The sequence below is a fragment of the Amia ocellicauda genome, chromosome 7 (genome assembly GCF_036373705.1).
Source record: "Amia ocellicauda isolate fAmiCal2 chromosome 7, fAmiCal2.hap1, whole genome shotgun sequence".
Taxonomy (NCBI): Eukaryota; Metazoa; Chordata; class Actinopteri; order Amiiformes; family Amiidae; genus Amia; species Amia ocellicauda.
This window is the reverse complement of record NC_089856.1, coordinates 15185532-15257620: the sequence shown is the minus strand read 5'-3', so window position 1 is coordinate 15257620 and position 72089 is coordinate 15185532. Positions and strand designations below refer to the sequence as shown.

The following is a 72089-nucleotide window of genomic DNA, read 5'->3' as shown; positions in this document are numbered from 1 at the left end:
CAAGTTTTTACCATGGTCCTTCAGGAAACTGTACTGGCTGCAGAGACGAGATGTGCATCTTAGCAATCTTGTCATTCAGCTGGCAGGGAAGGTAGGATGCAATTGAAGCATTCATGTTCGGCCACCAGTAGAGATCACGGATGCGCTGTATCGTAAACACAACCCATTACAAGAAGGCGTTTTGAGCCTCTGATCGCGAACTACTGTGCCAATTCAGGGTTCAGGGCTAATACACTTACGTGATGACAACACAACACACAATCAATTACATAAAGCACTCTGACAGGCCACTGTCTGTCACGGCATGGCTGTTGCTGACGCCCGCTGATTAGGTGCTCATGTGCCGCAGCTGTGTTGTCCGCTCTCTCACAAACAGGCTGCGGACTCACGGCTGCGGGCAATGAGCACCGATGCGACTGTGACATCAGCGGCAGCTGTGCCTTTTCTATTTAATCCCTCTCCCTCCCCGACGGAAGCAGCTAACCAGTGAGAGAGAACTGATGTCTGTACCCCTTTTTACTGCCCGGAGCAACCCATTTGTTTGGACCTTTTTGTTGTGTGCTAGTTTTTGCCTTTTCCTGTTTTTGTGTTTTGTGTTATCGCCAGTGTGAACTGTAATAAAGCCCAGACACTGACAGAACTCGTGACTTTCTCTCTCCGTCATTTGTGACCGGCTTTCACACACTCATTTAAAGCCACTAACTCAAGGTCCATGTTAAGCTCAACTTACAGCAACATTTCCAAGGACGTAAGTCAGTGCTGTCAGTGCGAGGACTGCTGTATATGTTTTCCTTGTACTGTTACTGGTGCAATATTTATGGTTCAATGTCTTTTATATATTATCTTTCTATCGGGAGTAGTTTGGCAATACCCCCTGTAAGAGTCTTGCCACTAAATAAAGCATTCTGAGTTTAAATCAGAGAAAGAGAGGGGAGCAGAGAGGTAGAGAGAGGACAGAGAGAGACAGTGGAGTGAGAGAGCAAGAGGATTTAAACAGATACTCATCAAAGAGAGGAAGAGGTGGAGGAGAGAAGTGCAGAAGGTGGGAGGGGTGAAGTATAGGGTGTACCTGCTGAGTTCTCTGTATCTCACAGTGCAGAGACACACCGTCCTCCTCAGCACAGTCAAAGTCCAACACAGTACTGAGTGAAAGTGAGAGGGGGGCAGGGGGGTTAGTACAGTATGACACACATTCAGTACAGTACAGACACACACACAGTGCAGTATAGACATGCACACAGTACATTACAGACACACATACACAGTACAGTATAGACACACAGAACAGTACAGACACACGCACACACACTACAGTACAGACACACACACAGTATAGTACAGTCAGTCTCACTCATTTGGCTGCAGACTCAGTTGCTGTGTCAGTCTTGTAATCTCAGCTGTCAGCTCCTAAAATATAATAAAATAAATAAATTACTACATCAATTAATAAAAAGATTAACTTATAACAAGTTAAACACAGAAACTCACAAAGAAAAAGAAAGAGACAGAGTATAGCGCTATGAGCAGTGTCGGTGCTGCAGTGAAGGAGTTGTGTTAGTGTGTCAGTGAGGGCGCTGTGTTAGTGTGTCAGTGTGTCCATAAAAGCACTGTGTTACTGTGTCAGTGTGTCAGTAAGTGGCACTGTGTTAGTGTGTCAGTGAGGGCGCTGTGTTAGTGTGTCAGTGTTTCAATGTGTCAGTGCTGCAGTGTGGGTGCTGTGTAAGTATGAGATGCCGTTGCTCTCTCACTGTGATAATAGCGCTGCACTCTTCCACTCTACCCTGCAGATTGGCTGTCTCACACCTGACCTGTAATACAGGCAAATACAGTACAGTACAGACACACACTTAACAGTACACTACAGACACACACTGTACAATACTGACACAGTACAGTACAGACACACAATACAGTACAGTACTGACACACAGTACAGTACAATACAGACACACAGTACAGTAGACACACAAATTACAGTACAGATACACAGTTACCTGTGTGATAATGGCATCCTTATAAGACAATTCAAGTTGAGACTCTTCCAGTAGTAGCTGAAGAAGAGAGGGAGAGAAAGTTATAACTACACTTTGCTGATCTGTCTCCATCAATGTACCATTCTATTTCTATGTCCTGTACCAGCAGCCCCTCTCTCTCTCTGCTCAGCTCCCTCTCTATGTCCCTCAGTCTGTCTCTCTCTGTCAGCAGGACTTCACTCTGTTGGAAAGAGACAGGGAGGGAGCCAGGGAGCAAGGGATGGAGGGAGAGAGCAGGAGAGGGTGACATTGAAAACATTAGAGTTAAGAATGTTATAATTATTTATTTTTATATTCTTAGCAGACACACCTATCCAGACATGGTTTGACATAAGTGACTGCCTGACTGGCCAATGCAGGTTTCAAGTTCTGTCGGGCAAGCTACAATTTCCAATGACCATATTTACAATTTTTGTTTCTGTCTGCGGCCCCCCCTGCTCCACCACCAATGCTCACGCAAAAAGTGGGGCAGGTTCTTGTTGGAGGGGCAAGTAAAATGTCAACACAAATGTCAAGACAACTAGGCAACCAGAATTTAAAAATTATGTCAGACCCTGTCCAGGGCAACATTTTACACAATAAACATTTTAAAGCATTACAGCAGTACAGTAGTACAATCAGTACAAAATACTATGAGCATACTGCCTAGTACAATGTGTGTGATTTATCCTATGCCCCCTCCCTTTAGCTCTTATCTAGGACTTCAGTGCATCATATTTGCACTTGTTACCTCTTTGATCTAGGATGTATGTGGTGTGTACTTAATTAACTGTAGTTTTAAACTTGCTCAATTTGAATTTGTATTAAATTGTATTACTGTACTTTTGTAATGCTGTGTAAACTGTAAGTTGCCCTTGGATAAGGCCGTCTACCAATAAATAAATAATAATAGCAAGTGCAGACATTATACATTTGAGTCCTAGGTGTGTCTAAAGAGAGGGGGGCATAGGAGAAGTCTTAGCAAAACAGTGGTGTCAGTGGCGAAAGAAGTGTCAATAGTATATAAGTACACAGGAGCATAAGGAAGCTGTAACGCCGGCAGGCCACAGGGGTTAGTGAACCCAGGTGCAGAGCACAGAGGACAGGTCAGAACAGGTGAGGTATATAAGGCCAGTCAGCAAGTAAAACAGGGGCAAGGCAAAACTCTTGGTCAGAAAAACTAGTGGGTGGTCAAGGGATCAGGTGAACAAGATAGACCGGGGAATCCAAGAATCTGGGTCTACAAGCAAAGGTCTGGAACTCTAGTAAGCAAAACTCAGGAAACAGGGCTCAGAACTGTCATTCAGGAGCAAACAATACTTTGTGTGGGAGTCAGGGAACAATGAGAACTATGGAACAAGTGTGCACAATAATGGGGAAATGAGGATCAATTAACTAATAGAGCAGTAATTAGCTGAGAGAAAAAGCCAGAAGAAAACAAGGCAAGAGTTTGGGAGACAGGGACTCCTGGAGGCGGACTGTGAATGAGTGAGGGGGAGATCTGACAGAAGCAGAGTTTAATAATGTGCATATATGAGCAAGTGTGCTGAGCAGCCTAGGAGACCAAGCTGCTGTCTGAGCAGATGTGTCCTGAGTAATTGCTGTGAGATGGTCAGGAACTGGGCGGTCTCAACCTCAGTGGGAAGGTTGTTTCACCACTTAGGGGAGAGGATGGAAAAGGAGCGGCTCTGGAGGAAGGGAAGTGGAGAGGGGTACAGTGAATCTTCAGGTACAGGAGGACCGGAGAGGTCTGGAGTGAGTGTAAGGAGAGATGAGGGTCTATAGGTAGCTCTGTACAGTCTGGTCAAGACAGTGGTAAGTAAGAGCCAAAGTCTGGAACCTGAAGTGGATGCAAGCTAAGATCGGAAGCCAGTGAAAGGAGCAGAGCAGTGGAGTAGCGTGTGTGACTGAAGGCGTAGGTACGCGTACGCGTCTCTGCGTAGCGACGCAGAGCAGGGGTTTTCTGGGTAAGCGTAGCCTGCAGATGCCTGCAGAGGAGCCGACGCACACTCTTCTGAACTCTCAACAGCGCGTCTCTGTATTTGGCAATTTTGGATGAAAGGTAAAATGTACTTTGCTTTCTGTGGACGGAATGAACAATTAGCATTCATGATCGAACAGGTGACTGATCAAGGCATTCATCCAGAGACCTGGGTTTGCAATGTGATCAGGATTGAATGCCAAAGGAAAGTTAGAAACTTGCTGAGCCGATTAGATGAGAGCTGTATCAGGTGCAAATCTAATACAATAAATAATTATAATAATGAATATATGATGTGTAGAAAATCACGTGTTTCACCAATCAACATGATTATAAATCTTTCACAATTACTAATTTGATTACAAAGCCCATATTGTCGGCTATATTTATTATATTCAGTAGGCTTTAGCCTATCACATAAACTGCGGGTCTGGTGGTTGGAAAATAATGTATTTATAGCTCATTCTTTTTGAGGAGTTTAACAACTGAAATGGCATATATGTATTTAATTCAAATATTTAGTAACATATAAAAACGGATATTTGTGTGTGCGTGTAGTTTCTGTAACATGTCATTAACAGTATGTGTTAATTTACATCCATACAATCGTAGGTGCACCTTAAAAAACGGGTTTCATTTACTGTACATTGTGTTGTGTTAATGCGACACTGCCCCCTATGGACGCGTCAACCTTACGTGCAAGTATGTTGGCAAACAGCTATGCGAACGTCTGCGTACGACACCTGCGCATGTACGCAGAGACGCAGATGCAGAAGTATAAACCAGCCTTGAGGCAGAGAACATCAAATGAGCAGACACGTTCTAGATGAGCTGGAGCGGGTGGGTAGTAGTTGCAGACAGGCCAACCATGAGATTGTTAGGCGGGAGAGAACCAAGGTCTGGACATGTAGCTGAGTTGAGTAGTTGGTAGGGAAAGGACAGACTCTGCGCATGTTGCTCAGGAGGAATCTGCAAGTGCGTGTCAAAATATACATGTGCTGGGAGTAGGACAACTCAGGGTCATGGGTCACTCCGAGATTCTAAATGGAGGAAGTGGGTGAGAATGTAGTAGATTGCAGTCAAATTGAATTGAGCAGATCAGAAGAAGGTGAGGAAGAGGAAGGAAAGCAGAGAAGATCAGATTTGGAGAGGTTAAGCTTGAGAAGGTGCAAGTGCATCCAGGAGGAGATATCAGAGAGACAGGAAGATGAGACAGGGATCAGAGATTATTAGTAGTAGTAGTACCTCCAGCTGTAAGGAGCCAATCTTTGCAGTCAGGCTCTGCATCTCTCTCTCCTGAATAAACAAAGAGTCAATCCTCTCACTCACAGTACAGTACAGACCACAGTGTATTAGAATACAGACACACACACAGCACTCTCTCACCAGTGCTCTATTCCTCCTCTCTCCCTCTCTCTCTCTCTCCTCTAGGCTGCGGTTTGTGCTCCGCAGCTCCTCCAGCTCCTCCCTTTCTACCTGGGCCTGCTGCAAGGCCTGCTGGGATCTACACAAACACACACACACTGTCAGTGTATCAGTCAGTTTATTAATCCATCCCCTCTCTTTCGCTGTCTCACCTCCTGAGTTTGTCCTGTAGTAGCTGTCTCTCTTCTCTCTCCTTCACTCTCTCCTCCTCCGCTCCCTCCCTTTCTCTCTGCAGAGTGGTGTTCCTCTCCCTCAGTCTGTGGTTTGTCTCGCGAAGAGTCCAAACCATCCCCTCCACCTCTTCCCTGATAGAGAGTGAGTGAGAGGGAGACATGGGTGCAATCTGTTGCCAACACTGTTCAACAACAACCTTAATAAACTACCCTCAATGTTGGAGCGGTCTGCAGCCCCCGGCCACACTCTACACGACACAGATCATATTCCTTCTCTACGGAATGACCTGGGGCCTGAGGGTGTTATGCTGTCTGTATTAAAACGGGAGGTGTTACAGTGTCTGTATTAAGAGAGGGGATGATATATTGTTGGCATTAAGAGGGAGGGAGGGTGTAATACTGTCTGTATTAAAGGGGGGTTATATGTGGGGGGGGTTGTTAAATTGCCTGTATTAAGGAGGGGGGTGTTATACTGTCTGTAATAAGAGGGGATGTGAGGGATTATATGAGGTTATGTGTAATTGTATGGATGTTGTCTTATGTGGCTTCAAATGTATGCATTGGCAACACGTGGTCACTGTCATGTCAATGAAGCAAATTTTTATTTGGAATTTGAGAGAGTGAGAGGGAAAGGGGAAGGGAAGGAAGGAAGGAGAAGAGAGGATTCGTGAAATATATACACTAACAGACTGGACACTACAGTGCATTACCGCTGACTGAGAGAGAGAGACAGGAGATGCAAGTAATGAAGGTGTTTCTCACAGCATTATTCTGTTGATTCTCTTGCCCTCCTCTGTGCTCTGCTCCTCCTGCTGACTCTCATCGCCCCCTAGTGGCCTATCTGCCAATCACAGCACTGACACTGTCACCAGCACAGCCAACCCTAGCACTGACAGTAACAGTAACAGTAACAGCAGCAGTAGTAAAGATAATAGTAACTGTATAAAGTTATTATTATTACCTGGGTTAAGAATGGAGATGGTCTCTTTGAAGTCCTTCTCTCCCTCAGCAGCATCACTGCAGACACACTAAATACTGTCTCTCACACTGAACAATAACACTGAACACACTGAAAACTGTCTCTCACACTGAATACATTAAACATTGTCTTTCACACTGGAAACACTAAACACTGTCTCTCACACTGAACACTGTATCTCACACTGAACACAAACACTGTCTCTCACACTAAACACTGTCTCTCAAACTGAACACACTGTAGCGTTAAGAGGGGGGGTATATTGTGATAAGAGCATTCTAGCCCTGAGCTCTCCCCCAAAGTTACCAGAATTCCAGAGCTCATCAGCCCATGAACTGTTCTACGTCAAAGTGACAGTTTTGGGAGTTGGCTCACCTAGAATGGGCCAAATGGCTTGGAATCCCTGCTGTGAAAATGTCTGGGGAATATGTCGTGGAGGCAAAAAAAAAAACTTTGAAGTGGGCGAGAGCCGAAATCCCGAAACAGAGCTACAAACCCAGGCCAACCGGCATTTCCAAAAGATGGCATGGATTGACATCAGGCATAAATTGAGCCCCCTCCAATAGGAGACTGGGGGCTGAAACCTGCTGAGTCCGACCTCGCACACTCAAGAACCAATCGCCTCTGATCTAAAAGGGCATAAAAAGGTAACGCACAGCACTTTCTCTCTCTCTCTCACCTGAACTGGTAAACTTGCTGCCACAACTCAACTTAGCTCTGTTGCCAGAACCTGAACCGGAAACCAATTAAGTCTTTGCCGGCAACAGAAGAGTTTAACTGGGAGAAGGAGATTGAGCTGTACGAAGAATTCTTTTAAAGAACTTTAGAAACTGCGCCTGCCCGCCTGTACCCATCTGATCAGTGGAGTTACTACAGCTGGACAACTGACTAAGTCGACTGTAATACAGAAGTGTTCAGTCATTTAAATAGCTATTGAGTCTTAAGAAACTTGACCCTTGGAAACGAACAGGGCCCTGCTTTCCTCAAAGACTTTGTCTTCAAGTAACTACGGTGGAAAACCCTGCTTGCAAAGAGGACATCCTGTGCACAACCTTGGAGCCTTCAAACCAGTGGAAAATCTGTTTGGAAAAGACTACTTTCGCAAAACCCCAACTTCCAGGAGCATCGACTCGAGAAGTTATTGGACAAAGCCGAACCGGACTGTCTTTGTTCCCAACCACACGGACCTCGCCCCACCCTGTGCCGTGTGCTTTTATCTGATCCCGAAGGCAGAGAGGCCTCTCTGCAACGAAATTCAGATAAGTTTAACAGTTTGGAGTTTATCATTCATGACATTTGAGAAATCAATTAGAAATGTTATTCTGTGAGTCACTTTAGAATGTGTAATATTATTTAGTATTTTCTTAAATATAAATGAGTGCTGCATTAAACTGTTTTGTTTGACAATTTTAGAAATAAAAATGCAGAGAAATATCTTTTTAACTGTTTTAGTCTGAAATTGACACATGTTAATAGACACTAGATTATAGGTGACCCTGCCTATCCTTAATCATGAACAGTAATCAATTAGGGAGAATTGTGGTAACAAGAAATTATATAATCTTTCTCGGCACCCAATTGTAAATTAGACTGATATATATAACGAGAAGTTATCTGACATAACTACTAACCTGCATAGTTATTTTAATGTCCGACTAACAATACTAATGAGAGACTCACCTTCGTCTTACTAACCGGTATTGTAGTCAATGTGTTTGTAATTTTGTTTAACGATTTGTGTGTTATCACATGCGATTCCATGTTCTTTGATTTGGTCACGGAAGTGATTAGTCTTTGATTTGTTGATCTTGAGTGAATTTTAATTAGTTTTTCCTTTTTTGTATAACTAGAGTAGTGCTTCATTTTATCTGTTTTTAATACATTTGAGAATTGATATCTTTGGAATTGGTTTCTGCATCCAATTATTGCAGAAATTGAGTACTACAAGATTCCAGGATTCTTGATAAGGTGATACTTAAATTTACTTCTTTAACTGAAATGTATAAGTGTACCTTACACTACAACACTAAACACTGTTTCTCACACTGAACACTAACATTGAACACAGTCTCTCACACTGAACACACTAATCACTGTCTCTTACACAACACTAACACTGAAAACACTGAAAATTGTCTCACACTGAACACAATAAACACTGTCTCTCACACTGAACACTGTCTCACATACTGAACACATACAATGTGTCACTCTCATAATGTTTGAGGTGCATCTAGGGTCTATAATAGTATGAATAAACAAATCTCTCCCTCTGTTAATGCACTGTAATATTCAGGCAATCAGTGTCAATCATTGTGTCTTTACTGTACTGTAACTCCCCTCTCCCTCTCTCTTTCTCTCTTTCTCTCCCTCTCACTCGTTCTGCTGACACTCCTCCACCCATCCCCTCATCACAGACAGGAAGCTCTCTCTCCGCAGGCCCTGATCGCTGCCTTGGGAATTCAGGCGTCCCTGCAGCTCCCTGAGGGGTCCTTCATCTCGGGGCTGCCCTGTCACTGCCTGCAGGTAACCCACTATCTCCACTGCACTGACAAAACCTGAGAGAGAGGTGCAGTGCAAGAGAGGGAAAGAAAGAGAGAGAGCGAGGATGGGTGGGGAGGGGGTTAATACAATACAGACACACTGACTGACTGGACAATACAGTGCAGTAACACAGCACAGAGAGGGTGAGAGAGACACACAACAAGACACAGAGAGAGACACACAAACTCAAACACAATCTCTCAAACACACACACTTACACAGACACACATATACAATCACAAAAAATCTCTCTCTCACACACACACACACATGCACATACCACTGTTGTTGTAATCACAGGCTTCAAATGTGGAGTTCAGCAGTTCCTCAACTTCTGACAATCCTGAAATACAGACACTGTGACTACACTATAAAACACTGATTGGACTGCACTGCACCTGACAGACACACACAATACAGTATTGTACAAACACAGTACACACACAGTACAGTACTGAGACACACACAGTAAAGTACAGTGCAGACACAGAATAGTAAAGAGAGACAGTGTAGTGCAGTAGACACACAAAGTACTGTACAGTATACACTCTGTTCAATACACAGTACAGACACACACACTACACTACAGTACCTGTGTTTCTGTGTGTGTCTGGTTCAGTCAGGGGAGATTCAGACAGCCTGTACTCCTCAGACATGCTGGGAGAAAAACAGGGGCATTAGTTGCAGTGTACAGCACTCATTTTCAAGTAACATTGTTCCAATGGGTACGCCACTCTTTGTCTCTTCCTCTGTCTCTTTCTCTGTCCCTCTCACCTTCTTTCTCAGTTCCTCTCTCTCTTGCTCTGATTCCCTCTCTCTGTCCCTCTCTGTCTCTCCCTATACTCAACTTCTCAGTACCAACATACATAGATAGAGAGGTTGAGAGAGGGTGAGGGAGAGGGAGAAGTAGCTACACACAGCTCTCTGTACTGGGCCTTTATCTTGACCACTGAATAATACAGTGGACCCTGTGTGACCAAAGGGTATGAGAGAGAGAGAGAGAGAGAGAGAGAGAGAGAGAGAGAGAGAGAGAGAGAGAGAGAGAGAGGGGAGAGGGAGAGAGAGAGGGAGAGGGACTGGGGGGGTGAAGGGAAGAGAAGGTAAAAGTGGGAGAGGGAAAGGTAGGTGAGACAGTTATAAATAAAGAATAAATAGAGAATAAAGTTAAAATATCCAAGTCACAACATTCCTACCAGTTATGGACTGTAACAGCATGACTATAGAGTAATGCATGTACTTCAACAAGGTAATCTGTTTAATTTTAATGTTACACATAAAGCTGAGTCGGTGATCATACATTTCTGAAGATAAGGAAAGCCATTATTATTATTGTTTTGCTGTTGTTAATACGGGGCTGTGGTAACAGTACAGTAGAAACATGCTTTTACAGTAGTGGGCTGTTGTAACTGCACAGTAGAATAGTGCTGTTACAGGAGGGGGGTGTAGTAACAGTACAGTAGAAAAGTTGGCGGCGGATTATAGAGAAAATAACATTACATTCTCTAGCAACAGCTCTTGTGGACATTCCTTCAATCAGCATGCCAATTGGATGATCCCTCAAAACCTGAGACATCTGTGGCATTGTGTTGTGTGACAAAACTGTAAAATGTAGAGTGGTCTTTAATTGTCCCCAGCACAAGGTGCACCAGTGTAATGATCATGGTGTTTAATCAGCTTCTTGAAATGCCACACCTGTCAGGTGGATGGATTATCTTGGCAAAGGAGAAATGCTCAGTAATGGATGTAAACACATTTGTTCAAAAAATGTGAGAGAAATATGCTTTTTGTGCATATGGAAGATTTCTGGGATCTTTCATGTCAGCTCATGAAACATGGGACCCACACTTTACATGTTGCGTTTACAATTTGGTTTAGTATACTATTGGCACAAGTGGGCTAGTCTACATACAGCCCATTAGTATAACTTCAAATATATAAAATGGAAAATATTCCATACAATTTCCAGCAGCTAATAATTCCTGTATAGCTTTCAATATATTGTCAGTTATTTAAAAAAATTTAATATAAGCGACCATTTTTACACTTACTATTTAAAAAATGTTATAATAAAAAACAAAATACCCGTAGTGTTAATTTGATCCATGTACACCATAGCATTTGCCGCTGTTTATAACTCATTACAAATATGTAAAAACTGTATAAAACAAAAACGTAAATTCAGTTATAAATGTTGTCAACCTGGAATCATTCAGGTCATTTACATTCATTTACGGGACAATGGCGCATTATATATATATATATATATATATATATATATATATATATATATATATATATATATATATATATATATAATGTTCGAGCAAGGCAAACAGTTCTGTAGCAACAGTGAGTAGGTTTGACTAGGAGGCCCACGAATTTGCCAAACATTTGTACACATAAGTGAATAAATACAAAAATTGTATTTCACTGTGACCTTGCCAACTCATATCCTGAACAAATTAGCTATATATATTATATGGACATACTTATAACCCACCTCTATCTGTAGTTAAATTAATAGTACAAATTATAATAGCTAATAAATAATAAGAATCGTGTCTCCCCCTCGCGCAGGCTCTGTGTCGCAGGTGAATTTTGCAAAATGCCGCCAAGCCAGACGCATTGACTGACACGCCTGGGAACCAGTAAATAACAACAGGAAACCCCTGCTGTCCAATCATGTGTCGCAGGGCTGGAGGAGGGTTGGAACATCCGGCTGTGTGATTTTTGAGTGGCTCGGCGGAGGTGAATACTGATCGTTCTGGCCAATGAGAGATTGGATATAGCGGATTTATACTTCTATGGACCAATCACTGTGGAGTGTGAGTACTGTGTAATGTAACGGAGAAAGAAGTGCAGATGCTTTAATAGTTGTTAGAAAGCAGTTTCGAACTTTGACAAAATAAATAATTCAGCCTTGCTAACAGTGAAGTCCACTTTTTTTCAGTTGACACGGGGGAGGGAGAGAGCGAAACAAAAAGGGAGAGAGGGGGGAACTGAATATCTGGGACGGCAAAGTAAGAGAAAGATTAATGACGCAGTGAGAGAGGATTGTGATCGGCAGTTTGAATGACAGATGGCGGATTAACTCGTCGCCACGGGGACCATCCGGCCAATAGGATCGCGTCATGTGGTTTAGTTCTACCACCACCTCTGACATCACACAGTAATCCCTCGTGGTTGCATTATTGTGATTAATGCCGGTGTAATTATTATTATTATCAGTATTAATGGAGCAGGTGTGTTAGTACATACACACTGCTGTATAATGCAGTGCAGTACAATGTTATATAATGCAACACAGTCCATTGCTCTAATGTAAAGTGCAGGATATATTACCGAAGAAATGCACAGTTCAGTCCGGTGTAGTAAAACATGTGCCAATGAAAGTGAGATTGTGTTAATAAATCTGAGAGTATGTCAGTGAGTGAGTGCGTGTGTGTGATTCTGTGTCAGCAAGAGTGTGTGTATGATTATGTTTATTCATCATTGAGTGTGTGTTTATTTACCTCTCCTAAACACACACCACTCCCACTCTCTGACTCGACATGTCTCCGTCTCTACAGAGACACGGAAACACAGAGACACAGTCTGTGCTGTGCTGTGTCTCTGTACTGTACTTTACTGTATTTGTCTGTAGTGTAGTGTGCTGTATGTGTGTGTAATGTACTGTGAGTGTGTGTGTGTGTGTGTGTATGTGTCAGAGTCTCTAATCACATTAACATTATAATCCACTTACCTGCTGTTACACAAATACACAGAGAGACCAAGAGAGAGAGAAGGAGAAGGAGCTGTTTTTCATTACTCTGAGGTAAGCCTGGCTGTCTGTCTGTCTGCCTATTTGTCTCTGCACCTCCCTCTCTGTCCAGTCAGTCAGACACATTGTCTGTAACACCTCTTCTCTCTCTACTATACTGCAATGTAGAGTTCATCACTCTCCCTTCTCTCTCTATATTTCTTCCTTTATACTTTTCTCTCTCTTTCTACCCACCCCCCTCGCTCTCTTCTAAGTGCACTGTGCTGTAGTGTCCAGTTGGTCAGTGTGTCATTAATAATTCTTTCCACTTTCCCTCTACCTGTCTTTCCCTTTCTCTCCTCTCTCCACCCATCTCTCTTTATACCTCCATCTTTTTTTCAGATGGACGACACTGATGTTCGACAACAGAAGCTGGACAACCAGGTGAGACACATCACAAAGTCTCACACTGGGCACAGTATTATCTCTCACACTACACAATGTCACACTGGGCACCTTGTGTCTGTACTTTACTGTGTGTGTCTGTACTTTACTGTGTGTTTTTGTATTGAAACCTTGTCTCTCTCAATTTCAATTTCAAAATTAGCTTAACTGGCATGAAAAGTTTACACAACTGTTGCCAAAGCATTTACAGTGCATTCAAGAGAATAGCATATATGCAATTAAAAAAATAAAAGTTAAAAGTTAAATAGCTTTACATGTTGTACAGGTGTATAGTTATCATACATGCATGTACAGACATTTACAGAGCTAGTGTGCTGTGTTATTGGTGGTGGTTAGGAGACATGGTTGTGCTGTTGTGTCTCACTCTGTCTTACAGCGCTCTCTGCTGGTGAAGAAGCAGAAGCAGAGGAGGGCTGACACCCAGATGGTGACAACCAATCAGGAGTCTCGACCCCAGAGCAGGAAACCCCGCCCTGCCTCTCACAGGGTAGAGGACACCACTCCCCTTGTCAGCCAATCAGAGAGCAGCACCTCACTAAGTGGTGAGAGAAAGAGAAAGAGAATGACTGACTGATATTGACATTTTTACTGACATTTTGGCTCTCTGTTACACTGACTGACTGACTGACTGACTGAGTTGACCAGATCTTCTCTGTACAACAATATTATCCTCCTAGACTCCCTGTCACACTCCAGGGGATTTAAGACCCCGTTCACACTTATTAGGCCGGCCCTGGGCCGCCTCAAATTTAGTCCGGCTTTTTTTAGACACCCCGTTCACATCTGTGGCCTAAGTGCATTCACATATGCGTCCGAAAATGCAGCCTAAACGAAATGCATGCCAGGAATAAACAAATCTGATCAAACAAACCAGTGACATTAGGTCTGCTTACAGGTGTATGCGATGTATTTATAATCACAACTTATTAATATTGATGTAAATATATTGGCTATTGATCGGTTCTATATTTTCTTTGAAAGTAATCTTAACCCTTTCCAGCCGAAGCTTTCTAATATAATTTAAAAATGTGCTGGTTCAATGGGGAATCGAATTCATATATTTCCCTTTTCAAATGTCTATCTTCGGTTCTGCAAGTCTAAAAGTGCTGTTATACAATTCACATGAAAGTGAAGCACCTTTATTAGGACATCCACATTGAATCACAAAAAATCGTATGCATTAGTATGCAATTGTATGCATCGAAAGCAGCCTCTGTGATGCGTCTATAGTGATATCCTCAGACAGCAGCGCTGTACACTTTCTGTTTTAACTTTATCTTCCATCCACATTGTAAACAGTGCTTTAATTTCTGCATCGTCCCAGTTGTTACCTCCAACACCATTAGGCCGCATCAAAAGATTTAGGCCGGGTCAAAAAGCGGGACTAGTTTTGACCTGGCCCAGTGCCGGCCTAAATCTATGACCCCATTCACATATGAGTTAAATCTCAAGTGTGAACGGGGTGCAAGATTTCAAATGTTACAGTATGTACATTTCATAAATGCTCATATTAAAGGCAGGGATGGGCAAAGATACATCAAAATGTATTTTAAAATAAGATACCAAATACCTTAATTTGAAGTGTATCAAAATAAACTACAAAATACAGCAGCCACACCATGTATCAAAATAAACTACTGTATTTTTGTATTTTAAAAATACTAAAAATACTTTTACAAGGGAGCATGAAATTACTTTGCAAACCTTCCATCTATCGGCCTATTTGATCTATCCCTTCACCAGTACACTGAATCTGTTGATTAAGTAGACAATGTTTGATAGCAACAGCTTTTCTCTGCCTAACGCGTGGTGCGATAAATCTGACGTATGCAACCAGTTAACAGATCAAATATTCACATATCCCTGTGATAGTTTTAAAGTAACCATCAGTTTAATGTTTAACTAACAGTTTGCTAATGACTCATAATTGTATCCTAATTTAGTTAATTGGTGTTTGGTAATGAAGGGCCTACTTTGCATCAGCAACACTGACTCAATGACAAAAAAGTAATTCATAAGAAGACAACTGATGGCACCTTTATTCATAGCAACTAGTTTCTAAGTAATTAATAATTTGATTCTTAATCATAAATATTATAATAAATTATGTGTCAGGCAGTCATTCATGCAATGGTATGCAAAATCATGATCCTACTGAACAGCGACTTCAATTAGGGTACGATCATTTAGCAATCAATTATTTATTTATCAATCATTGGACACCTAACACACCTAACAGTGTGTGGGTGTGTGTGAGAGAGGGAGTGTGTGATTGAGTGTGTAGGTGTGTGAGAGAGAGGGAGTGTATTGAATGAGTGTGTGTGCCCTGTGGCCTACATTGCAGAAGTCTCTTTAGCTACTGATGCCTTTAAGCAAAACTAACTTTGTGGCATTTAGACGTTGATGGGGCCAGTTGATCAGTCCAGCAAAGGAAAATAAACACTCTACTGGAGCTGAGGATGGGATGATTGTATTAAACCTCATAAAAAGGTGCTTGATTAGGGGATACTGCTCCAAAGATGCCAAGTCCCTCCTTTGATCCTCAAAGTAGTACAAAGCCTCCAGCTCTGCCTTGCTCTGAGTTGGCTTCTGGAAAACGTCCACATCCAAAAACTTAACATAGGCTGAAAGTAGCAAGCTAACGTTAACTGTGAGGGCTGATACTCGGGTCAAATAGTTAGCTAGAACATTACGTAAATTGGTAAACGATTTAGCCAAGCTACTAAAACAAACACCCAAACTTAATATGAACTGTTAAAAATTGTAGCAATTTATTTCTAAAAATCGATGGAAAGCTGGCAACCTACGTGTTTGTCACCTTGACCTTCTTCTTCGGGTATGGATCAATTTTCTGTTCTGATCTCAACAAGTCTGGGCAAATTACTGAGTAGGCACCAATCAGAGGCAGCAATTTTATGATGTAATCATGTAGATTTCTCACAAAGTATTTTACAATATTTTTAAACTACCAAATACAAAACACTAAAGTATTTTGATACAAAATATGAAGCCATTTTCATCAACCCTATCAAATACAAATTACAAAATCCTGTTTTGTATTTGAAATACGTATTTTAAATACATGTATCATAAATAATGCCCATCCCTGATTAAAGGTATACCTAAAGCAGAGGGAGTGTTTTAAAATTCTCTGCCTCTCCTTTTAGTTGGTGAAATGATATTCTGAAGGAGGTCAGGCTGACTTCATTGCCCTGGATCAGCACATTCCCACTGTGGTTAACATTAACACTGAGGACTGTGCTGTCCAGGTCAGAGTCTTCCCCAATAAGTATCTGTCTGCCGAAGTAGATTTCTCTTTTTGTGGTGTGGCTGTGTCTTACACACATGAGTGTGCCAGACCTGGAAGTGCTCAGTAAAGAACCTGAGGTTGCTTCTTATCCACACTTAGGATTCTTCTACTTAAAGCAGCTGTTGAGACCAAGAGGCAAACAGAAGTATTTACAAGTTGCCACAGAGAGACACAGGAGAGTACAGGTGAAAGGCAGCCATCTTGTTGTTTGACTAGTTTCAGACCAGTCTTAGCATTGCTCATTTTGTTTTAAGTTTGCCTTAATTGAAGTTATCATTGTCTGTAGTTTGCCTAAATTGAAGTTAGCATTGTCTGTAGTTTGCCTAAATTGAAGTCAATTCAGTTCAGCTGCTGAGTTGGTGCAAGTAAACAGGTTGTAGAAGGGAGATTTTGTCAAGGACTAACAGGAATTCTGTTGCAGGAGGAGCCAGGTGTGGCCAGTTAGGTGTGAATTGGGGGCAGATAAACAAAAGCTACTTAAAGCAGCTGTTGAGAAAGAGTTGCGCTGTTTCTTGGTCACAAAAGTTAAGTGAACCAAGAGACATAAAAAAAAAAAAAAAAAACACAAACAAACAAAACTAATATTTAGAAGCATGTGGCCACTACAGTGTCAGGTTTGCCGAATGATTGCCTTCCTGGATGAACTCATCCAAGGAGGTTTCATTTGTGAACGTTGTCGGCAGGTTGAAATCCTAGAGATCAAGGTTCGTGATCTTGAGGCTCAGCTTGTTGATCTGCGCTGTATTAGGGATATAGAAGAATTGGTCAATCAGCCCATGAGAGAGATGGTGTGCACGCCAAAACCTAGGAGATTTGAGATCTCAGAGCAGGACAGTGTAGAAAACTGCTGGGTACAGTAGGTTGTAACCGCAGAAAAGGGCGTGCACAACCCCTGCAGACACCCCAAGAGCTAGAATTGCCCAACAGGTTCCAACTGCTGGACACTGAGTTGGACAATGACAGCTCAAAGGGTGATGGGGGGCAGTTGAGCACCAGAGCACCATGGTGCCCACTCCCCCCAAGAAGAGGGAGGTAGTTATAGTAGGAGACTCAATTCTTAGAGGTGTAGATCACACAGTGTGTTCTAGTGATAAGGAGCCCCACATGGTATCTTGCCTGCCTGGTGCTCAGGTTGCAGATCGCCCTAAACTAGTAGATGGGCTACTGGCCAAAGCTGGGGGAATCAACTGGTCATGGTCCACATTGGAACCAATGACATAGGAAAAGGTAGGACAGAGGTTCTGCAAGACAAATTTAAAGAGTTCAGAACAAAACTAAAGAGCAGAACCCCCACGGTAGTTTTCTCCGAAATACTTCCGGTACCACGTGCATGGCCAGGGAGACAGGCAGAGATTAGAAAGTTTAACACGTGGTTGAAATCTTGGTGTAGGGAAGAGGGGTTTAGGTTTATGGAGCATTGGTCTTTCTTCTGGGATAGATGGGACCTGTACAAACTGGACGATCTAAACAGAAGAGGGGCTAATGCATTGGGAGAGCGTATGTGTAGAGAAATTGAGAATCATTTAAACTAGGGACCAGGGGGGCAGGGAGCTCTGACAATGGGAGATGTTCCTCTAAGGAAAGAAAACAAAGGGAACCTGCTAGTAGGAAAGTCCTGAAATGTTTGTACCTCAATGCCAGGAGTATAAGGAACAAGATGATGGACTTAGAAGCCACAGTGCTGGCATGTGACTATGATGTTGTAGGAGTGACGGAAACATGGCTTACAGAAAACGATGGGGATGAATACAAGTTGGAAGGATACACACAGTTTAGGAGAGACAGGCAAAGTCGAAGAGGGGGTGGGGTAGCATTATATGTGAAAATTTACATTGAGGCAGAAGAACTCATATTAGATCCCAGTAATGGAACAGAATCTTTGTGTGTGAAAATTTTGGACAAGAGATCTGGAGGATTATTGGTAGGAGTGTGTTACAGACCACCCAACTCAGATCTTCAGAATGATGTTGCATTGTACTGTGTAATCAGGACTGCATGTAGCAAGGATGTGGCTGTTTTAATGGGCGATTTCAATTTCCCAAACATAGACTGGGAAAGCCCGGTTGGGACTACAGAAGCAGAAATAGAAATGGTTGAGATGGTAAATGACTGCTTTCTAACTCAATTTGTCAGGGAACCAACCAGGGAGAGTAAATGCATTGACTTGATCTTTTCAAATGACCAAGATAGAGTCAGAGGGAGATTAGTTAGAGAACCAATGGCAAATTGTGATCACAATATGGTTAGCTTTGAGGCATTCTTTCAAAAAACAAGGTCCAAGTCTACAACAATGGTCTACAATTTCAGAAAAGCAAACCTTGAAGGTATGAGGCGGCACTTAGAAGAGGTAGACTGGAGCACACTGGATACAGATTCAGTTGAAAATGGATGGTTATATTTTAAGAATATACTAATTTGTACCAAAATTTGTAGTAAATTGAGGACCAAAAAACAGTGGCCAAAATGGTTTAATAGAGGTATGCTGAAAAATATCAAGAGGAGAAGAAAATGTTGAATAGCGCATAATAAAACAGCAAGAGGTCAATAAAGGAGGAAGTGAAACAGATATAAAGGGCAGAAATTTAAGTATCTTGGAAAACGAACAAGATGTGGCAAATGTTCTAAATGAGTATTTCACAGAGGTTTTTACAAAAGAAAAAACAGATAACATGCCACAGGTTAACAATCAGTCCAGTCAAACTCTAAGAGAGATCAGGATAAATGAGGAGGAGTTACTGAAAGGACTAGCAGAATTAAAAACAAACAAATCACCTGGGTCAGTTGGTATTTCCAACAGTACAGAAATGAGGGAAATGATTTATAGGCCGCTAACTCAAATATTCCAAATGACACTTAGAACAGGGGATGTGCCAACTGACTGGAAAACAGCAAATGTTATACCAATCCACAAGAAAGGGGACAAAACCAGGAAAAGCCAGGAAATTACAGGCCAATCAGTCTCACCTGCAACACTTGGAAAAATGTTGGAAAATAGAGGAGCATCTTAATGAAAACCATTGTTTTTTTAAACATGCAACTGCAGCTGTAGGTCACATGAAAGCATATGATATGATATACTTAGATTTTCAGAAAGCTTTTGATAAGGTTCCACACCAAAGACTGATCCTCAAATTGGAAGCTGTAGGCATTCAGGGTAATGTAAGTAGATGGATTTTGAACTGGTTGATGTATAGGAAACAGATGGTGTTGATTAGAGGAGTCGCTTCTAACTGGAGTGAGGTTGTTAGTGGAGTTCCACAGGGATCAGTACTAGGGCCTTTGCATTTTCTAAATTAATGATCTGGACTCTGGGATAGTTAGCAAACTTGTCAAATTTGCAGATGATACTAAAATAGGTGGCTCAGCAGATATAATCTCGGCAGCACAGGGTATTCAAAGGGACTTAGATAACATTAAGTTTTGGGCCGACACCTAGCAGATGAAATTCAATGTGGACAAGTGCAAGGTAATACATGCAGGTAACAAAAATGTCCACTATAGTTACACTATGGGAGGAATAGAACTAGATGAAGTATCGTATGAGAAAGACCTAGGAGTTTACGTACCAAACGAGCACGATGGGTCGAATGGCCTCCTCTCGTTTGTAAGCTTTCTTATGTTCTTATGTTCTTCAGCACCTTCAGTTTATGCTGCTTCCTTGTCTGTGCATTGCTGGCTTCAGCAGGGTACTGCATCTCCCTGCTATCTGCACTCTGACTGGTCTCCACGGCCACTGGGAGATTTGCTATACTTTGTTGCCATTTTGAACTGTGAACTTCCAACTGCCACTTATTTTTGGATAGGTAAGTTAAGTGGATCTCAGCCAGTTGAACACCTTCCTGTGTAACACGCTACTGGCAGGTGCAAGGCCAAATTCTATTCTCAGTGTTGAATTGGTGTGATTTTGTTGTGTATGCCCAGGAAGACATGATGATCCAGAACATCCATAGATACAGCAAAGTGTGTAAAGATATTCAAGAGAGGGCTGACCAATTATTTTTAACTTTTACCTGCAGACATGCCTACAGATGTAAAGATGTGAAATATTCCCTTATATGAACAGATGGTGATGTAGGAGGCTGACCACTCCCTAGAGTTTTTCTCCTCTTCCTCAGTTCCCTCCCCCATTTACTTTTTTATTTAATCTCTTCTTTCCTTCTTTTCTGTTCTCTGTTCTGATTATTTTTGTCTTTGGGATCTTATTTTTTTGGTGTTTTACCTTTTTTCATTTGAATTAAGAATTATTTTACATATCTTTCTGTTGTTAACTTGGCATTTTATTTCACCAACAAACAATATACATTTAATTTCTTTAACAAGTCACATTTGTCTCTTACTGTTTTTCAACCCCGGCCCCTTCTCAGGACTAGCCCTGTTCCCAGATTCCCAGCCTGAGGTCCCATTGGAAGAAATCAACTTGGCAGATCTCAGCATCACTGGGGAAACCGTATCCTTGACAACCAGCATCCAATCCGAGCCCAAGAAAAAACAGAAAAAAGTGAAGAAGGAGGAAGAGAGAGGGGGTCTGTACTGTACTGTGTGTGACTGTACTGTATTGTGTTTGTCTGTACTGTACTGTGTGTACTGTACCGTACTGTACTATATTGTACTGTGTTTGTCAGTGTGGGTCTAGCCAGATCAACTTAGGAAGAAGACTCAGGTGCGGGAGATGGAGAAGTTGAACATAGCCTGGGTCATAGAACCGGTGAATGGGCAATGTAGATTAGGCAAGACGTGGTAGAGGACAGGCAGAAGGGTCAGGCGATCGAGCAAACAGACGGTCAGAGAATCATCCAAAAGGCAGAGTCGAAAGTACAGGCAATGATCAAAAACCAAATCAAAGCAATAACCAAATGAGTAAAGTGCTTAGAAAAGCAACTGGAGCATACGAGACTGAGTGTTGGTTCATTGAAACAAAGGGGAATAATATATAGTCCAGTTAATGAGCTGAGAGATGCAGGAGATGTGTGGTAATTAAGCAGTGGGAGACAGAGGATTGAATAGAGAAGTGGGAAAGCATTTCCAGAGTGAGGCGAGGGTGACGTCTAGTGGGAGGACGAGGAACTGATGGAGGTCTGAAAATGTGACAGTGTCTGTACTGTCTGTACAGTACCATACTATACTGAGTCTGTCTGTACTGTACTATGCTATACTGTGCTAGGTGTGTCTGTACTGTACTGTACTGGGTGTGTCTACTTTACTGTGGGTGTTTGACAATGTCTCTCTCTCAGTACTGAAGCAGGAACAGGAGGACAAGAAGGGAGAGAACAGAGTGACTAAGAGAAGAGAGAAAGCGGGAGCAAGAGCTGCTCCCATAGGGAAGAAGGAGAAAAAAAAGAGAATCAAGATGCTGGGTGAGACGGAGTATATTCAATAAATTATAACCTTGATTGAAATTTCTGGTCATGCAATCAAATATTATTATTATTATTATTATTATTATTATTATTATAACATGTGTTTATTGATTTTTTTTTTCTCAGAACCTGAGGAGCAGCAGAGAGATGAGAGCAAAACACAGAATGAAGGTAAATAATTTCAGTACTACAACAGCAAGATGTCAATAAAGGAGGAAATGAAAAAGATAAAAGGCACAAAAACAAGATGTGGCAAATGTTCTAAATGAGTATTTCACATTTTACAAAAGAAAAAATGGATAACATGCCACAGATTAACAATCAGTCCAGTCAAACCCTAAGAGAGATCAGGATAAATGAGGAGGAGGCACTAAAAGGGACTAGCAGAATTAAAGTCATACAAATCACCTGGGCCAGATGGTATATTTCCTACAGTACAGTACTAACTCAAATATTCCAAATTACACTTAGAAGAGGGGATGTGCCAACTGACTGGATGACGGCAAATGTCATACCAATCCACAAGAAAGGGGACAAAACTGAGCCAGGAAATTACAGACCTATCAGTCTCACCTGCATTTTACTTGTAAAATGTTGGAAAACATTATTAGACAGAAAATAGAGGAGCATCTTAATGAAAACCATATTCTTGGAGATAGTCAACATGGGTTTAGACGAGGCAGATCTTGTCTTACTAATTTATTAGAATTTTTTGAAAAAGCTGTAGATTACGTGAAAATATATGATATGATATACATAGATTTTCAAAAAAGCTTTTGATAAGGCTCCACACCAAAGACTGATCCTCAAATTGGAAGCTGTAGGCATTCAGGGTAATGTAAGTAGATGGATTATGAACTGGTTAATGTATAGGAAACAGAGGGTGTCGATTAGAGGAGTCGCTTCTAACTGGAGTGAGGTTGTTAGTGGAGTTCCACAGGGATCCGTACTAGGGCCTTTGCTTTTTCTAATCTATATTAATGATCTGGACTCTGGGATAGTTAGCAAACTTTGTAAAATTTGCAGGTGATATTATAATAGTTGGCTCAGCAGATACAATCTCGGCAGCACAAGCTATTCAAAAGGACTTAGATGATATTCAGTTGTGGGATTACACCTGACAGATGAAATTCTATGTGGACAAGTGCAAGGTATTACATGCAGGTAACAAAAATGTCCACTATAATTACACTATGAGGGGAACAGAACTAGATGAAGTAACACATGAGAAAGACCTAGGAGTCTACGTGGACTCCTCACTTTCTCCATCCAAACAATGTGGGGAAGCAATAAAAAAGGCAAACAGAATGTTCTGGTATATTGTCAAAAGTGTAGAATTTTAAAAAAGGGCAGTAATGTTCAGACTGTACAAAGCACTAGTTAGACCTCATCTGGATACTGTGTACAGTTCTGGGCACCACACTTCAAGAAGGATATTGCTGCACTAGAGGCAGTTCATAGGAGAGCAACCAGACTTATTCCAGGTCTGAAGGGAATGTCCTACTCAGAGAGACTGAGGGAACTGAACCTTTTCACCCTGGAACAGAGGAGACTATGTAGGGACTTGATTCAAATCTTCAAAATCATGAAAGGCATCGACCACATCAAACCAGAGGAGCTTTTCGAGATCAGCAGGGACACACGGACCCGGGGACACAAATGGAAATTGGGTTTCAAGGCATTCAAGACAGAAAACAGGAGACACTTCTTCACACAGAGAGTTGTCACAATCTGGAACAAACTCCCCAGTGATGTGGTTGAAGCTGAAAATATGGGAACATTTAAAAATAGACTGGATAGGATCCTTGGTTCACTTATTAATGGACACCAAACAAGCACGATGGGTCGAATGGCCTCCTCTCTTTTATAAACTTTCTTATATTCTTAATAATAATGACAATAATCATCATAACTGCTCAGACACTGGAACTAGCCTGCAATAATGATTAAAACAAGGAATAGACAGCCCGTGTGGAGCAGAATAGCCAGTGTGTCTTACAGGAATACAAAGTGTCATATGTGACCCAAAATGCCATTATACAAGCTACCATTATCACATGGTCAAGATACATCAGAGTAACAGTAGCACATATTACAGGATACATAAGAGTCACAACAGCACCTATTACAGGATACATTATATATAGTAATCGCAAGACATATTACTGAATATTTTAGCCTTGTGTTCTTGTCAGCCACAATGTGTCATAACTGGTTTTAAACCCTTGGGCCAGTTTTTTGACTGGTTGTCAATACACGTATGTCAGGTCAGGAGCAGTAAAATCTGCATTAGTTACTGTGCGACAGGTAGCTTAATGTCTGTTCCCATGTGTAAGTATATGTACCTCAGAAGCAGTTATATTACAGTATGTAGTTTAGTAACAGTAGTGTATGTAGGTTACAGTCTGTATTACTGTATAAGTCGTTGAATCATTGAAGTATCATAGAGGGCTATGGCATGTCATAGGGGACAAGAGGCTTGTTGTAGGGGACAGGGGGCATGTCAAACGATACACAGGCATGTCTTAGGGGATAGGGGTGTGTCATAATGGACAAAAGTGATGCAGCCTTATTTTTGGCCTGTATTGTATACCTGCTAATTATGTTGCCACTACACCTCATAGTTTAATATAATCTTACAATTTACTGTTTTTTTAACATCACATAATGTCAATAGATGCAGAATCTAAACCACTGGCTGTGCGTGTTCACTCAAATTGGAATTGTGGTACATTAATTCTTTTCTTGTCTTCTAATGTTCAACAAGTGCACAAGGAGTATATTTTGCTGAGCCTGTCGAATTTTCAAAAATCTTAGAAAAACAAGTATTGTGTACAGCACACGATACATGTTACCGCTACCATTGGCAAGAATGGCATGAGCTTTTGTTGTCATAGTAACCTTGACGCTAAGGGTGTGCTACACATGTGCAAAAAATTCTGATTACATCCCTTGCACATATATAAATGAATCTTCAATCTGAACAAATTCATTCAGATAGCCAGTGACAGGCCTCGTTGACAGGCCTCTGTGACAGGCCTCAGGGAATGGCTGCATGGGTCACACAGCTGTAAACGGGTGGAGTTGTTTTACTAAAACAAATGGTCTTGTTTAAGTATAGCAGGGTGTGGAGAATTAGACTAATAATGCGCACAGTATGAAGCACTGATAAGGGCTCTGGGCTCAGTCCCAGGTGGTGGATAATGCTGTTGTACATTTGAGCCAGGTATTTTACCTGGATCTCACCATTACAAACCCAGCTGTAGGATTGAGTAATTGTATGTAAAAATAATGTGATATATTGTAAAAAAAAAAGTCACCCTGGATATGGGTGTCTGCTAAAAAAGTCTAACCTAGGCTTTAGGACTGTTCATTATCAATAATTATTCTTATTAATAATTATTTTATTTATTTATTATTATTATTATTTCGCAAGGAATCTACTTGATATTACACAAATCACTGTATGCAGTTTGGTGTGTGTAGCACAAAAACTGTGGAAAGACATATTGATTGTCTGTACATAATAATAATAATGAAGATAATGATAGTAATAAACATTCTCTCTCTCTTTCTCTCTCTCTCTCTCTTCAGTAGTGCAGATTGACTCCGTGGTGACTCTGGCAGGATCAGACAGCGAGGATGGAGACAGGAAGGACTGGGCAGCTGACCCTTACCCACAATCCCCCATGAAGAGGTGCAAACTCAGAGACAAACAGACTATCACAGGTCTGTAGTGTACTGTACTGTGTGTGTCTGTACTGTACTACAGTGTCTCTGTACTGTACTGTGCACTGTTTGTGTCTAAACTGTATTGTGCTCTGTGTGTCTGTACTGTACTGTACGTGTCTGTTCTGTACTGTACTGTGAATCAGTGATGCTGTGGGATCAGACAGCCAAAGCTCCTCTTATCGACACAAACATGATCAACACCGACCTCCCGCCAGAGGAGGCGCTGTGTCACGTGGAGACAGAGAGAGATAGAGGTACACAGAGAGAAAGAGAGAGAGAGAGAGAGAGAGAGAGAGAGAGAGAGGGAAAGGCTGTCTTTTTCTGTGTCTCTGTCTGAACAAAATCCAATCTGAAATCAGCAGGGGAACCAGGACCGAAATCAAAAGAAAATCTAAATCTGATGGAGGAGAGAAATCTGCCAATTGGGGGAATGAGGAGATTTTGTGGGATTACATCAGAATGCCCCAATCACAGTTGTGTTTTTATTTTTGGGGTTTGTTTAGTTTTACGATCACTTGATTTTGAAATCACGTAAATTGTGTTGATTTTGAAATCACTTAAATAATCTCTGCAATTACTGAATTATTACATTCATCACATCACACTGACAGTCCTCTGTATCTCTGTCTTTCTCTGTCTCTCCTCTCTCTCTCTTTCTCTCTCTCTCCATTCTCTCACACCTGTATCTTTCCCTTTCTGTCTCTCTCCATCTCTCTGTACCTCACTCTCTGTATTATCTTGGCTCTCTCTCCCTCCTTGTATCTTTCTCTCTGACTCACTCTCCTTCTCTCTCTCCCCCCATATCACTCCCACTGTGTCTCTCTCTCTTCCTTTTCCTTCCCCCTTTTTTCCATCACTTTCCTTGTATTTCAGCTGGGAGGATGCGGAGGAGGAGGAGTAAAGGCAGCGAGAGTGAGGAGGAGAGAGAGGGAGAGGAGGAAGAGGATGATGAGGATGGGGAAGAAGGAGAAAAGGAAGTGGAGAAGGATGGAGAGAGTGAGGGAGCAAGGAAGACGAAGAGAGGAAGAGGGAGAGGTGGTGCCAATCTTGGTCGACTCAACACTAACGAGAGAGAGCAGAACTCAGACACAGATTCTCTCAGCCAGGTAACACACTAAACACACGTCAAGAACATGCAACAAGACCAAACTGGTCAGTTATTGTCATGATGATGTTATTGTCAATGTGGTGCAATGAGTCCGTCAGTCAGTGAGAAATATACTATACTAACTCTCTCTCTCTCCCCTTCCTCCCTCTCTCTCTCTCAGGACTCCCTCTCTCTCCTGGCAGGGGGATGTCTGGAGGACTTTGCGCTGCGCCCTGCCCCCCCCCACACCGCCCTGCAGTGTCGCATCACGAGGGATCGGAGAGGAGTGGAGAGAGGAGTGTACCCCACATACTACCTACATCTGGAGAGACAGGATGGCACCAGAGTGAGAGAGATAGAAGGAGGATGAAAAGGAGAGTAGACTGTAGACAACACAGGAAGATTTTAGTACAGATTGCTCTCTCTCAATTAAATTAAATGCAGTGTTCTTTATTGGCATGACAGCAGTGCACTGGTATTGCCAAAGCATTACAGAAATGATAACAAACAATATTTCAATAATAAACAATATCTGTGATACAGAAAAACAGAAAAAATACATACAGACATCTATCTATATATATACAGTGCTTAATTTGTGCCGGATCCTGCCGGAACAGGATCCATGACCTCTCGGGTTTTGAATGTACCTCACGTGGTAAAAAAACAAAAACTATAACATAAAGAGTTGTTTAAATTATTTTTAACGTATTGCCCTTACAATTATATCATGCAAATCATTATTAAGTGGGGATCTGAGTGCATAGCACATTGTTTTCAGCACTGTTCTGTACGCGTTCCGGTACCTGTGCCTACCTCGTCACCCGCTCTCATATACGCCTTGCGTTCATGCACCTTCTGAGTTACAAATTAAGCACTGTGTATATAAATATATATATATACCACCCACCCTCCCACAACCCAAATATAAAGAGAACAAGTCCCCTTTCTCTCTCCCTCCAGCAGGCACTGTCCCTCAGGCTGTGACAGGCAGGCACATACTGGTCAGCCAGTGGGGCTGTGTGTCCCTTTCCTAGCACGACTGACAGTTTTTTCTGTTTCTGTAATTTCTGGGAATTGTGGGATGGAGTTAGTATTTTTTTAATGAAATTGTCCCTTGTTTGGTAATATTATTCAATTAGCAATTTAGGAAAAAGTGCATCTCTGTCTTGACCTCTCCTGTCTCAATGTGATCTCAGAGCCAGTATCTGGTTAGGATCTGCCTCTGCGTTGTTTCTGACCGTCTCCAGGTGTTTTGCCAGGGTGTAATTTATACTGAGGGTTGGTTAGCACTCCAGTTTGTTAATTTAGTTTTTCTGATTAATCCTATATTTCAGTGCTCTTTTTTAAATGTTAATAATTAATGGATATAGGCATAATTCAACCCTGCATGCTTTGTTTGGGGCATTTTTTTGTCATTTCAATATATTTTTATAGAACTCTTCATGTAGGGTTTCTGTGGGGTGTTTGGCCCATTTTGTGAACTCCTGGTTGGTGATTGGTCCCCACGTTTCACTGCCGAATAAGGCAATTGGTTGAATTGGATATTTTTGAGCCAAATTTGGATGGGTGTATTCTTATTATAGAGCCTCCTCTTTATGACCTCCCTTTAAAAGCCCTGGGTGCCTTTATAGCATTCTCTACCAGGTTCAAGCTCCCTGAGGTGCTGATGTTCAGACCTAGGTATGTGTCACTGGTGGTGTGCTCTAGGGTGGTGCTGCCTAGAGTAAAGCAGTACTTGTTTCTCTGAGATCTGTCTTTCTTCTGGAATATCATGACTTTGGTTTTATTCTCTCTCCTTTTCAGGTCTTCCTCATGGCTGGCAGGAAGAGGAAGAAGAGCAAGACGTCCAACTACCTGATCTCCACTGACCCCACTGACCTGTCCAGAGACACGGACAGTTACATTGGCAAACTGCGGTCAGTGTCATGTACTGTACTGTGTGTCTGTCTGTACTGTCTGTGTCTGTACTGTATAAATCCAAAGTGCTTTATGACCAGTAGTAAGTATTGCCAAAAGATTAGTGAAAAATGTCAAATATACATTTTGATGTATTGATGGGCGCCGCAGTGTCGGACCCCCCCTTGAGGCTATGACACTCCCTGGGCCTAGCTGATGCGCTGATGCTCAATCACTATAAAAAATGGATGAGATGCGCTTCCTGTTATGAAGAGGCAGGAGGAGAGCCAGGGTTTAAGAGCGGAGAGTATCCTTAAGTGAGTGAGTAAAGGAAAGTCCTGAAGTGTTTGTACCTCAATGCCAGGAGTATAAGGAACAAGATGTTAGACCTAGAAGCTACAGTGCTGGCGGGTGACTATGATGTTGTAGGAGTGACCGAAACATGGCTTACAGAAAATGATGGGGATGAATACAAGTTGAAAGGATACACACAGTTTAGGAGAGACAGGTAAAATCGAAGAGGGGGTGGGGTAGTGTTATATGTCAAAAACGATGTTGAGGCAGAAGAACTCAAATTAGATCCTAGTAATGAAACAGAATCTTTGTGGGTTCAACGTTTGAATAAAAGATCTTGAGGATTATTGGTAGGAGTGTGTTACAGGCCACCCAACTCAGATATTCAGAAAGATGTTGCACTGTACAGTGTAATCAGGACTGCATGTAGCAAGGATGTGGCTGTTATAATGTGGGATTTCAATTTCTCAAGCATAGACTGGGAAAGCCCAGTTGGGACTACAGAAGCAGAAATAGAAATGGTTGAGATGGTAAATGACTGCTTTCTAACTCAATTTGTCAGGGAACCAACCAGGGAGAGTAAATGCATTGACTTGATCTTTTCAAATGACCAGGATAGCGTCAGAAGGACACTAGTTAGAGAACCAATGGCAAACTGTGATCACAACATGGTGAGCTTTGAGGCATTCTTTCAAAAAACAAGGAGCAAGTCTACAACAATGGTCTACAATTTTAGAAAAGCAAACCTTGAAGGTATGAGGCGGCACTTAGAAGAGGTAGACTGGAGCACACTGGATACAAATTCAGTTGAAAATGGATGGTTATATTTTAAGAATATACTACTTGAGTACCAAAACTTAGCAAATTGAGGACCAAAAAACACTGGGCAAAACTTGAAGTATCTTGGAAAATGAACAAGATGTGGCAATTGTTCTAAATGAGTATTTCACAGAGGTTTATACAAAAGAAAAAACAGAAAACATGCCACAGGTTAACAATCAGTCCAGTCAAATCCTAAGAGATATCAGGGTAAATGTGGAGGAGGTACTAAAGGGATAGCAGAATTAAAAACAAACAAATCACCTGGGCCAGATGGTATGTTTCCAACAATACTTCAAGAAATTAGGGAAATTATTCATAGGCCACTAACTAAAATATTCCAAATGACACTTAGAACCGGGGATGTGCCAACTGACTGGAAGACAGCAAATGTCATCCAATCCACAAGAAAGGGGACAAAACTGAGCCAGGAAATTACAGACCAATCAGTCTCACGTGCAACACCTGTACATTTTTGGAGAAAATGATTAGACAGAAAATAGAGGAGCATCTTAATGAAAACCATATTCTTGGAGATAGTCAACATGGGTTTAGACGAGGCAGATCTTGTCTTACTGTCATGTCTCCCCTCACTTCTCCCCTCACTTCTTCTCCTTCCTATTCCCCGACTCGCTTCCAGAGGTCATCCTCACCTGAATACTGACACTTCTCATTCAACCTATCTTCATTCCAAACCACCATGTGCACATCTCTCATCTCTCTCCTCTCCCATTGGTTAATCACTCCCAGCCTATTCCTGTAGCCTCCCTCCGGTCCTGTATATATCTACCTCTATCTCCTTCACTGAGCCTTGTATTCCTAGACTGCCTGTGTTTGACTTCTGTATTCTGTCCCTTTGACTACTCTTTTGGATTCCCTGGTTTTGTTTGTTTGCACGTTCGATTATCTTGATGGACTGTTATCTTTTTGTTCTCTGGATTTGCCACTTTTCGGATAGTTACTATACGTGAGTCTGCGCTTGGGTCCCCCTTGCCCTGTTCAGATGAGCGTGACACTTACTAATTCACTGGAATTTTTCAAACACGCAACTGCAGCTGTAGATCATTTGCAAGCATATGATATGATATACTTAGATTTTCAGAAAGCTTTTGATAAGGTTCCACAAGAAAGACAGATCCTCAGATTGGAAGCTGTAGGCATTCAGGGTAATGTAAGTAGATGGATTATGAACTGGTTGATGTATAGGAAACAGAGGGTGTCAATTAGAGGAGTTGCTTCTAACTGGAGTGAAGTTGTTAGTGGAGTTCCACAGGGATCAGTACTAGGGCCTTTGCTTTTTCTAATCTATATTAATGATCTGGACTCTGAGATAGTTAACAACCAAAAAAAGGTGGCTCGGCAGATACAATCTCGGCAGCACAGGCTATTCAAAGGGACTTAGATAACATCCAGTTGTGGGCCGACACCTGGCAGATGAAATTCAATGAGGACAAGTGCTAGGTAATACATGCAGGTAACAAATATATCCACTATAATTACACTATGGGGGGAATAGAACTAGATGAAGTAATGCATGAGAAAGTCCTAGGAGTCTACGTGGACTCCTCACTTTCTCCATCCAAACAATGTGGGGAAGCAATAAAAAGGCAAAACAGAATGCTAGGGTATATTGTCAAAAGTGTAGAATTTAAAACAATGGAAGTAATGTTAAGACTGTACAATGCACTAGTTAGAACTCATCTGGAATACTGTGTACAGTTCTGGGCACCACACTTCAATAAGGATATTGCTGCTCTAGAGGCAGTTCAGAGGAGAGCACCCAGACTTATTCCAGGTCTGAAGGGAATGTCCTACTGAGAGACTTAGGGAACTGAACCTTTTCACCCTGGAACAGAGGAGACTACGTGGGGACTTGATCCAAGTCTTCAAAATCATGAAGGGCATCGACCACATCAAACCAGAGGAGCTTTTCCAGATCAGCAGGGACACATGCACCCGGGGACACAAATGGAAATTGGGCTTCAAGGCATTCAAAACGGAAAACAGGAGACACTTATTCACACAGAGAGTTGTGTCAATCTGGAACAAACTCCCCAGCGATGTGGTAGAAGCTGAAAATTTGAGAACATTTAAAGTCAGACTGGATAGGATACTAAGATCACTCATATATTGATGGACACCAAACGAGCACGATGGGTCGAATTGCCTCCTCTCTTTTGTAAACTTTCTTATGTTCTTAAAGAGAAGATGGATTGCTTTGATAATGGGACTTTTGCGTGAACTTGACCCCGAGTATAGATTACGGATTTGGATTGTTTACTGTGCATGTTTATTGTGTTTAGTATACAGAGGCACTCGTGTGAGGTGTTTGTTTAGGTTTATAAATGTATACCCATATATTTGCACAGATACATAATGTGGTACAGCTTGGATCAATCTATATTCTTCATTGTTTATTTTTCTCAGATATTCTGCCAATCTCATTTGTCTTTTTAGGGCACAAGTTGATTTGTGCTTTTCTGTGTGCGTTCCAATTGGTGATTTTTGTTTGTGTTTTGTCATACTTTGATTTATTTGAAGTGTTTGTGGCTGATCAGTGCTGTCCTGAGGCAGGTTGGTGTCAGTGTGTGTCAGGGCAGTGAGCCTCAGGCCCAGCTGGCTGAGGGCACTCTTCTCTGGGCTCAGCTCTTGGCATTGTAGGGCCTTGTGGTGGTAGTAATTTTTTTTTTTTTTTTTAAGTGAAGCCAAAATTGAATTGCCATATTTTGGATATTTACTAATATGGGGTATTGGCCTATTTCTAACCTGCAGGCATTGCGTTTTTCTTTGGGCCTGGAGGATATGTCTGCAGGGCTTCATTTTTATGTTTATAGACTTAACTGCTATAACTCTCCCTCTCTCTCAAATTCAAATTCAAACATTGCTTTATTGGCATGACCAACAGGAGCAGTGTTTTTCCTAAGCAGTTTTACACAGAACAGAACATACAATAAAACTGAATAACAAGAATAACAACAAAATATCAACAAAATTCCCTTCATTCCCACAGCCCCTCCATCAGCAACACTAACCACTGCCCCCTCCCTCAGCCATACTGTCCCTCAGGCTGCCGTCCATACACTGTCCCTCAGGCTGCTGTCCACACACTGTTCCTCAGGCTTCCCTCCACATACTGTCCCTCAGACTGTACACACACTGTCCCTCTGGATGCTCTCCACATACTGTCTCTCAGGCTGTCCACACACTGTCCCTCAGACTGCTGTCCACACACTGTGCCACATGCATAGTGCTGGGGTGGGGCAGGCAATGCATGGGGCAGTGGTGTCTGTTGCAGTGGCAGTGGGGTTGTTCAGTGCTGAAGCTGTGCTCTGAGGCTCTGCTCACTCCTCCCTCTCTGCTCTGGCTCAGCTCAGCTCTGCTCTCAGGGCCTCATTGTCCTGCTGTAACTGCTCCACCCCGGCCCTCAGCTCTCTCTACTCTCATTCCTCGCCTGCCTCAGATCAGCCCTCAGCTGCTCCACAGTGCCTGTGTCAGTCAGCCTGGCCATGGTGAACTCCTTGAATTCTGTGTTGTCCGCCTCCAGCAGGGAGAGCCATTTCCTCATGTGGCCAAGGGCACTGGAGAGTCTAGGGTTCGGGGGGGTCACAGTAGTCCTGGTCGGGGTCATGTATAAAACAGCAGGTTCGTTTTGGTATGGTGCAGTTTTGGTCAGGCTGTAATCTGCACTAAGATTCTCTGGGGAAGGAATTTCTTCACACAGCTTCCTGTTCTACCTTGAATTGTGCTCTGTCCCATTCAAAAATAGCAAAATATGTTTTACTTTTTAAGAGCTCATTATTTGCTGCTTCTCCTGCTGAACTCTGTCTCTCTGTCCCTCTTTCTCACACAGCTCCAATGTTCTGGGGACAAGGTTCACAGTTTATGGTCGGGGGGAGAATCCAGAGAAGAAGCCATTCATCTGCGAGACAGAGACCCTGCGGGAGGAGCTTGCTGCCATCAGCTATGTAAGTGTGCATGTGTGTGTATCAGCGTGTGCTTGTGCATGTGTGTACGTGTGTCGGTATATGTGTGTGTGTGTGTGTGATTGTGTGTGTGTATTTTATCCGTGAGGTCAGTCACTGAATCCCTTTCTGTCTCTGTCCCTCTCTCTCTGTAGGAGGTGAATGTGTTGGGGTTCAGGGGGCCAAGGAAGATGACAGTTCTGATCCCCGAGGTCAAGGAAAGCGGGGAGAGAGTCAGCGTGCGACCGCGCAATGTCAGCTACTACCACTATTATAATTATTATTGGTGTGACAGTGAGCTGCAGTTCCCATATGTGCCTGAACATAGAGAGGGGGTGCTGTGTCACACATAACTATTAGCAGTAGTAATAGCAGAAGTAGTAGCAGTAGTAGCACCAGCAGTAGTCTTCCCTATGTCTCACCAGATCATTGATATTGCTGCGTTAAGGTGCTATTTCTCACTTCTGCCACCAGAGGGATGCAGAGTACAAAATGGAAGTCCAGCGAGTCAGTCTATACTGTATTAACCCTTTCTCTGTCCCTGTCTTTCTGTTTTTCTCCCTCCTTCTCTCTCTCTGTGTGCAGGAACAAGAGACACTGTTCTCTCTCTATGAGCGGGGTGGGGGGGTGCTGAGCCTGGTGAACCGCCCCCCCTCCTGGAGTGAGCAGACCCAGTCCTACGTGCTCAATTTCCACGGCCGAGTCACCTTGGCGTCTGTCAAGAACTTCCAGATCATCAACCCTGAGAATGGTGAGTGAGAGAGGAGGGAGAGTGAGAAGGAGAAGGAGGGAGAGAGGGAGAGAGCATATTATGTTATCAATATAGACACTGACTGGACACTACAGTACATTAACACTGACTGACTGTCTGGACACTACAGTATATTAACACTGACTGACTGGACAGTGCAGTACATTAACACTGACTGGACACTACAGTACAGTACTGCCTCTCAGCTATATCTCTCTCTCTCTCTCCCTCTCTCTCTTTGCAGAGGAGTGTGTGCTGATGCAGTTTGGCCGGGTGTCTGCCCAGGTGTTCTCTATGGACTTGCGCTTCCCTCTCTGCCCCCTGCAGGCCTTCAGCATCGCGCTGTCAGCCTTCGACAGCAAGCTGGCATGCGAGTGACACTGCACTCCTCCCTCCATCCCTCCATCGCCAGTGCTGTAGTACTCTTGACCGGACTCAGTCTAAAGTCCCAATTCTAATGGTTTTGGACTCGTCTCGGACTTGACCCTGTCTGGACTCGGTCTTGGGGTCGGACTCGCCTGAGGACTGAATTTTTCTCTTCAGAGACTGGGCCAAGACCTCAGAACAGGATCATTCAATAACTACAACTAATAGCAAAACAGGTTATTGTTAAAAAAATAAAAGGATAACACAGATAATTAAATAATACACACAATACATCCAGTGCTTCCAGGTTCCTGCTACGTAGTGTATAAATCATGTGACCCGAAAATTGTGTAAAGTAGCCAACATCCACCACAAATGCTGCAATTCCACAGTTGTATTATTGGTCATGTTTGCTAAAGCAAAGGTTAAAGTGTGGCAATATGTGTGTATGCATACCATTTAAAAAGGGGCCAAACACACACACACACACACACACACACACAATACAAAATATTATGTTTTTATTGTTGAACCCTATTGTTGCATAGCCCATTAGGATATTATTACTTTACCCTGTCAAGAAGTTTTTTCTTTTAATCACAAAGGAAGAGAAAAAACTCACAGTAGTCCTCACCAGACATACGTTTATGTGGTTTACGTCTTCAGAGTTTGTACAAGTAGCCTATATTTAATCATTACAATGATATATCTATATCTATATTTAAACTATGAACAGCTATTACAGGAAACAATTTTGAGGTCACTCCATCTCCTGCACAAATTAATTGAATAAACATACAGTTGCCACTCATTAAAATGAAACAAGGAAAACTACAAACCAGCATAAGTTCATTTAATAGCCTTCCAAAGCAATCTAAATGGTTATTCACACTCTAGCTTTTACCTGTGATATTTATTAGTTTTATTTTGTGATCTTTTGTGTTAAGTATGTGGTTTATAATTTTCCAAGTCTGAAACGATGCTAAAACAACTAGTCATATTTAAAAAAGCAGACTATGCACAAGTCTCTGAAATTACTGTATTATTTTATTATTAATTATTTTGTTGACTTTAAGTTTAAGATTTTGGTGTTGACTTTATTTACTTCGAGAGCATTTCATAAAAAAATGTGTATCACGAAGCAATTAAATATCATGATTGTTTAATAATGCAATAATCTAATAGAGTATGCAAAACAATATCCACAAACGTCATGAAACCTACCCCCGCCGAAACAAAAGAAAATTAAAATACTTTCTTCAACCACAAACGCTGTCCTAACTTATGTTCTGCTATGTTATATTTCCTCTTTATTGGCTTGTAATGTCTAGTGTGCATTTCCTCTTGACCTGCCTTCTTGATGCTGCAAGATAGAGTTCTGTGTTAAATAATTAGATTGAAATTGAGTTCTGCACCTTATTTCCTCATCAAATACTGCACTATTAATGCAAACCTAGGTCAGTATTTAATTTGAGCATTGGAAGCATTTGATAGTTGTAAAAACTGCTTGATTTTGCCATTCATTTTTTCTAGAGTAATTTCCATTCCTTGGTCCATATACAAAACACACATACTGTAGGTGCATAAAACAGAAAATATGTTAAATATAAGGCTTCTTACCATCATCTCACTTCATGTATTCATTTTGGGAGTGCTTTAACATCTGCCTTGGTTTAATAACAGCTAATCCGGCATGTACTAATCATAGACCAGTTGTTTGGTACACATTTACTTTAATGTCTAAATTTGAATTCTCAAGAAAAAGATTAACAACATTCTGAACCCATAATGAAGGATATATCCATCTATATTTGAATACATGTGGAATAAAGATGTGGATAATTATTATTATGTAGTGGTGGTGTCTCTTACTATTATTATTAGTAGAATTAGTCTCAATTATACTATCCACACTTCGGAGAGATCTTGGTCTTGACTCGAACCCGGATGTGGTGGTCTGTCTCGACTAGAGCACTGTCCATCTCTCTGTCACTCCCTCTCTGCCCCCTGCGGGCCTTCAGCATATACCACCCCTGCATCACACTTCCATCTCTCCCTCCATCACACTCTCCTCCTTCAATGGCTAGCTGGCATGCAAGTGACATTCCTCCATCTCCCTCCCTCCATTTATTTATATTGTACTGCACTGTCCTGTTGTAGACTCTATATTGTAATATACCATTCCATACTGTACTATTGTTCACCATACTGTACTATATCATACTATATTGTACTATACTAATCTATACTATACTGTACTATATCATATGTATTAATATTCAATACCATCATGCATTGTGCTATACTGTACTACACTACACTGCACCATACTGTACTGCACTTCATTACACTATATGACACACTGTACTGTGTGTATCTGTCCATCTGCCCGTGTGTCCATCTGTTAATGTGTTTGAGAGATGCATAGGTGGAAGACAGGGAGGGAGTAAGTGTGTGTGTGTGTGTGTGTGTGAGAGAGAGAGAGAGAGAGAGAGTACAGCTACACAACACAACAGTACAACTACACTACACTACAGTTGAACTGCACAATTTAACTTGATTCAGAAATATTACAAAGAGGAACACAAATTCAGAGAGAGGGAGAGAGGGGGAGGGATGACTCAATGGAATTTGTTACACATTAGCAGAGAGAGAGAGAGAGAGAGAGAGAGAGAGAGAGAGAGAGAGAGAGAGAGAGAGAGACGGGGTGGGGAAATTGGCTAAATGCGGTAGAGCGATAGAGTGGAGGAAGAAAAAAAGGGGGGGGGGGAGGTGTTTGAGTTGAACTGCTCCTGTCAGTCTATCGGGTGTCAGTGTGGTTATCTCGCTTATGAAATAAACAGACAGACCAACAAGAAGACTTCAAAGAATAACAGTTATCTTCCTCTGGCCACCTTGTCTCACCTCCACAGCGTGACGCCCTTTAATCGCCTCCTCGTCCCGTTCCCAGTGCTGCCCGGGATTCGAACCGTTCTCTCGGGGTCCTGCCATTCGTGCACCAGCCAGTCGTCTGTGGGTTGGGAGGCAAGAGCAGGTGAGGAGGCTCTTGCCGTTTCTCTTATGGATGATACTTTTAATATATATATATATATATATATATATATATATATATATATATATATATATATATATATATATATATATATATATATATATATATATATATATATATAATTGAATTGAGAGAGAGATAGGCTTGTTATAAAGAGAAGTAAACAGATATCTAGATATATAGATAAATAGATATGGATAGAGAGAGGGATCCACGTGTTGCTTAATACATCAGTTATGGCAAGTACAGCTACACAACACAACAGTACAACGACACTACACTACAGTTGAACTGCACAATTTAATTTGATTCAGAAATATTACAAACAGGAACACAAATTCAGAGAGAGGTGGAGAGGATGACTCAATGGATTTTGTTACACAGAAGCAGTTATGAGATAAGAGAGGGATGAAAGATGAGAGAGAAGGAGGGATGAGAGTGCTAATTATGTATTGTGTTGTATGGTATATTATATTGCATTTTATTGTAGTGTATTCCATTTAATAGTACTGTTCTGTATTGTACTCTTCTGAACTGTGTTGTACTGGACTGAGACTTTTTTTGCTTAAGGAATCTAGACTATAATGCATTTTAGTGTTATACTGAACCTGAGATCGTACTACTGTTTCTACTCAATCACTACTATTGCTACTACTAATAATGAGAAGTACATAATAATAATATAAATACATAATATAAATATACAATAATAATAGAGATATATAATAAGAATAAAAAATACATAATAATAGAAATATAGAAATATGTAATAATAACTGGGTTTAAGTTCCTGGAGAAAAATCAGCTAATCAGTGATAGAGAGTGGAGGACCATGCTGGACAGTGCTGGACACTGCTGGACAGGTCAGTGACAGACTGTATGAGTGATAATGTTTCTCTTACATTCATATTTGATGCCTACAGTCACCCGATACCCTGTTGCTAGGGAGACAGATATGCAATACTGCCCTGTGTGTGTGTCAGTCAGTGCATGCCAGTGTGTGAGTGTGTGTCAGTGTGTGCCCTGTATTATTACTTTTCATTTTGTATAAGGGAGGTACCCACATCACACCCAGTCAAGGAGAGAGAGAGTAGGGGGGTGGTGGAGAGTAGAAAGCAGAAGCTGATGCACCTGCAGTCTATTAATAACTCACACAGTGACACACACTGATAAACACACACACATTGACACACACCAATAATCACACTGCAGTCTATATTACTAACACACATTGACACCCACTGATACACACACTCTGCAGTCTATATTAATAACACACAGTAGCGCACACTGATAAACACACACTGCAGTCTATACTAACTGTAATACACATACTGATACACACACAAATAAACACACTGATACACACACTACATCTCTCTGTGTTTCTCTATTGTTCTCAGAAACATGTGGAGGCCCATATCCTGTTACAGGAAGTGGTCTGTGTCAAGCTTTGAATCTGTGACTGTGTGCCTGTATTATTACACGGTCATAGACACACACATTCACATACTTACACAGCAGAGATGGAGTCTCCAGTCTAGCCTCAAGGCCCGTTTTAAGGTCTGAGTTGGGGTCTCTAGATCTCTGGTCTAGAGGCACTGATAGGTTATTTACGTATAGTATCATGGGGGTTTATGGATATATATTTGTGTATCATCAGCAAAACACTGAAAGTTGATATTGTGCTGATGCATGATGTTGCCTAGTGGAAGCAAGTAGAATGTCAGTCAGTCAGTATTAATGTACTGTAGTTTCCAATCAATCAGTCACTGTTAATGTACTGTAGTTTCCAGTCAGTCAGTGTGAATGTACTGTAGTTTCCAATCAGTCATTGCTAATGTACTATAGCCGTGTTACTCATTGCGCGCCCCACGAGACACTTAAAATCCACAAGCCCTTAATTAGCGGCTCGCACAGATAATTCTATTTCATAATACACTACAATCATACACTTTCAATCAGGTCTGAATCACTTCATTGAATATCTATCATTGCCTAGACTGTCCAGTTAATGTCAGTAGCACCACTGTTGAGCTGGGGTCCATGACAATTCTTCCCCTTCAATTCGTCCCATGACAAATCGCCCCCATCATACGTTCTCCACTTTCTCCAGCATTTCTAACCATGAGTGCATTAACTCATTGTAGATCCATAGGATGCATATACATATACAGGTAGGCTATGTAAATATACACACACATATTTTTATTATTTATTATAATATTTTTTTTCTTAATTGATACGTTAATTTGAGACTATAACTCCAATACCTCAGTCGGCTGTAGGACACTTAAAAACAGGTTTCAAATGAAAGGTTGTTTCCCAGCTAGCATAGTGGTTAAGGTGTGCCACTAGAAGCCCAGTGTTGTGTGTTTCACTTCCTGATGTGCACATGTTATTTCTTATGTACACTTATTTTATATATATATATATATATATATATATATATATATATATATATATTCTTGTAGTTAAACGGTATCAGAGTAGAACAAACAATTATAGGGTGATTAATAAACCTTTTACACAGCTTCTCTTCTTCTTCTTCTTCTTCTTCTTCTTCTTCTTCTTCTTCTTCTTATTTATTTCTTAGCAGACGCCCTTGTCCAGGGTGACTTACAAAATATAAGTGCAATACAACATGCAATAATACAGAGCAATTCAAGGCATAATACATTTTGCAAATTCACAATTTACACAAGTGTACACAAGATATACAGTAAACAATATATAAGGTCTTACATCGTAGAATGAAAAAGCTGATCAGTGCAGACAAAATGTTAAGTCAAAGTTAAGAGCTAAGGGAAAGGGAGCATAGGGGAAATCAAAATAAACAATACAAGTGCTAGTAATGCAAAGACAAGAGTATGACAAAATGTTGTATAAGTGCAATCTTACAGGAGAATAAAAAACTAAATTACAAGTAGAGTCTGAAAAGATGCGTCTTGAGTAATCGCCTGAAAGAGGTCAGGGACTCTGCTGTTTTGACTTCAGTGGGAAGGTTGTTCCACCAGTTAGAGGCCAGGGATGAAAAGGAGTGGGCTTTTTTAACAGTTTTGTAATACTACTACTACTAATAATAATTTTGCCGTACTGCTATGTCCTTGGTGATTTACGTGAGTAAGCTATTCAATCAAATTAATACAGGCTACATGAACATCATTATACAGAAATAATCGTATATATTATACAATTCATAAAAAGAAGAAGAGCAGAAGAAATGGTATTGATAGACACCATTCAAGAACAATAAGTAGTCTAACATTCATTTTAAACAGCTCCTCGTTCAGAAAGTGATTTTATTTTTATCTTTTGAAAATACTTTTTCTTTGAATATGTTACTTATTTGTTATTAAATTCAGTGCATATGTGGATGCCCCATTATTATGATTATTTAGATTATGATTATTATTATTGATTTCTTACAGTTTGCCTGAATTTGATTAATTATCTACTCTAAATGGATATCAATGAATTAATTTACATTGCTCTGTCTTACATTTACTACTAGTTCACGTTGCCTGAACCGTAATTAAGAATCTAATTAGGAGACGCCGTGTAAAAGTCTTATTAATCACAACATTGAAGACAGCAAATCTGTGTTGGCCCTCTGAATTATTATATCAGCCCCCCTTACAAAAAAAGTTAGTAACACTGTACTGTAATGTCCAGTCATTAAGTCAGTGTTAATGTACTGTAGTGTCCTGACAATCAGTCAGTGTTAATGTACTGTAGTGTCCAGTCAGTCAGTCAGTGTAAATGTACTGTAGTGTCCAGTCAGTCAGTGTTAATGTACTGTAGTATCCAGACAATCAGTCAGTGTTAATGTATTGTAGAGTCCATTCAGTCAGTCAGTGTTAATGTACTATAGTGTCCAGACAGTCAGTCAGTAATTCCCTCTCTCTCTCTCTGTTACGCATACAAGCTGAGATAGAACAGTTCCTAGTGAACTCTTCCTGTGATGTTCTTAGAAGGGACAGGATCAAGACGTTGTAGTCTCAGTCTGAGAGAACGGTGTGAGAGAAAAGGGGGAGGTTTGGGGAGAGAGATTGGGAGAGAGATTATTATGATTATTATTGTTATTATTATTACTGTTGTTTTTGTTGTTTTTCAGTTATGGGGTCTAAAGCCTGTGAAAATGTCACCAAGTACTTCCTGTTCCTGTTCAACCTGTTCTTCTTTGTGAGTGCACCAAGATGTAATTTCCTGCCTCCCGGTAACACCCACACTCCCCAGCTTGCATCTTTCCCCTGGTGTGTCTTGGAGAGTGCTGCTGGGGGTTGGTCAGTAAGGGTCAATTGCAACGAACAGAAAGCTGCGGACTAACTGGGGATGATACCCTGGTTAGTACGCAGCTCCATGCAAAACTACTCCGCAAGTTAAATACCCATTGCAACGAACTTGGTGGCTGAAGTTAGTGCCCAGGCCAGCTGCGGACTAAAAAAGGTCTCCATTGCAGTGAACCCCAAAATAACTGCTGCTGCCCTCTAGAGGAGACTAAGTACGGGACTAACTGAGTCCTACCCATGCTATGGCCTAACTATGGATAATACCTTACTTAGTGGAACAAAACATTCATTATGGTCTTTAAAATCATTCAGACCAGTGTGGTATTAAATGTTTAATCCAGATAATATGTTTGGGTCTCATTTGGAGAAAAAGGAGCAATGTGAAATGCAATTTAGCCTTAGATATGTATTTTTGTGCCATAAATATATTTTTATACACATATATTCATACATGTACAAAAATATATATATTTATAACCAAAAACAAATTCTGAAGGAAAAATATTATTGACTATGCTACTCACACAATCACTCAGGTGAGGCCTGAGATAGATAGAGAATATAGTCATTTTAGATGTGTGACCAGCCCTCTTCACTGACTTCACTTCCTGTTTGGAACACAAACGTAATCTTTAGTACCAGACTAAAGCTGGGGATCAGATAGTCTCCAACTCTGCTCCACCTATTTTTTCATTGGATGATCCCGATATAGTACCGCAACTTAGTACGCAGCTCCGTACTAACTCTGGAAGTTTGTTGCAGTTGACACTCAGTATTTCAGTCAGTTAGTACATCAGTGTTTATATTGTTCTAATGCTGTCTCTCTCTCAGGTTTTAGGGATGATGTTGCTGTGTTTGGGGCTCTGGATTGTATTTGATAACAGCAGCTTCATCAGCATCTTCAGTGAGTCACCTGCATGTTCTTTTCAGTCGTACTTTCATTCCATCATTCAATCATTATAGACCCTCATTCTCTCTTAGTCCAGTGTGAATGTACTGTGGTGTCCAGTTAGTCAGCTATGTTTGTACTTTACCAACCAGAGGTGTAGACTTTAGTCAAGTGACTTGGGACTCGAGTCAGAATTAGTCAGAAAGTATAAGACTTGGGACCTGACTTGAAAAAAGCTGAAATGACTTGGACTTGACTTAGACTTGACAATCACTGACTTGTGACTTGACTTGACTTGCGGGTGTTTTACTTGGCATGACTCGAAAAAAGAAACTCGCTTTTCTCATTTTTATGTTGTTTGTTATTGTACATTTTTTGTTACATTCAAATGGATGTGCGGCAGTCCACTGACGAATATGGCATTAATTGTGTCAGGGCCTGTCATACTACAGTGAGGGAAAAAAGTATTTGATCCCCTACTGATTTTGTACGTTTGCCCACTGACAAAGAAATGATCAGTCTATAATTTTAATGGTAGGTGTATTTTAACAGTGAGAGACAGAATAACAACAAAAAAATCCAGAAAAACGCATTTCAAAAAAGTTATAAACTTATTTGCATGTTAATGAGGGAAATAAGTATTTGATCCCCTATCAATCAGCAAGATTTCTGGCTCCCAGGTGTCTTTTATACAGGTAACGAGCTGAGATTAGGAGCACTCTCTTAAAGGGAGCACTCCTAATCTCAGCTCGTTACCTGTATAAATGTCACCTGTCCACAGAAGCAATCAATCAATCAGATTCCAAACTCTCCACCATGGCCAAGACCAAAGAGCTGTCCAAGGATGTCAGGGACAAGATTGTAGACCTACACAAGGCTGGAATGGGCTACAAGACCATCGCCAAGCAGCTTGGTGAGAAGGTGACAACAGCTGGTGCGATTATTCGCAAATGGAAGAAACACTAAATAACTGTCAGTCTCCCTCGGTCTGGGGCTCCATGCAAGATCTCACCTCGTGGAGTTTCAATGATCATGAGAACGGTGAGGAATTAGCCCAGAACTACACGGGAGGATCTTGTTAATGACCATAGTCAACTGGGACCATAGTCACCAAGAAAACAATTGGTAACACACTACGCCGTGAAGGACTGAAATCCTGCAGCGCCCGCAAGGCCCCCCTGCTCAAGAAAGCACATGTACAGGCCCGTCTGAAGTTTGCCAATGAATATCTGAATGATTCAGAGGAGAACTGGATGAAAGTGTTGTGGTCAGATGAGACCAAAATCGAGCTCTTTGGCATCAACTCAACTCGCCGTGTTTGGAGGAGGAGGAATGACCCCAAGAACACCATCCCCACCGTCAAACATGGAGGTGGAAACATTATGCTTTGGGGGTGTTTTTCTGCTAAGGGGACAGGACAACTGCACCACATCAAAGGGACGATGGACGTTGCCATGTACCGTCAAATCTTGGGTGAGAACCTCCTTCCCTCAGCCAGGGCATTGAAAATGGGTCGTGGATGGGTATTCCAGCATGACAATGAACCAAAACACACAGCCAAGGCAACAAAGGAGTGGCTCAAGAAGAAGCACATTAAGGTCCTGGAGTGGCCTAGCCAGTCTCCAGACCTTAATCCCATAGAAAATCTGTGGAGGGAGCTGAAGGTTCGAGTTGCCAAACGTCAGCCTCGAAACCTTAATGACTTGGAGAGGATCTGCAAAGAGGAGTGGGACAAAATCCCTCCTGAGATGTGTGCAAACCTGGTGGCCAACTACAAGAAACGTCTGACCTCTGTGATTGCCAACAAGGGTTTTGCCACCAAGTACTAAGTCGAAGGGGTCAAATACTTATTTCCCTCATTAACACGCAAATCAAGTTATAACTTTTTTGAAATGCGTTTTTCTGGATTTTTGTGTTGTTATTCTGTCTCTCACTGTTAAAATACACCTACCATTAAAATTATAGACTGATCATTTCTTTGTCAGTGGGCAAACGTACAAAGTCAGCAGGGGATCAAATACTTTTTTCCCCCACTGTATGTGTCCTTGGGCACAGACTCTCACCAAAGATAATAGAAAGCCGAAGTGGTGTCGTCACTTTTTAGGCACCAGCATATGCAAAATAAATTCTGGTTCCTAATGCAAAAATCCCATTCATTTTTGCCCATAGAGATTAAGAAAAAACACTCAAATAAGGTCTACGTTCAACACAGGGTTAGGCCATCTTATCTGTTTTGTTGTGGAAGTTACCCTCTTTCAATACATTCGGCCATTATAGGTCAGCAAGGAAAAGCTAAAAAAATGCTAACTTTTAGAAGAACGGGATTACAGCACAGACGCATGCCTGTGTTGTCTCCTCCACTAGCTAATGCGTCCTCGCTGTCCCAAGCACGATCTCCTAGCAAGCTAAGTGCCAACTTTCTACATTCTAGCACAATCGGGTGGTGTTGATTTTAGTTGTTAGCTAGCCAGTTTTTTCTAAAAGGAGTCATTACTCACTCTCACTCGGTCCTTCTCTCTCAGCTCCACCCCCATTAGCTCTCTCTCTGCTCTCCTATGTGTTGGCGGGGGGGGGTATGGTCACTATGGCGATCGGCTTCTTTGGCTGCCTGGGGGCTGTGAAGGAGGTGCGGTGCATGCTAGGAATGGTGAGTCCTGCGGGTGATTATTTGCTATTGATTAGTGATTCATTATTAGTTACAGTGTATTCGATTGATTACTGCTGGTCTATGATGATCTCTGCAGTGCTGAGCTTTGAAAATTGGATATTGATTGTTAGAGGTGTGATGGTACACTAAAAACACAACACAATGTGCATCACAATACACCATACATGATATGATTAGTATTGTGTTAGTATTGTGACAGTACTAATGAAAAACTAATCTCTTTTTATAGACATAATGTATTAAAGGAAATTCAATTTATAGACAGATTTAGTAAAAATAAATCATATTTATTCATCAAAAAGTGGATATTAGTTTTTGATATTTTTATTATACAATGTGTATTAGTACTATGTTATATTGTTATATTATACAATGTGTATTAATTACTATGTTATATTGTTATATTGTTCTTCTGTGATTATGTGATTAAGGGATTATGCAAATCCATTGATAAATACAAAACTATATTGTTTCAGCATTAAGATGTAATTTCTAGTCAAGAAGTTTAAATATTCACAAAGCAGTAGCCTACATCAAAAATGAGTTGAAGATACAAAATCAAATAAAAAATATAGCTGCAAGCAGCAATGCATGGGGCCAAGTACACATCTACACAGTACCATTCAGTCTAACACATTCTAATGTAGTTCAGAATTGCTGTTTATGACACTTTATGCAATTTCACCATTGATGAAAATTGATTGGCTCATGGCCATCTTGTTCCATCAATCATTTTGGCTTAAACAAATCTGATGGAGGACCTAGCCAAGGGAATGTGTACAAAATTTCGCATCAATCGGACCAACTGTTTCAGAGAAGAAGATGTATGAAAATTATACAAACTTGGCATTAAATCCAAGATGAACACCATGCCATGTGACATATGGCTGCCATATTCCATATGGCAAAGCTCTGAATAAGTCTCTACAATTTTATGAAGTTTCATGAGTTTAATTTTTTTTTCAAATTCAAAATGGCCACCTACCCATGTGACCTATGACCACCATTTTGACATTGGGATTACTTCTGTCAAGTAACATTGAGTTCAAGATATTCCAGTATACTTCAATACTGCAGTATATGCAACTTTTTGCAATTTAACCATCTCTGAAATTTGATTGGCTCATGGCGGCCATCGGTTTTTGTAATCTACTTGCCTTGAACAAATCTGATAGAGGAGCTAGCCAAGTTCTTGTGTACAAATTTTCGTCAGACAATCAGACTAACCGTTTCAGAAAAGAAGATCCTTGAAGATTTTTGGCCAATCCAATATGGCTGCCAAACCATGTGACCTATCGACTTGTCAAGTGCACATCCGTCCCATTTGCGGTTTCAGAGAAGAAAATTTTTGTAGATTGTCCAAAATTTGTCACTTAAACTAACACCAGATTATTTGACGTATGGCCTCCATATTGCATATCACATAGCTCTACATAGCCATCTATCACTGTATGAAGTTTCATGACTTTTCGTCCAGCGGTTTGATTTTTATAGGCATTTCAATAAAATGGTGGAAAAATAATAAGAACTAGAAGTTGCATGCAAATTCTAAGGCTTACAAGCTGTATCAGCAGGTTTCAGATTTGAGCAGGCATTTGTAATTTAAATGCATGTGTAATTAAATGTGTTATTTTAAATTTCAATCCAAAGTAGCATACATTTGCGGTTTACATTTTTTGTCATTTGAAGAATGTATTCAAAGTCAGTGGATTTTAATATCAATTCCTTAATTGTTTGCTTCAGTGATGTAAGGTTCAATTGTATTTTTCACTTAATTCTAGCAAGTGTAGATTTCATTATTGTGTCATTCAAGATGCAGAATGCAATTTACAGGTTTGGCCACATGCTGGAGGTCTACATAAGGAATTTCAGTATCAGGCTGAAATGAAATGCTGTCATTTTCATTGGTGTACAGCATTCATGTTTTGTGACCAATCAACTTGGCTTCATCAACTTTGACAGATGTTTTTGCTAGTGTTAATCACTGAAAATTTAAGCGCCTTAGGCTTGACAGTTCTGTAGATATTCACTGCTGGATGTGACATGGCCTTAAGCATCGTGGCCACCGTGCCTTGTCACTGTTGGTGAAAAAACTCACCACAATCAAGCATAATATTGTCATTTATTATTGTATCAAGTTTGGTGAGTCTTTGAATATGCCTTGTTGGTTTCTTCTGGGGTCAAATTTCATGCTTTTATAAATACATGTATTTATTGTATTTTTATACATGCACAGTCATTTTCTTGTGGCTGCCATGTTGTTGCACACAGTCACTTGCCTCTTGCAGACATGATAGATAGCAGTGTCTATGTAAGACATGCAAAGTTTCAGGGCACTGGGCTTTAGAGTTCCGGAGTAGTAGCCATTTTCATATTTGAACACGGACACATGTTAAATCCAACACTGAGGCTTAACTGTGTACCCCACAAACTTAATACTCTGGTTTTATGTTCAAGGCACAGGCCTAAACATATATGCACAGTTTCATGTGTGTACTGCATTCCAGTGTGCAGGAAATGTGTAACTTGTCTGAAGCGGCACATTTTTTTTTTTTTCATTGGCCCACAGCACCCATGTTTTTCACTGGGGCAACTCGTCTTTAAAAACCTTGGTAGTATTCTGTACAAGTGTCATGCGTACCAATTTGTGGCACAGTGGGTATAAGTGGCATGGAGTAGAAGGCACCAAAGCTTGAATCAGAAAACGCAGCATGGCGGACAATGCGTGAGACCGAGCAACTTCTGATGAACAAGCGTAATAGTGAGGCATAAGGTATGCATGTGTATGAAGTGGCATATGCATGCATCTGTTGGTTTTGGAGAAGAAGATTTTTGTAGCATTTCACAATTTTGCCACTAATCGCAATATGGTGGCGGCACCATGTGACTTAGTGCATGGAAGCCTAATAATAAGAAAAATCCTAACAAAAACAATAATTATCCTAACAATTACAATAGGGTTCCAGCAACTTCGTTGCTTGGCCCCCTGAATATTATTTCTCATGATTGGCAGTTTTACATATTATAGTAAACAAATTTTAAACATATTGCGATGCACAGATGGTGTATTGTATCATATTGAGAAGTATTGTGAAGTATGATACATGATTAATCATCTCACCCATATTGATTATTGGTTATTGATATTTAATTGCTGCACTACCGATGGTTGATTAGTGGTGATTGAATAATGGTTATAGATGACTGATTATTTATGATTAAGTATTGGTTATATTTTGCTGCAGAATTTGTGATTGGTTATTTGTTATTTATTGTTGAGTATTGATCTGCCACAGTACTTCCTGCTGCTGTCTCTCCTGCTGGCATCTCAGATCATTGGAGGCGTCCTGCTGTACACACAGAGAAACAAGGTACTCAACTACACAACACAGCTGTACACACAGAGAAACAAGGTTCTCAGGTACGCAACACAGCTGTACACACAGTCAGATTGAGCTGTAATGGACAGGATCAGAACACACAACACAAATCTACCCTGCTGTACACACACTGTTATTTACTGTGTGTGTGTTGGTGGACGGTTTTGTGTGTAGTGTTATTAACTGTATATGTGTGTATTTGTGTGTGTGTGTGTGTGTGTGTAGGTGGAGAATAATATGCACAGTGCTGTTCTGGACATCATCAATGGCTTTGTCAGTAACAACTCTAATCCGACAGAGCACCAGCCATCCCTGGAGTTCATACAGAGACAGGTACTGTGTGTTACTGTACTGTAGTGTCCATTCAGTCAGTCAGTGTTAATGCACTCCAGCGCCCAGTAAGTCAGTGTCCATGTACTGTAGTGTCAGTCGGTCAACTGTATTAACCCTCTCTCCCTCCCTCTCTCTCTCTCAGGTGCAGTGTTGTGGGTGGTCAGGTCCAAGTGATTATTCTGGTGTGCCTCCTCCCTGTTCCTGTTTCACCCCCACCCCACCCCCCTCTCCCCAGTCCTCCCAGTCTCCCCAGTCCTCTCAGTCTCCCCCACATGGCCAGAACAGTAGTCATTTAGTCTTTCCCTACAAGTACGACTATAACCTCTCTGCCTCCCCCACTCATTCTGTCTCTACCTACATCCTTCCATCCCTCACTCCCTCCATCCCTCCCTCGCTCTCTCCCTCCCTCCCTCCCTCAGATAACAGCACCAGCTCCTGCGGGGGTTCTCTCTATGATAAGGTAAGTAACCAATTAACAATGACCAAATTAGACAATTAAATCACAAATCCATCTTCCACCCTCTCTCTCTCAATTCATTTTATTTTCAATTCAAAGAAGCTTTATTGGCATGACTTGCACAGCAGTATTGCCAAAGCAGGTACAATATAACCAATTACATCAGTTTTTTAAACTTTTTTTTTTTTTTAACATAGAGTGACAGGAATTAATAAGAATACACAAGAAACAGTGGGGAAATGGGGAGGTACAGATTAATCTAAACATTTGTCATACAGGGAGAGATGGTAATGATGATGATGTTTAGCAATAATAGTAATGATGATGATGATGATACTCATAGTAATACAAATAATAATAATAATAATAATGACAATAATAGTAGTAATAATAATACTGCAATAATAGACATTATTATACATACATTTCATTAATGATATATACTGTACTATATATATACACACACATCTCATCCCTGCAGTTCCCCTGTGCTGAGGGTTCACCTCGTGTCGTTCAGGCTGTGACAGGCAGCTACATATTGGGCAGCTAGTGGGGCTGTGTGTCCCTCTCCCAGGAGCACTGCCAGTCTCTGTAGCTCTGTCTTGTTTGTAAAATGTGGGAGAGAGACAGTGATTTTGTGGAAGAATTTGTCTCTCGTTTCTTTGTATTTATTTCAGTGGAGGAGTTGGAGTTGGAGTTGGAGTTTCTGCTTGATATGTCTTTTTTGTTTTTTAGAGTGTGTTTATAGTGCTTTAGTGTTGCACAATAGTGGAGGGTGCAGGTCAGTGTTATTTGGCTGATGGTGTTGTTGATTTGAGTCTTAATTTCTTTCATAGAGCTTTGCACTCATCATCAAACCCCTGCTCTTTATTTTTCTTTATCTGATTACTTTTTGTATTAATTGGTTTCAATTTAGCTTTTGTGCAGGTTTTTTCAAAAATCATATTGATGTCTTTGATTGCCAAGTTCACTCCTTTTTTATCAGTTGGATAATGTTTGGTTTGGAGAGAATATATTATACCTTTTATTTTGTGAGAGTCAATTGCTTCTCTGTAGTATTCAGTGCTGTGTGGAGCCCATTTGTCTGTGTGCTTTAGATTGTACAGCTTACTGGGCCGTGTCACTGTGCTACTGGGATGCTCTGTTCTTTTTATGTACACAGTGATGTCACTGTGGTCTGACGGGCGGGGCATTTATAGAAAAGGGGTCCAGGTCTGTAATGGCATAATCCACTACATTGTTACCAAGAGCTGAGCTGTAAGTGAACCTTCCTAAAGAGTCACCTCTAATCCTGCCATTAATGACGTGCAGGCCGAGGCCTAGACAGAGATGTACTAACTCTCGCCCATTTTTATTGACTACACTGTCATGGCTGTTCCTGATTTTAGTAATCGGTGTGTGGTACAGAGGGGATTGTCCAAATATGTGGCTGTTCCCCTGTGTGCTAATGAAGGCAGGCAGGGTGCTTGTTCTGCCATTAAAGTCACCGCAGAGTAACACTCTTCCTTGGGCCAGGAAGTGGCTGATCTCTGTCTGGGGATTGTGGAAGGTGTCTTCTTATAATAAGGGGAGTCGGATGGGGGGTAGCACACAGGTAGAGGTCTGTTTTGGAGGTGACAATGTTATTGTTAATTTTTAACCACAGGTGAGTTTCTTCTCTTTTAACTGGCTCAAGAAAGCAGATGAGCTCCCCTCTGTACCACAAGATGATGCCCCACGAGTCTCTTCCACGCTTTGCGTGTAAGTGTTTCAGGGAGGGCACTATAATCTCCCTGTAGCCTGAGGGACAGTGAGTTGACACATCAGCACAGCACCATGTCTCATGCAGGATAATGACATCAATGCTCTTCAAACTATTTACAAACTCAGGGTGTGTACTCTTCAGTCCAAATGCTGAGGAGAACAGGCCCTGGATATTCAAACTTTTGATCCTATGTTTATGAGGTCAGTGGTTTTAGGATAGAATGAAATAAACTGCAAAAATTAAATGCAAAATAATTAGAAAATTTTACCAAATTATTATATATCTTCCCAGACATGCATTAAGAAATCAATAACCATAAAATAGAAATAATAACAACAATCATATTTTATTTATTTATTTTTTAAACCTTGATTTCAACAATATACTGTGCTTATAATATATATGTACAGTACTTCTGCATGCTGGGAACAGTGAGGGCTCGGGGCTCCTAGCTCAACAGTCTGGTGAAGATGATGTGGAGGAGGTGTTTTATCTCCCCCATCTCTGCTCCAACTGTGCTCCCTTGTGTGGCTGCAGCAGTGGCGTAGCTGTGCCTGGGTCCCTCTCTCTGCCCCGGCCCCTTGGCACAGGGCTGTGTGTAGGCTGTGTGGGTGCAGGCTGTGACTGCTGGGCTGCAGCTCTCCTCAGGTGCTCGCTGCTGCACTGGGCCCTGTGGTGGCTGGGAGTTCTCCTGGATTAATTTTGGGGCCTGGCTGGCCCTTGACCCAGGGCGGTGTTTTTCAGGGTCTTTGCAAAGACCTTCACGCCCTGTTCATTGAGGTGAAAGGCGTCCAGGCTGTCTTCTGTTCCCTGCACCAGCACTGTGCCACTGTGGTATATATTGAGAGTGAGCATGTTGCTGTCTGTGTCCTCACTCTCACTGATACTCAGCCTCAGTCTCCCTTTGCTGATACCCCTCCTCTTCACATTGCTATATCCTTTGCAGAGGGCACTGACCCATGTATTGGGCTGACTGGTATAGAAGACCAGATTAGTTATGACCTGGGTCTCTTCTATTACAGCATAGTCTGCTATCAGTGTCTCTGGCCAGTATCTCAGCACTTTGTCTTTGTAGGCCTTCCTTGCCTTAGCACTCCTGGTCTCCTCTGGGCACTGAATGGCGAAGGAGTGCTGGCCTGCCTTCCGCAATTGTTACACGTATCCATTTCTGCAGGGGCCTTTGTTGTTACTTTCTCAGGCTTTTCAAAACAAAACACTTTCCAGCTGCCAACTGCCACTGGGCTGGATTTTAATGCAGTTAGTTTAAATTGAAATAACAATAATTTGTATACAGAAAGAAAAAATGAATAAAATAATAATAATAACTTGGTGTTAATGATGAAGAAAGAAAGCTTACCTTTGCTTTCTCTTCTTTTTCTTTCTTTCTCTTTTCTCTATTTTCACTTTCCTGTCTTTCCTTCTATCTTTCTTTTTCTTCCAGTCCTTATTTTATGTATTATTTTCTCTCCTTCTTTCTCCTTGTTTTGATTTCCTTGTTTCTTTCTTCTTGCTCTCTGTTAAACTTAGCTATCTTTTTCTTTTCACTATTTCCTTTCTTTCCTTCTTTGTCTTTCTTTCTCTTTCTCTGCTGTTAATATTTTAAATGTAAAATGTTTATTTAATTCTATTCTAATAGATGTTTAGAGTTTTTTAGGAGCTCATTTGTATGTGACCTCTCTCTCTCTCTCTCTCTCTCTCTCTCAGGGCTGTAAGGACAGTATTATGGAATGGCTGAAGGAGAATGTGGTTACAATATTGGGAATCTGCATTGCTGTGGTGATAGTGGAGGTAAGATCAGATACTCTCACACACCCTCTCTCTCCCTCCCCATCTCTCAGTTAGTTAATGTACTCTAGTGTCAAGTCAGTCAATGTATTAACTCTCCCTCTCTCTCTGAGCTGTGTCAGTGTGTATTAACCCCCTCTCTCACTCAGCTGTCAGTATGTGTGTATTAACCCTCTCTCTCTCTCACTGTCAGTGTGCATATTAACCCTTTCTCTCTCTCACACTGTCAGTGTATGTATTAACTGTCTCTCATTCAGTTGTGTCAGTGTGTGTGTATTAATCCACTCTCTCCCTCTCTCTCATTCAGCTGTGTCAGTGTGTGTGTCTCTCAGTGCTGCTCTGTCTCTCTCAGTGTCGGAGGAGAGACACTGAGACACGTCTGTTTCTCCCATCCAGGTCTCTGTGTGTCTACACATCAGTCAGTGTGTCAGTCATTCAGTTAGTCAGTCAGTGTGTCAGTCAGTCAGTTTTTGTATCAGTCAGTGCATGGACCGCAGAACACATCTCCAGAAGGGGGGGCCAAAGAGTAAACTCACCCATCGCCAAGCTAAATGTATTGCCATTAAGGTCAGTGCGTATTGCATAGGCTGCTACTAATCTTATCGCCATCATCCAGCCTACACAACATGAACATAATGAAAAAAATGAATAACACTCACATGTGCTTTAGTGCTCAGACTTCCCGTAAATGTGCATCGGTCATTCAATTCACTGTACAAACTTATATTCACTTCAGCAACAAACTCCCTCCGCATTTGGCTGCACATCAAGACATGTCGAAGTGTTGATAATGATCTTTCTGCTGTCGCTGTTGTAACTGGGATTGTGAAATACAGATAGGAGTTTGTGCACTTCTGATAGTAATGCTTTTGCCACAGGGACATTATTAATTGCATCACTGACAGCCCTTACTGTTAGTCCAGACCAAAATTCTATTCCAGATGTCTTGATCTTGTCTGGCAACATGCATACTGTAGCTGTGCGTGTAAAGACATTATGGAGGGCTCAGATGACACCTCTGCCCCAGTGGCAGCTGTCACAATACATTTCTGCAAGTCCACAGCCACCTTAAAATCTTTCTGGTCAAATGATAATATTCTGGCGGAGTTTGGAATGTGTGCTCTGCCACTCCATCATCAAGGCTTTCTGGGCATCTCTGTTGCCTGTGCAACTCAGGAGCATCTGTCAACTCCTTGAACGCATCTGTCACTGACCTGAAGAAGCTGTCAAATGCTTGATCGGACCTCTGCCACTGAATAAAGCTCTGTGTTACTGCAACCGCTTTTTGTGTCTCCAGTAGCATCATGTTAACATTCTGCAATGTCCTGGATAACTGTTCTGAGATAAGTGCTACATTTTGCAAGCCAAACTTCCAAACTTCCTCCAGCTTTCCTACCACATTCATCATATGATTCTTTGTTGATTTCTGTCATTAGAGTCGTGAGAACAGAGTAGTTATCAATGACCGAGTGATCCAAAGATCCTATCCAGTCTATTTTTAAATGTTCCCAAACTTTCAGCTTCTATCACATCGCTGGGGAGTTTGTTCCAGATTGTGACTACTCTCTGTGTGAAGAAGTGTCTCCTGTTTTCCGTTTTGAATGCCTTGAAGCCCTATTTCAATTTGTCTCCCCGGTGCGTGTGTCCCTGCTGATCTGGAAAAGCTCCTCTGGTTTGATGTGGTCGATGTCTTTCATTATTTTGAAGACTTGGATCAAGTCCCCACGTAGTCTCTTCTGTTCCAGGGTGAAAAGGTTCAGTTCCTCAGTCTCTCAGTAGGACATTCCCTTCAGACCTGGAATAAGTCTGGTTGCTCTCCTCTGAACTGCCTCTAGAGCAGCGATATCCTTCTTGAAGTGTGGTGCCCAGAACTGTACACAGTATTCCAGATGAGGTCTAACTAGTCTTAACATTACTTCCATTGTTTTAAATTCTACACTTTTGACAATATACCCTAACATCCTGTTTGCCTTTTTTATTGCTTCCCCACATTGTTTGGATGGAGAAAGTGAGGAGTCCACGTAGACTCCTAGGTCTCTCTCATGCATTACTTCATCTAGTTCTATTCTTCCCTAAATGTAATTATAGTGGACATTTTTGTTACCTGCATGTATTACCTAGCACTCATCTGCCAGGTATCGGCCCACAACTGAATGTTATCCAAGTCCCTTTGAATAGCCTGTGCTACAGAGATTGTATCTGCTGAGCCACCTATTTTTGTATCATCTGCAAATTTGACAAGTTTGCTAACAATCCCAGAGTCCAGATCATTAATATAGATTAGAAAAATCAAAGGCCCTAGTACGGATCCCTGTGGAACTCCACTAACAACCTCACTACAGTTAGAGGCAACTCCTCTAATCGACACCCTCTGTTTCCTATACATTAACCAGTTCATAATCCATCTACTTACATTACCCTGAATGCCTACAGCTTCCAATTTGAGGATCAGTCTTTGGTGTGGAACCTTATCAAAAGCTTTTTGGAAATCTAAGTATATCATATCATATACTTTCACGTGATCTACAGCTGCAGTTGCATGTTCAAACAATTCTAATAAATTAGTAAGACATGATCTGCCTCGTCTAAACCCATGTTGACTATCTCCAAGAATATGGTTTTCATTAAGATGCTCCTCTATTTTCTGCCTAATTATTTTTTCCAATATTTTACAATTGATGCAGGTGAGACTGATTGGTCTGTAATTTCCTGGCTCAGTTTTGTCCCCTTTCATGTGGATTGGTATGACATTTGCTGTCTTCCAGTCAGTTGGCACATCCCCTGTTCTAAGTGTCTTTTGGAATATTTGAGTTAGCGGCCTATAAATAATTTCCCTCATTTCTTTCTTTCATTCATTTCAAATACTGTTGGAAATATACCATCTGGCCCAGGTGATTTGTTTGTTTTTAATTCTGCTAGTCCCTTTAGTACCTCCTCCTCATTTATCCTGATCTCTTTTAGGGTTTGACTGGACTGGTTGTTAACCTGTGGAATGTTTTCTGTTTTTTCTTTTGTAAAAACATCTTGTTCGTTTTCCAAGATACTTCAATTTTTGCCCTATATCTGATTCACTTCCTCCTTTATTGACCTCTTGCTGTTGTAATATTGAAAAAAACTCTTTGCATTAGCTTTAGCTCCAAGAGCTATGTGTCTTTCTATTTCCCTCTTTGCTTTCCTGATCCCTTTCTTAAGGTCTCTTTGCAGCTCAACATATTCTATGTATTTTGTTTCTTCTCCTTCCCTTTTGTATGCACTATACAACATTTTCTTTCTCTTGATATTTTTTTCATACTTCTATTAAATCATTTTGGCCAATGTTTGTTGGTCCTCAATTTGCTAAGTTTTGGTACAAATTTCTCTTTAGCCTCAAGTAGTATATTCTTAAAATATAACCATCCATTTTCAACTGAATTTGTATCCAGTGTGCTCCAGTCTACCTCTTCTAAGTGCCATCTCATACCTTCAAGGTTTGCTTTTCTAAAATTGTAGACCATTGTTTTAGACTTGGTCCTTGTTTTTTGAAAGAATGCCTCAAAGCTAACCATATTGTGATCACAGTTTGCCATTGGTTCTCTAACTAGTGTCCCTCTGACTCTATCTTGGTCATTTGAAAATATCAAGTCAATGCATGGACTCTCCCTGGTTGGTTCCCTGACAAATTGAGTTAGAAAGCAGTCATTTACCATCTCAACCATTTCTATTTCTGCTTCTTTCGTCCCAACTGGGCTTTCCCAGTCTATGTTTGGGAAATTGAAGTCCCCCATTATAACACACACATGCTTGCTGCATGCAGTCCTGATTACATTGTACAATGCAACATCTTTCTGAATATCTGAGTTGGGTGGTCTGTAACACACTCCTACCAATAATCCTCCGGATCTTTTATTCAGAAGATCTATTTACCCACAAAGATTCTGTTCCGTTACTGGGATCTAATTTGAGTTTTTCTGCCTCAATGTCATTTTTATGCAACCCCACCCCCTCTTCAATTTTGCCTGTCTCTCCTAAACTATGTGTATCCTTTCAACTTGTATTCATCCCCATCATTTTCTGTAAGCCATGTTTTTGTCACTCCTACAACATCATAGTCACATGCCAGCACTGTGGCTTCTAGGTCTAACATCTTGTTTCTTATACTCCTGGCATTGAGGTACAAACATTTCAGGACTTTCCTACTAGCAGTTTCCCTTTGTTTTCTTTCCTTAGTGGAACATCTCCCATTGGCAGAGCTCCCTGCCCCCCTGGTCCCTAGTTTAAAAGATTCTCAATTACTCTGCACGTACGCTCTCCCAATGCATTAGCCCCCCTTCTGTTTAGATGTAGACCGTCCGGTTTGTACAGGTCCCATCTATCACAAAAGAAAGACCAATGCTACATTAACCTAAAACCCTCTTCCCTATGCCAAGATTTCAACCACGTGTTAAGCTTTCTAATCTCACCCTGTCTCCCTGGCCTGACACGTGGTACCAGAAGTATTTCGGAGAAAACTACCGTGGAGGTTCTGCTCTTTAGTTTTGTTCCTAACTCTTTAAATTTGTCTTACAGAACCTCTGCCCTACCTTTTCCTATGTCATTGGTTCCAATGTGGACCATGACCAGTGGATTCCCCCTCGGCTTTGGCCAGTAGCCCGTCTACTAGTTTAGGGAGATCAGCAACCTGAGCACCAGGCAGGCAAGATACCATGTGGGTCTCCTTATCACTAGAACACACTGTGTGATCTACGCCTCTAAGAATTGAATCTCCTACTATAACTACCTCCCTGTTCTGGGGGGAGTGGGCACCATGGTGCTCTGGTGCTCAGCTGCCCTCCCATCACCCTTTGAGCTGTCATTGTCCAACGCAGTTGGAACCTGTTGGGCAATTCTAGCTCTTGGGGTGTCTGCAGGGGTTGTGCACGCCCTTTTCTGCGGTTACAACCTACTGTAACCCAGCAGTTCTGTCCACTTTCCTGGTCTACAGTCTCAACTCTCCTAGGTTTTGGCGTGCACACCATCTCTCTCATGGGCTGATTGACCAGTTCTTCCATATCACTAATACAGCGCAGGTCAACAAGCTGAGCCTGAAGATCACAAACCTTGATCTCTAAGATTTCAACATGCTGACAATGTTCACAAATGAAATCTTCTTGGATGAGTTCATCCAGGAAGGCAATCATTCTGCAAACCTGACACTCTAGTGGCCACATGCTTCTAAATATTAGTTGTTGTTTTTTTTTCTTCTCCTAAGTCTCTTGGTTCCCTAGTCAACTGCTTAAATTTTTGTCACTGAGAAACTGCACAGCTCTTTCTCAACTGCTGCTTTAAGGATCTTTTGTCTACCTGCCCCCAATTCACACCTAGCTGGCCCGACCTGGCTCCTCCTGCAACAGAATTCCTGCTAGTCTTAAATTTAGGCAAACTACAGACAATGCTAACTTCAATTAAGGCAAACTTAAAACAAAATGAGCAATAAGACTTGTCTGAAACTAGTCAAACACCAAGATGGCTGCCTTTCACCTGTACTCTCCTGTACATAGACTTGCCATAGACAGAGGTCTATGGCAACTTGTAAATACTTCTGTGCAAGTGCAAATGCAAGTATGGCATAAAACCCATCACACATGGCCTTTAAAAATCTATTGCAATCATGTCAATTAGCTTGTTGCTATTTTGGGGCTCATTACCATCTATAGCAATACCCTGGACCATCAGAAAACAAAGAGATGTTAGCTGTTTGATCTGCATTTCTCGACTGAATTTCTGTTTAGCTCTGAATTGCTTGTCTAGCTGTGTCGCTATGCTAGGTTGCTGAGACATACATTTGAAAGTGAGCCACAGACTCTCTTTTGAAAATAGTATACTGCAAATGCATGTTCTGACTTTTTACTCAGCCCTAGACCTTGCGAAGAACTGTCGTTGTATGCAGAAATGTTTTGCATGCATTTCACACAATGCAAGCCAGCTAATGTCTTTAAACCACTGTGATTGAACCGATCAAGCTTGCTGTGATGACACAGTTCCCTGTACTTTTCAGTCTCCTTTAGCACAGCAGGGTCTTCTGGTTGATGAGACTATGCAAGAACCCTGCAGCACTCACTTGAACAGTGGATGTCTGCGGTGTGGCTCTTGGAGGAAATAGAGATAGAAGTGCAGATCATGGTACTTGCAGCACTTGTTGGGCAAACCTTGGGTGTGGCAGTATCACCGCCGGCAGAGGGGCTGACTGAGTCTGAATCAATTTCCAAAACTGTAGCATCTTCTTTGCTCTGTTTGCTTTTAAAATAATCGGTTATAGATTTATGTCGTTTCATGCTTTCTAGTTAGCTCTGGAGTTTTTCGCTATTTTGAATAGCCTAGTTATTTCCTGTTGTGTTAAACTCGCCACGCAGAGTGTGCAGCTGATTGGTGAGTTTCAAACAGATGCATGCAGTTAGCCAATTAAGTTGTTTCACATAAAAAAGTGTGGAAACATAAAAATAGTCCAATTAGGCAATGTGAAATGTAATAAAATGAAAATAGAATGGATATCATTATTAGGCATTGGACTGACATTTGTTGGCATTAATACATTACTTATTTTTAATAGGTTACTTTACGTTCTAATTTTTTAAGGAATGTTTCACCTCGACTACATTCATTATACAGCTCAAAAATAGCCTGGACCCAGACCCAGGTGCCCCCCCTGCTTCCACGGTGCATTAGTCAGTGTGTCAGTCAGTGTATCACTCAGTCTGTATGTCCGTGTATCAGTTAGTGTAAAAGTGTGTCAGGTCAGTCAGTCAGTGTGTCAGTCAGTCAGTATATCAGTATTACAGCATTATTATTATTATTATTATTATTATTATTATTATTATTATTATTATTATAGTGTGACTGTAGGGAGCAGCACACAGTGTACAGCACAGAGCTGAACACTCACTGTTTCTGGGTGCTGACTACCCTCTGGTGCAGCAGTGTGGAAGTACAGAGCACCAGAGCACAGTGTGCAGGACTCAGCAGTGTAGTGCTGTGCCGTACAGTCTTGTAGCTGTTTAGTAGTGTGGAAGTTTGGTGTAATATTGCACATTATAAATCACATGTAAGAAAACAGCCAATCACAAAGCAGCATTTCCACAAAATGTTTGTTTCACTTTTAAATATACATGTGCATCCTGACGTGTGTGATTTATTATAAGGTAATACCTTGTGTGATGGGTGTCTCATATTATATGAGACATTATTTCACAGAGTTTGCTCAACTCAGCTTTGTTCTGCAGTACTCTTGCCCAAACTGCACAGATCACATATCTTATACAATAAGAGATCCCCTTCACATGACCTATTAACTTTGTCTAGTCCAGTGTTGGGTAGCTCAGAGATTTGCAGTGTTGCAGTAGTGTGTTGCATTGCTGTTTTGTTTGGGGTTGTGTTGCTGTGTAGCTGTTGATGTGGTGTTGTATGGTTGTGTAGTGACTGTGTCTCTTATCTCTCACAGAGATTTCTACGTGGAGTACTGGCAAGGTAGAAGTGAGACTCTCTCTCTTCCTCTCCTTCTCTTACTCTCTCTCAGTTCAGTTGAAGTCAGATGATATGTAACAAGCCATGTAGAGTAAACACCTTAAAGCCACATCATGTTCCCATCTGATGGAAGCATCTCCCCTTATGGCCATGTCACACCCCTGCCTTCTGAAGGAAGCACCTCCCCTTATACTGATGTCATACTCTTCACTAAAAGTCACTTATGTGTCACAATTTACAATTACAGTGGATAATCATTACTCTCCTCTGTGTGGCTTTGCTTATTGGTGAGGAAGAGTTCAAGAACTGTTAAAATGTGCATTTTCAACTAAATAGCCAAGTTCTGTATTTTTAATACAACTGTAGGTTTAAAACGTGAAATAGTTGCTCTGGGTATATATAGTCCCTCTTTAGCTGTGTGATGTATGGAGATCTCGTGCAGATGAAGCTGGTATGTGTCATGCCGGTGTTGTGTAATATTCTGTATCCCTTGAGAAGGAATTACAGTTATCTATTACATAAAAACCTAATAATTTACGTGGATTTACACTATACTAATTTTCCATATCAATGCATCATAAATTACTTTGTAATAAATATTACACAGTTTCTATACAATCAATTAATCAAATTAGATGTGTCGATATTTCAGCAATTGTGTCTGTTCCTCACTCTCCACAACTTTCAGCCCTCTGTGTCAGTCTGCATGTTTAGGCAACTGTGAAGATGGCATTCAATGCAGAAAATATTCAGAAAATTAAAATTAAAATTCTAGACTACATATATAAACAGAATACTCACTTGCTGTTTTGAGGAGAATAAATGTTATTAATTATATGAACTGTTATAGACTCATACTGTCAGTAGTCTGTAATGTTCCGCTATCATCTTCACGGTTACCATGGTTTAGCGGGCCAGCCAAGCCTCCCTGTGAAATATAGTTGAGATAGGCAGCCAGTCTGCTGCGCTCTGGTGCTATGGGCAGCTGGTCTGCTGGGCCCTGCAGCTATGGGCAGCCGGTCCGCTGGGCCGTGGCACTATTGGTAGTCTGCACTGCTCAGCGGTGCAGAATGTCATATTTATCTGCAGATGTATTTAGCAATAGAATAATGTGTTTTTGTTGCTTATTTATTATAATTCTTATCATTCTGTTATCATTATGTATTATTAAGATTATGCCACCTTGTGGCCAAGTTTTGAAATTGTATTCCACATATTGAATAACTACACATATATGCTAGAATTAATTGAAATACAATTACACCTTACATAACACAAGAATGCAAACTATACATGTATATTAAATTCCCCTGACATTGAATTACACACCTAAAATAACACAATTTATTCTAAACTCCACTGACATTGAAATGTACACATTCAGTAACACAAGCATTTAAACCACAGCTGCATGCTAAAATCTGAAACCTGCCAATGTAGCTTGGAACCTGAAACGTTGCATGCAATTTCTAGTTATTATTAAGATTATCATTATTATGATCACTTTGTGAAATAAATAATTATTGCACTTCAGTTAGGTGGTTTGCAGTTCTGGCCACTCGACCAGTTCTGACCACCACTCTCCCTCTCAGGGCTTAGTGTCAGTGTCTGTACTATATTAAAGCTCTCTCTCCTCTCTCTCCAGCTCTGTGGTATGACCCTTTCGATGTATCTGTATAGGCAGTTCAAGCCGGATTACAACAGACTGATTCGCTTCCAGTCATGACGCGATTGGATGGCTGCACTGTGCTTCACTCTGCCTCTGTGTGGATCTGATGTAACAGTTCTAAGTAAATTTAGTAACTTTTTGTAATGCTTTTTATTTAGTTTTTTTCTAAATTTGACTTTATGATCAAAGTTTGTGAACAACCTATCAGTGTAACAATAATGTTTATTTGTATGTTATTATATTATTAATATTATTAATGTATTTTTATTATTTGTATGTGTTTTATGTGCAGTATTATGTGTTTGCATGTCTCTTTCTCAGGGGTGTGTGTATCTCTGTGTACAGTAGATGTGTGTGTGTGCAAGAGGTTTATTTTTAATAAAAATATTTTCTGAACAAAATTTGCTGTTGTTGATGGATACTGTTGTATAATGAAACAGTCTATAACCCTCTGTGCTGACAGAGAAAGCACTTCAGTACAGGACAGTATTGCAGTACAGTCCACTCCAATACAGTACCTTACATTACAGTCCAGTAAAGAATACTGCTGTACAGTACCAAACAGAACACTACTGCTTATTGTAACAATACACAAACACTGTACTGCCAATTGTAACCATACACATAAACACTGTACTGCCTACCATGGATCTTAGTCAGCAACGCAACCTATTCTAACTAGTGTGCCCCAAGGATCTGTCCTTGGGTCCCCTCCTGTTGTCTTTCTACACCTGCTCTCTGGGCCCCCTCATCACATCCCACGAGTTCTATCACCACTTCTATGCAGATGTGCTCAGTTCTTGCATTCTTTTTCATCTTCTGACCTTATCCCCTCTCACTCTGCCATCTCCACCTAGATACACTCACATCAACTCAAGCTTAACCTTTCCAGATCTTCTCTTCTCTTCATTCTTTCCTCCTCTTTGCCCTCTTCTGATTGCTGCATTTCAATTTCACTGGAATCTACCACACTCTCCCCTTGACCCCACACTGTCCTATTCCCAGCATATGCACTTGCAGAATCCTCCTGAGCAACATGCCCCTTTCCCACCAACTACTTGACTCAGCTACATGTCCAGACCCTGGTTTACTGCAACTCCCTCCTGGCCGGTCTGCCTGCAACTACTACCCACCCACTTCAGTTCATCCAGAACTAGGCTGCTTTGATTTGCACATACTACTCCACTACTCTGCTACCTCCAGATTAAATTTTGAGTCTAATTTACCACTGTCTCAACCAGACTGTACCTAGCTACCTACAGACTCATCTCTCCTTAAACTCCCTCACAACCTCTCTGGTCCTCCTGTGCATGAAGACTCACTGTACCCCTATCCACAACCCTTTGTCCAGAGCTGCTCCTTTAACATCTTCTCCCCTAAGTGGTGAAACGACCTCCCCACTGAGGTCAGGATCACCCAATCCCTCACCACTTGCCAGCAATTCCTGAAGACAAGGTTGTATGTTTAGACTGTACCTTAATGTAATACATCAGATTTTTCTGCTGGGCTACTCAGTACACTTGCAATTATGCACTTTCTAATTAAACTCTGCTCCCTTATGCTCCTGTTTACATATGTATCTTTATCTCTTATTTTAATGTACCTTCTCCTATGCCTACCCCACCCCTTAGCAAACCTCTTTGCAGTTGTTAGCTCATTATATTATCATTATTATTATTATTTTTATTTCTTGGCAGACGCCCTTATCCAGGGCGACTTACAACATAAGTGCAAAATAAAGTGCAAAAATACAGTTAAGTAAAGGTATCAAACATTACAAATTCAATTTACATAAAACAGCAATTCAAAATATAATACATTTTACAATTTGCAATTTACACAGGTAAGTACAGTAAGTGAGGTCATACATCCTGGACAGTAAAAGCTAAGTGCTGTCAAGATGTAGGGTCACAGTCAAGGGCTACGGGAAAGGGAGCAAGGAGGAAAACAATCAAACATGCAAGAAGCATAATAAAACCCTGTGAAGTGCTATCTAATGGGGATCAAAAGGACTAATATTACAAGTACTGTTGGAAAAGATGCATCTTGAGTAATCGCCGGAAGGAGGTCAAGGACTCTGCTGTTTTGACTTTGGTGGGAAGGTCGTTCCACCATTTAGGGGCCAGGGATGAGAAGGAGCGGGCTCTGGAGGAAGGAGAGTGGAGAATCTTCTGCCACCGGAAGACCGCAGTGGTCTGGAGGGGATGTATGGAGAGACGAGTGTCTGAAGGTAACTTGGTGCAGTGTGGTCGAGACAGCGTCTTGAACTGGATGCGTGCCGGTATCGGGAGCCGGTGGAGGGAGCGGCGCAGTGGGGTAGCGTGTGCAAATCGGGGCAGAGAGAATACCAGACGAGCCGCAGAGTTCTGGATGAGCTGGAGCGGCGGGTAGTAGATGCAGGCAGGCCGGCCAGAAGGGAGTTGCAGTAGTCCAGGCGGGAGAGGACCAGTGACTGGACGAGCAGCTGAGTCGAGTAGTCGGTGAGGATGGGACGGATTCAGCGTATGTTGCTCAGGAAGAATCTACAGGTCAGCGTGATGATGTGCTGGGTGTTGGAGAGTACAGGATCGAGGGTCACTCCTAGATTTTTAGCGGAAGAAAAAGGAGAGAGTGTGGTGGATTCCAAGGGGATCAAGATGGAGAGGTCAGCAGGAAGTGAGAAAGAGTGGGGGGAAAACAGGAGATCCGATTTGGAGAGGTTGAGTTTGAGGTGGTGCGGGTGCATCCAGGCGGAGATAGCAGACAAGCAGGAAAATATACGAGAGGGGATGAGAGAGGCAGAAGAGGGAAAAGCCAGGAAGATCTGGGCATCATCAGCGTAGAAGTGGTAGGAGAAACCATGGGATGTGATGAGGGGGCCCAGGGAGCAATTGTAGAGAGAGAACAGGAGCGGGCCCAGGACGGAGCCTTGGGGTACGCCTGTGAGGAGAGGTTGGGGAACCTCGCCATGTCACTCGGTAGGTCCGGTCGCTGAGGTAGGAGGAGAACCAGGTGAGAGCAGTCCCAGAGATTGCAAGGTCAGCGAGGCATGAGAGGAGGATGGAGTGATCGACTGTGTCAGATGCTGCGGAGAGGTCAAGGAGGATGAGGACTGAGAAGAGGGAGGCCGCCCGAGCACAGCTGAGGAAGTCAGTGACTGCCAGGAGAGCCGACTCAGGATTATACTAGGATGTGTACTTATTGTAAGTTGTACTGTTGAGCTGCTGCTAAAATGGTCTCCCTGTTTGATGGAGGTACTTGTCCCTGGTCTGCCCTGCCCGGAGTTGGCGATCTCACGTGCCAGTACAGTTGTGCAGTTGCCGGACCTCGCTGTACTTCACCTGATCCAAGCACTGCTGGATCACGACTGTGACTGTGAGTGAAAACTGTATCAAAGACAAATTTACTGTGGGCACTAGAAAATGTGAAGTGGGCAGCATTGGTGGGGGGCTTAGCAGCTTTTATTGTATTTTATGGTGCAGATTTTATGGATTTTATCAATTTGTATTCAATCCAATCATTATTAAAGCCAATTCCAGTGCTCTTTAGCATCCCTGCCTGTAGTGGGGAATGGTGGTATTACAGCCAAAATCTGTATGCAGAATTGGGTTTATGATTGGACCTAAAAGCATAGAGCACCAGAGGCACCTAGACAAGAGTAAAGGGTTTGGATGGTGACTGATTGTTATGGTGCTTCGGAGCCTAAATGTGTATCCCCTGGATCTGACAATTAGTATATTTTAATGGTTAATTTAATTTAAACCCATTTTATACTTTTAATTTGCAATCCCTTTTTGCCTTTTTATCGCCTAGTGTTATAATAAATTAGTATTTTTAATATCAACTTCCAGCATTTCACTGAAATTCCAGTGCCAGCTAAAAACTTTGAATCAACCTAATCTGAAGGTGTTTTGGCATAGTTGGCTCCACAAACATACACCCTTTAGCCCTTGGTTCACTTATTAGGCACTGTACTTCCGTCCCTAGCCAATATGGTCACCGGCTTATACCGGTATACTGATACTCATAGAGCTTGTAGTTAACCAATCTAGTAATGCTTTATGTATGACCGAACCTTCCATTCACACTGACGCACTGCATTATGGAATTGCAAGACGTTCCTGTGTCGATTTTTCCCTCTTTATAGACCATGTAAAACCTGCCTCCTTTCATATTCCAAGGTTTCTCTTTTTAACATGATATACATGGATTTTATTAGAGACACTCCTAAACAAGTACTTGTTCTTATTTCAGCATGCAAAGTTTCACCTGTCCTGACAAGAAGCCTTTATCACAGACTTTGTTATGAACTAGGCTTTGTCATGTTTGTGTTGTGATAGACAGAAGATAAAAGGAGAGAGTGTGTGGACTATTATTAGTAATACTAGAATTAGTAGTCATAATACTAGAAGTTTGGTATTTAATTTTGGTAACACAATTATTCAAATTAAGGAAAAACACCATGCACTGTATGTCATATTGCTCTTTGGTGAAACTCGTACTGCAGTAGTTTGCAATTTGTACCTGTCCGAGTTAATACTTGATCTTGTGAGGTCTAATGTGTTGTAGCCCTATAGTATATCGGCTCTTGTTAACCTGCATAAATATTTTTTCTCACACACTTTTTCCCCCACACACAAGACACATTATTGTGTTGTGCCTTGGTGAATTTTAACACTAATTTGTTTTGTCCTTGAGCAAACACATTAGTTGTAAGAGTGTAGAAATTACCATTAATAATAAAAGCTACATATTTATCCTTTTTTGAATTGCCACCAATTCCTGTATCTGTCTACCCCATTCAAAACACGCCACAGTCTAGTTGAGTGCTCATGAACATTCATTTGATTGGAAACTTGTGCCAGTAATTTGGTGATACGGTTCTTGTCAAGACAGGTGAAAGCACTGTTCGTTTAAGAAATAACACGTATATGTTAAGGAGGTCATCTCTAATGAATCAATGTGTTTTCAAAAAAACACAATCCATTTAAAATGAGAAAGCTTAGATATGAAATTAGGCATTTCTCCCATTATATAGACAATGACTATATCATATAGACAAGAGAAGCGACACCGGAACTGTTGGGGTAAAATTGCCCCCTATGTATTGTATATACCCACTGTATAACTGTTAGAAAATATAAGAAACTTTCCAGTAAGTTACTAGTTAAAACTTGTTCGCAATTATGTTTTCCCTGCTCAGACTTACCTGTATGGCAGATGGAAACAATTTCTTCTGCCGTGGCCATTCTATCTATAACATGTTCTTATCAGTACACTGTGTACTGTGTCTGATATCAATGCCTCCCTTTCTGGACTTATTACATAGAATACCTTATGAAATATTGTTTCCCATGTCTCAGAACTGCCCTGGGACATGTGCCAAGAAAATATCATCCAGGTTCGGGATTGCCCCAAAACTCCTGTGAAATACCGCTTGTAAATGTATAAAAGGCTGTGTGAAACTTTCAATAAACTGAAGTGTAACGAACAGGCTTTTGTGTTTGTGAATTTCCTTCCCGGGCCCGTCTCCTGCTGAAAAGTTTCCACTGTTGCTGGAAGCACTGACTGGGGTGCCTGATTCACTGTACCTTAACAGGAACTTCTTGCAATCCCATAATGCACCGCGTTGGCATGATCGGAAAAGGGTAAATTGATTAAATTGTTATATGGCCCTATGCCCCGAACTTTTGGTATGAAGTATGTGCAGTATTGGTAGTATGCCATTTCAAATACAGCCCCACTGATTGGTTGAGGCTTTCAAGCTCTAGGAGTGGCAATCATATTGTCTAGGTATGGAAGTACAGTGCATATAATGTAACATAAAAATTGAAATTCAAAAATGTTTCCTGTTGCTTAAACTTTTATTTATAACAACAAAATACTATACAGTGAGGGAAAAAAGTATTTGATCCCCTGCTGATTTTGTACGTTTGCCCACTGACAAAGAAATGATCAGTCTATAATTTTAATGATAGGTGTATTTTAACAGTGAGAGACAGAATAACAACAAAAAAATCCAGAAAAACGCATTTCAAAAAAGTTATAAATTGATTTGCATGTAAATGAGGGAAATAAGTATTTGACCCCTTCGATTTAGTACTTGGTGGCAAAACCCATGTTGGCAATCACAGAGGTCAGACGTTTCTTGTAGTTGGCCACCAGGTTTGCACACATCTCAGGAGGGATTTTGTCCCACTCCTCTTTGCAGATCCTCTCCAAGTCATTAAGGTTTCGAGGCTGACGTTTGGCAACTCGAACCTTCAGCTCCCTCCACAGATCTTCTATGGGATTAAGGTCTGGAGACTGGCTAGGCCACTCCAGGACCTTAATGTGCTTCTTCTTGAGCCACTCCTTTGTTGCCTTGGCTGTGTGTTTTGGTTAATTGTCATGCTGGAATACCCATCCACGACCCATTTTCAATGCCCTGGCTGAGGGAAGGAGGTTCTCACCCAAGATTTGACGGTATATGGCCCCATCCTTCGTCCCTTTGATGCGGTGCAATTGTCCTGTCCCCTTAGCAGAAAAACACCCCCAAAGCATAATGTTTCCACCTCCATGTTTGACGGTGGGGATGGTGTTCTTGGGGCCATTCCTCCTCCTCCAAACACGGCAAGTTGAGTTGATGCCAAAGAGCTCGATTTTCACCCACACTAACACTTTCACCCAGTTCTCCTCTGAATCATTCAGATGTTCATTGGCAAACTTCAGATGGGTCTGTACATGTGCTTTCTTGAGCAGGGGGACCTTGCGGATGCTGCAGGATTTCAGTCCTTCACGGCGTAGTGTGTTACCAATTGTTTTCTTGGTGACTATGGTCCCAGCTGCCTTGAGATCATTAACAAGATCCTCCCGTGTAGTTCTGGGCTGATTCCTCACCGTTCTCATGATCATTGAAACTCCACGAGGTGAGATCTTGCATGGAGCCCCAGACCGAGGGAAACTGACAGTTATTTTGTGTTTCTTCCATTTGCGAATAATTGCACCAACTGTTGTCACCTTCTCACCAAGCTGCTTGGCGATGGTCTTGTAGCCCATTCCAGCCTTGTGTAGGTCTACAATCTTGTCCCTGACATCCTTGGACAGCTCTTTGGTCTTGGCCATGGTGGAGAGTTTGGAATCTGATTGATTGATTGCTTCTGTGGACAGGTGTCTTTTATACAGGTAACGAGCTGAGATTAGGAGCACTCCCTTTAAGAGAGTGCTCCTAATCTCAGCTCGTTACCTGTATAAAAGACACCTGGGAGCCAGAAATCTTGCTGATTGATAGGGGATCAAATACTTATTTCTCTCATTTACATGCAAATCAATTTATAACTTTTTTGAAATGCGTTTTTCTGGATTTTTTTGTTGTTATTCTGTCTCTCACTGTTAAAATACACCTATCATTAAAATTATAGACTGATCATTTCTTTGTCAGTGGGCAAACGTACAAAATCAGCAGGGGATCAAATACTTTTTTCCCTCACTGTAGGTGGCTCAGCAGATACAATCTCGGCAGCACAGGCTATTCAAAAGGACTTAGATAATATTCAGTTGTGGGCCGACACCTGGCAGATGAAATTCAGTGTGGACAAGTGCAAGGTATTACATGCAGGTAACAAAAATATACACTATTGCCCTGTTTCCACTGGCTAAGCATCTGGACACGTCCGTGTTTTGTGGACGGTTAACAATCTGGTGCTGGATGTGTCCGTAAGCGTCTGTCCCACCACTGAGGACATGATTCACTTTCAGCAGCGGAGGTGTGCGCTTGACTTGAGACAGACAGGGAAGAGATCAGATACATTGTGTCAGAAGATACAATCTCAAGTGCCATGTGCGATTACAAAGAAATTTATTAGCAACATGGAGTGAAATCCACGTACAGAGACAATAACTGCTTACAGTTAATATCCGAGTGCATTAAAAACTTGGATTTCACAGGACCGGTGCAGTGCCGTGACTAGTTACAAATAAACTGAAGGATAATAATCGGATGGTAGCAGTCAATGTTATTCATATTTTATGTACAGCTGGCCGGTGTTTCAGGCTGTGTTTTGTGGATGGTGTGCAGGACAATCCGCATAGACAGTCAGTATGAAGGCGAACACGATTAAGTTAATGTGCCCATTTACAAGTTAAATGAATGAATAAATAAATACAGCAGATGTGGGTTTCCTTCTAAAACATTAAGGACTGGTAAAATAAATGCGTCCATAAACGCCATGACTGAAACGTGCAGGTTAAATTATAACCTGCTATATTTTATCTGGATGATTCATCGTGAAACGTGTGTATTTTGTTTCAACTGTAACGGGTCAGACTGTGAAGGGGGGCAGCGACTGTAGCAAACCGGGGGACAAACCGCCTGTAGTAGGAGGCGAGGCCAAGAAAAGCCCGCAAGTGGCGGAGATTGGCAGGGGGGGCCCAGTCTCTCACAGTCTCCACTTTGTCCTCCTCAGTAGCGATGCCGGCCTGGCTGACTCAGTGGCCCAGGAACGAGACTTGTCGTCCCAACAGCCGACACTTCTCTGGATGCAGCTTGAGGCCTGCCTGGCGCAGTCGTTCCAGCACTTTCCGTAGAGCAGAGAGGGCGTCATCAAAGCTTCGTCCATGGACCAGGAGATCGTCGAGATAGACCAGGCACTCCGTCGATAGCACCCCCGACAACACCTTCTCCATCAGGCGCTCGAACGTGGCGGGGGCGTTGCAGAGACCAAACGGCATGGTGCAGAACTGCCACAGCCCCCGACTGGTGGAGAAAGCAGTCTTGGCCCGTGCTTCGGGAGTCAGGGCCACTTGCCAATAACCACTCCGCAAGTCGAGAGAGGAGAACCTTGTCCCTCTTGCAGGCCTTCCTGGTTTGCGGCCCATACCTGCCTGGCGACCGCAGTAGCAGTGGTTTCGTCAGCGAGGAGGGGTGTCGGAGACATCATGGGGGCGGCCTGGGCCTGCTGCGCTTGTGCCCCTCCTGGTACGAGGTGTGGGCCCCTGGCCTGGAGAGGGAGGACCAGTCCCTCTCCAAAGCGCACGGTGCGAGCCGGCTATAAAAAGTCCAAACCTAGGATAAAATGTTCCTGAATGGCAGCAACCCAGATCTCGTGCTGGAAGGTCTGGCCCCCGATGTCCAGACGCATCCGGGCCCATCCGGCCATGGTGGCCTGTTTGCCGTTCGCAGTGATGAGGGCAGCCCGCGCCGGCTGCAATCGCTTGCCCTTCATCAAGAGACCGGGGTTAATAAGGGTGACGGTTGAGCCGGTGTCCAGCAGGGCGCAGCAAGGGACACCGTCGACACGGAGCATCACATAACAGTCATTGTATCCCAGGGACTCACCCGGTGACCGGGCCATGCCGCTCCGGGGGCGTAGGCTGTTGACCTGGGGCACAACCGGGCCCAACATTTCCAGCCGGCTTGGAGCAGGCGGTGAGGCCGACGAGGACAAGGTTGGGACATCCTTCTGGACCGGCGGCGTCCCTCTTATACCGGC

The 72089-nt window shown here is 41.7% G+C and overlaps 2 protein-coding genes across 7 annotated transcripts; both read left to right on the top strand.

Moving 5' to 3' along the window:
* The first annotated feature begins 12709 nt into the window (after positions 1 to 12709).
* On the top strand, positions 12710 to 36743 carry LOC136752942 (tubby protein homolog). 3 transcript variants are annotated; one of them, XM_066708682.1, is made up of 15 exons: positions 12710 to 12928; positions 13256 to 13297; positions 13695 to 13860; positions 20993 to 21151; positions 21860 to 21982; positions 22112 to 22156; positions 25580 to 25714; positions 25861 to 25971; positions 26591 to 26823; positions 26986 to 27150; positions 28611 to 28723; positions 33667 to 33781; positions 33934 to 34032; positions 34364 to 34529; positions 34857 to 36743. In XM_066708682.1, the coding sequence occupies exons 2-15, from the start codon at positions 13256 to 13258 to the stop codon at positions 34985 to 34987; spliced, it is 1803 nt and encodes a 600-aa protein (XP_066564779.1). In that variant the 5' UTR covers positions 12710 to 12928; the 3' UTR covers positions 34988 to 36743. The 3 variants fall into 3 exon arrangements, with proteins under 3 accessions (XP_066564779.1, XP_066564778.1, XP_066564780.1); XM_066708681.1 differs by having other exon boundaries at positions 34774 to 34991; XM_066708683.1 differs by lacking the exon at positions 25861 to 25971 and having other exon boundaries at positions 34774 to 34991.
* Positions 36744 to 37684: 941 nt separating this feature from the next.
* Positions 37685 to 63032, top strand: cd37 (CD37 molecule). 4 transcript variants are annotated; one of them, XR_010817356.1, is made up of 11 exons: positions 37685 to 37929; positions 42065 to 42132; positions 43071 to 43143; positions 45651 to 45775; positions 49093 to 49167; positions 49402 to 49509; positions 49652 to 49969; positions 51612 to 51706; positions 53415 to 53498; positions 60949 to 60974; positions 62617 to 62675. XR_010817356.1 is itself a non-coding variant. In XM_066708680.1 (10 exons), the coding sequence occupies exons 2-10, from the start codon at positions 42067 to 42069 to the stop codon at positions 62627 to 62629; spliced, it is 888 nt and encodes a 295-aa protein (XP_066564777.1). In that variant the 5' UTR covers positions 37685 to 37929; positions 42065 to 42066; the 3' UTR covers positions 62630 to 63032. The 4 variants fall into 4 exon arrangements, 2 of the variants coding, with proteins under 2 accessions (XP_066564777.1, XP_066564776.1); XR_010817355.1 differs by lacking the exon at positions 60949 to 60974 and having other exon boundaries at positions 62617 to 63032; XM_066708680.1 differs by lacking the exon at positions 51612 to 51706 and having other exon boundaries at positions 62617 to 63032.
* The last annotated feature ends 9057 nt before the right edge of the window (positions 63033 to 72089 follow it).

What these genes read in the sequence shown, in the direction of transcription:
- LOC136752942 (XM_066708681.1), top strand. Translation starts at nt 13,256, where the DNA reads ATGGACGACACTGATGTTCGACAACAGAAGCTGGACAACCAG. An exon ending in GAGCAAAACACAGAATGAAG is followed by an intron (nt 22,157 to 25,579) that starts GTAAATAATTTC and finishes CTCTCTCTTCAG; the next exon opens with TAGTGCAGATTGACTCCGTG. An exon ending in AGAGACAGGATGGCACCAGA is followed by an intron (nt 27,151 to 28,610) that starts GTGAGAGAGATA and finishes TCTCCTTTTCAG; the next exon opens with GTCTTCCTCATGGCTGGCAG.
- cd37 (XM_066708679.1), top strand. Translation starts at nt 42,067, where the DNA reads ATGGGGTCTAAAGCCTGTGAAAATGTCACCAAGTACTTCCTGTTCCTG. An exon ending in TGTTCAACCTGTTCTTCTTT is followed by an intron (nt 42,133 to 43,070) that starts GTGAGTGCACCA and finishes TCTCTCTCTCAG; the next exon opens with GTTTTAGGGATGATGTTGCT. An exon ending in GGGGTTCTCTCTATGATAAG is followed by an intron (nt 49,970 to 53,414) that starts GTAAGTAACCAA and finishes TCTCTCTCTCAG; the next exon opens with GGCTGTAAGGACAGTATTAT.